This window comes from Epinephelus lanceolatus, chromosome 18, assembly GCF_041903045.1.
Source record: "Epinephelus lanceolatus isolate andai-2023 chromosome 18, ASM4190304v1, whole genome shotgun sequence".
NCBI classification, from domain to species: Eukaryota; Metazoa; Chordata; class Actinopteri; order Perciformes; family Serranidae; genus Epinephelus; species Epinephelus lanceolatus.
Genome location: NC_135751.1, coordinates 8461149 through 8522096, shown reverse-complemented (window position 1 = coordinate 8522096; position 60948 = coordinate 8461149). Strand labels below are relative to the sequence as shown.

Sequence of the window (60948 nt, the reverse complement as noted above, 5' to 3'; positions counted from 1 at the left end):
TACACCCACTGATTAACCTTGATTGGAAAGGATACCGAGCGGCCTTGAGCCTGGGGAGATAATCTCCTCACTCAGAGAACCAAGGTTACAATGTAACCGAATGTCCTCTATTGTATCAAGATTATCTCCCCACCTCGGCCATTGCTCTGCCGAAGCGGTGCCAGATCTCTCCGACCACCTCCGGGTGGACTTGGGCCTCCCCTATGGCTCTCAGTTCTAAAGCATTGATATGCTGGCCCCTCCAGCGGGCACTCCAGACCCCACTGGTGCCCCTGCCCTCATGGAGTGTGCCCACCCCTCCAGGGACACATCCGTAGAGAGTACCTGGCCAAGTACTAGACCAAGCATACTCACCCTCGAGATGTTGGCTGGATCCTGCCACCACCTGAGGTCCGTACAAAGCTGCACTGCTGCCTGCAGTTGTCTCTATGGACAGAGCCCTGGGCTGAAGAGATACCTCTGGACTGGACGCATGTGTAGAAGAGCCAATGGCACCACTTGTACTGAGGCTGCCATAAGACCCAACAGGCAGAGACACAGCTGCCACGTGACCCTGGCACCCAGCTGAAAATGAGAGCAGGTCCTGATTGAAACCTGCCTCTCCTGTGACAGCATCACCAACCCAGCTCTAGCATCCAGCCACATGCCTAGAAACTGGGTGGCCTGAGCAGGCTGGAGACTGCACTTTTTCTCATTCATGCACATCCCCAGGCCCTAAATGTGATCCAGTAGCACAGACAAATGATGGCGGCACTGCTCCTCTGTCTGTTACATATTAGCCAGTCATCTTAATAGTTCAGTATAATGAGACCCTGCTGCCGCAGAGGCCCCAAGACTGCATCCATTGCCAGTAAGATGCCGAAAGGGAGGACACAGAATTCAAGGATTTTTCTCTCAAAGGCAAACCTGAGGTACCTCCCATGCCCCTCCCAGATTTGGATTTGAAAATAAGCATCCTTGAGCTTGATGGTTGCAAACCAGTCGCCTACCCAGACAGCCTGACTGACCCTGGACAAGGTCAACGTTTTGCACTTCAGGGGCCTGAGGTCTACGACAGGCCTGAGCGTCCTGTCCCGCTTCGGAACAAGAAAATAGCAGCAATAAAACACTGTCTGCTGAGCTTCTTCCTTCACTTCCCTGATAGCTGACTTTGCCATGAGAGTGAAGATTTCCAAACACAAGACCTCCCTGTGCTGGTAGTCTGCAATATTGGAAAATGTAGCCACCCTCGTCAGAGGAGGAGCTCTTTGGAACTGTAAATGATAACCCTGGGTCATAGCTGAAACAACCCAGGGGTCTACCCACAAAGCCTCCTATGCCGTATAAGGGCAAGGGAAGGCTGGGGGTGATGTCAGGACTGAGGCGTGGGCTTGGGTGGCCCCTGACCACTGCCACGTCCTCTGCCCCATTTAGATTTGCCGCACCGTGCTGCGTCCAGCCGGCCCCCGCAGATCTTCCTGCCCCCAAGCAGGCTGAGGTTGCTTGGGCTGCTGCAGCTCCTGCCCTCTTCCTGGCCCTGCTGAATCATCATGGATGCATCAGGCACAAACAAGTCAGATGGCTCAACAGGCAGTTTGAGCAGCATGAACTGTGACAGCAAACACTTGCCATAGCACTGCCAGCCACTTCACCATGCTCTCTCATGAGCTTTGGAAGAAGTGAGGAGACACGTTGTAGTTCAGCTATTAGATCGGTACTACACCCCTCCTCTAGCTGGCCAACCAAATGGCACTGGTACAGGGACAGTATCGCACCCGTGTTTGCCAGCTGTGTCTGGACTGCCATGGCTCCATCCATTTTTCCCAACAAGCCATCAGTAACCTTGCAGTTTCTACTCGGGCAGTTCGCCTTGCCCAGGAGGGACTTTGACAGAGCCACCAAGGCAGCCAAAACCTGACCCTGAGCTTATCCTCCCGGGTTGTCAACCACAGCCATACAACGACAGAGCCCCACCCAGCGCGCCCCTGCCATTGATGTTGTAAATCGACTCCTGACCACCTCCTCGAAATGGGAGGGGCGGGATCCTGATCAGCTGGCAGGTCAAGCCCCAGAGCCAAGTAGCCCAGCTAATAATTTCCAACCCAACAGAGGGCCCAGGAGCAGGGAAGTTCCTATATGACACAGTCTGCTCACCCCCTACTGACTACTACCCGGGCACTTATACTGGAGGGAGATGTATCTGTTGTAATCTGTTGTAATGAGGAAATGGGAAGCCTCTGCAGGTGTGAACTGGAAAACCAGGAACTTCAGGAACTGCCCCCCGACCTCCTAGAGGGATGCAGCACGCTGCCCCCTGACTAAGTCAGGCTCAAGGAAACTGCTTTGCCTCCACCGTGTGTAAACAGACAGCTGCAATACACAGATATGGTACCCCTCTCAACTGTTTCATGTCTCCTTTTTGTCAAAATGAATAAACAGCGTTTAGCTATCCTTGAGAGGGACCCACGAAGGCAGCTCTTCAACCTAAATGAAGGTAAGTGGACAAAACGCTAAACTCCTCTCTCTTTTCTTTCTGCTCTCATGTCGACTCCGACAGGTGGAAATCAATGAATCAGTGGATGCATGTGCAAGGTGGGACTTTTATAGCCTGGATTATTCATTTTCCACATCAATTACCCCAGATGGGGATAAATCCCATAGTTATGATATAACTACTGAATGGGGAGATAATCCTCATACGATAGAGAACTGAGTCTGGCTGTCTTTGTCTTTGAGAGGAAACTACTCCAGCTGCCATTTTGAGTAGGCTGAAACCACAGGAAATTCCTTTACATGTCCAGTTAAAACTTGCACAATTGAACAAATCATCGGTGGAGTCCAGAGATCCAAACTTCTAATTTTCTGTTAATATTGACTGGAACACAAGACAAAACAGTTAATAACAGATTGCAAATGAGTGAACACTGTAGCAGCACCCAAGCAATATAAAATTCTGGATAAAGTATAAAGTATATGCTTTTTAAATGATTGTTAATGTATGTAAAACAAAGGTGTTTTCATGTACTGTGTTTCTTCTGAGCTCTTACCAAATGTTCGTCCTGCAGAGGTGGATTGAAAAGGAAGATACATAGTGGAGCGAAGATAATATTTACGGCTCCAATTAGGGTCATGAGCCAGGGGAAGCCAATTGATGCCACTATAGGACCTGCAATAGCTGGACCTTTGGACAGAAGAGACAATATTCAACCCCTCAAAAGAAAAAGAAAAAAAACCAACATGCAGGCACAGTGGGGCTGTTGTTCTGTCATTAGCATAGCTGCAGTTTAATTCTTACGGTGGGTTTACATCTGTTGGTTTTTTAAACCCCATTGCTGTGTCCAGGGGCGCAACTACCTACTTTCTGAGGGGTATGCAGACACATTACAGGCGCGCCCCCCCCCCGACCGGATTTTGTTCATAATGCTTACCTGTGTAAATCTTATTGATTCATGGACTTATAAAATATAAGACTATTAGTACAGACTTTTATTTTAAGTTACATAGTACAGCAGGTGATCAGCTCAATCAAAAACAAAAAATAATGCATAATAATGTAATAACATGTAACAGCAGCGGCACCCAGTGCTCAATATATTCTCTGTAGTGGAAATATGAAATTATGACATCTGAACAACAGTTTGTTCTCTATGTAACAATGTTACCACTAAATTGTTACATGTCGTGCCTTTGCACTCGCCCATTTGTCAAGAATGGCATCAAATGAAATAGACCGTGCCACACTGTTTTCAGTAGAGATCACTGCTAACTGGGTCAAGCGATCATTGCTCATACACGAACGAAGGTATGTTTTGATAAGCTTCAGCTTACTGAAGGATCTCTCGGCAGATGCAACCGTCAGAGGCATGGTCAGGAATACTCTAAGGGCTACTGTCAAATTTGGGAACACCAAATCAAGATTCTCCTGTATGAGGAAATTTAACTTCTCAAGAGCCTTGTAACCCTTCAGTAGATGGCTTGCTGGGTATATTTCTTGAATGATATCTCTGGAAACATCACAGGTAGTCAGGGCATATCTGATAACTGATTCTTCCAGCTCAGCTTTTGTCATGTGCTCCATTTTAGTGATGAATTTAAATTTCTCAGGCACAAGCTGAAGATTGGAAAACCTGTCAGACAACTCTTGCAGGACTGTGTCGACAATGACATTGAAAACCATGCATCTAAAGTGCTTCTCGGGTTCCTTTTCATGATGACCAGTGCTGGAATTGTCATCTTGGAACCTCTTTTGCTTCCTAAAATGTCTCTCTTTGAATTCTGAAGAAGCATCCATTTCAATGGCTATCCTGCGTGCAATGTCAAGTGACTTCTGAAAGCCCTCCTCTCTATACTTGAGCAAAAACTCTTTCAGAGAATCGATCAATCTAATGGCTGTGTCCATTGAGACATCTGCTGCTTGTAGTGCCTTGCTTGCAAAGTTGATCTCTGACAATAAGTCATACCAAACCAAGAGGCACACAAGGAACTCCATACTTACAATCTCGTCAGACAGTGACTTTGCCTCTGAGACAATTTTGCTGTCTCCTGCCACTTCTTCAAGCTTTTCTAGCGCATCTAGAATCCCCCCCAACTGGAAACGTACAGCTTTGACAGAGTCTAGCTTTGCTTCCCACCTGGTGTCACTCAGAGGCTTCAGTGTGATGTCAACAAATTCTGTGAGAATATCCCACCTCTTCACAGAAGACGAAAAGATGGTGTACAATCTTTGAGGGGGCCAAAGAAGGTTAGACACTCTCTGTTGGATGAGGCTGCATCGCATAACAAAAGGTTCAGGCTGTGGCTACAGCAGGGGATGAACAGAGCCTCTGGACATCTCTCTTGTATTAAAGCTTGGACACCCTTGTGTATTCCCCTCATATTAGAGCCATTGTCGTAACTTTGTCCCCTACAATTAGCCAACTCCAACCCCAGACTATCCAGCACCCCTGTCAGTGTATCTGTAAGGCCTTTCCCAGTTGTGTCCTTCACAGCAGTGAACCCCACAAAAGACTCAGTAATAGTGACCTTCTTCTTCTCATCTGTATGAACATACCGTATGATAACTGAGGCCTGCTCTTGCTTTGAAATATCGGGTGTGCAGTCCAATTCTACTGCAAAGTACTTGGAGGCTTTGATCTGGGCACAAATTTTACCCAAAACACATTCTGATATTGAATCTAAAAATTCATTTTGAGTGCACCAGGACAGATATCCGGTGTTTTTTTTTGAGGCAGCCTTTCTAAGATGCTCCGCCAGTGTGACATCATACCGTGCTATGAGCTCAAGGATACCCAGAAAATTTCCATTTTTAGGATTTCCAAACTGTGTATTTTTTCCCCTCAGTGGCAAGTTTCTTTCTGCAAGGAAGAGTATGCAGTCGATCACTCGAGTCAACACACTTCTCCAGTGTGCCTTTTCAGCAGCCATGGCTCTCTGCAATTCGCTATCAATAGTTTTACCAAGGCGTAAGCGGGATGCCAATTCTTTCCACATCAGATAAGCATTTATGTGATAACCACTGGTTTCATGGTGCTTCAGTGTTTTTGAAAGACACTGCCAGTTATTATACCCCACCACAAGGCGTCTGTCAGCAACTCTAGCTTCACCAAAAAGCTTACATGCAAAACAATAGACTCTGTTAGTACTTTTGGAGTATAGTAACCAATCCCGCTCGACTTTCTCTCCATTGGACAGTACACGAAAACAGTATGCTTTGGAAAAACACCTTTTACTCTTATCTGATCTTGGATATGGCCCATCAGGACATTTCTGTGGGCCATTCTCAACCATGTACTGCCTGAATGAGTCCCCCATTTCGTGTGGTGAAGGCCATTCAGATGGATCTTCTGAGTAAGGCCTTGCCCCAGCCCTCTCCTCTGCACCTCTCTGTTCCTCTCCCTCATCTTCACCTCTCTGTTCCAGTTCCTCTTCATCATCATCTGGACCTCTCTGTTCCTCTCCCTCATCTTCACCTCTCTGTTCCAGTTCCTCTTCATCATCATCTGGACCTCTCTGTTCCTCCCCCTCATCTTCACCTCTCTGTTCCACATTCTCCTCTGTGGTGATTGACTTGCCATGTCTGCCTGCACTAATTTTCCCAAAAGGACACAGTGAATAGGTTGGTCAGCAGAAATTCAAACCATGCTGGGCATCTAGGTTTTTGTGGCCTCACTAGTTTAATTATTCCTACCTGATGTCATCACTGGTCTCCTCTATAGCAGATGCCATCACCGACCTCATGTCTGTCTCCACCCCTTGCCTGTGTTCTTCTCTGCTAAGTTATATGGTCAAACAAGCATTATTTAATAGCTTTGAATAAATTACACATCTTGCTAATGCAATTTTTCAATATAAATGATATTTAGAAATTAATCACTTGGTATCAAGTGGCTGTTCCTACACTTCCACCTAATATTAGACCAACCTGTCACCTTCCCCTGTCTGTCCTGATTCTTTTTCTGTCTTCTTCTCTTCTTTCTCTCCATCCTCACACCTGAACAACGTGAACTTTGTGTTAAGGAGGTTTCAAAAATACAGCAGTCAAACCACATATAAAAAACATGATTTTTTTTATTTTAAATGATATCCTTATTGGATATCAGTTACTGATTGGATGCTGCATCTGATCAGACTTATCAGATACATCACTGCAGCACTGTAGTGTTATATCCGTGTGAAGACATTTAAACTCAAGTGTATCACTCCCAAGTTCTATAATTTATCTGTTTTATGATTCACCATCTAGTTAAAAACCCTCAGAGGTCTAAGCCCTTTTTTCTCCCTTTAGGTCCGCCTGCCATCTAAATGCACAAATAAGAGTCTACACATTATTTACTTGATCTACACTCTTCTATTCTTACTTCAGGTGCCTCAGTAGTTCAGTGAATAGAGTAAATCCACAGATCACGATAAAAAACGTTCAGTATTATGACGGATTTAAAGGCCAAGACTCCAAAAAGTCACTGAAATTCAAGGCTGGATTACAAAGCATCTGAAAGGGCTACGATCATGTCGGACCCCTCTTTGAAACGGCGCGGTCGTCAACTTTCCGGATCTTTTTGCCGTAAGTCTCTAGGGGAGGTGAAGGAGCGGAGGGGCGCCTAATCAGTGACGTGCCTCTGTTATTGATCATATCATTTACACATGCACAAACAGCTGTTAAATACAGAAAATGCTGACTGGAAATAATTTTCCCCTCATCGCTTTGGCGCCCCCTCTAGCGCGGCGCCCCTATGCGCTGCATATAGTGCATACCCACTTTTTGCGCCACTGGCTGTGTCCTCAGAAGGTGCCATGATCAGAGGTTTAAGTTAAGCATATAAGCACACGTCAAACCTTATTTAACTGAGTGCAGAATTCTAAAGCTCAAATTGTATTAAATCTCGTCCAGTAAGGAAATAGTTCATTTTGAAAAATTAGCATATTTGCTTTCTTTGCCGAGAAAGAGGAGAAGTTAATTAGATGGTTGATACCAATTTTGCGTCTGTATGGTGAAGCTACTACCACAAGAAGGTTAGCCCAGCTTAGCACCAATACAAGATACTGCTAGCCTTGCTTGGTCCAAAGTCAACAAACTCAGCACGACTAAAGGCTATAAAATTAAAGGTTACTTAAAAGAAGCTATACATGTCTGTAGAGCTGATGGGAACGGCAGACTTCAATGAAAATTTTGTGTGGATTTCTCCCTGCATGCAATAATTGTATTTACCTATACAGAATCCAACGCAGATTGCAACATCAGCAATGGCATAAACTGTACCATATACTGGCACATATCTCAGGTCCACCAAGTAAGCCATAAGAGGCATAAGTGAGGAGTCCACGATGCCTAGTACAAACAAGATAATGATAATCACTGATTATTTCAAACAAAAAATAATTTATTAGTTTAACACTGAATATTAGATATGACTTACCAATTGAAAAGCCAACAAATGCATTCTGAACAAGCAGATGATAGATGTTCTTGGAAAATCCAAACTGAAAATAAAAAAATACATTTACAGTGTCATGGATTGAAGCCTGACAAAATCATGGGCAAATGTGTATACAGTCACCATTCACATTTGGCTTTTTTCATTTCAATGCATCTATTTTTTTGTATGTGTATAAATTTGTGTCATGCAGTCCGATGATCTAGAATAGGAATACAAATATTTATTGTATTAATTTTCCCAGTTTTTACCAACTTTTTTGAAAAGCTTGCATGAGCAAGTCAAACCGAGGGCAGTACTTTTGAGCATAGATTCTCATGCCCGAACCTGATTGGACGTGACTTTAGACCAGACATTGTGCTAGACTTTTTCGTCGCCGGTCATTTTGACGGACAGGGTCATAAAAATCCGATCATAATCTATTTTTATTTTCTATTTGAATTTTCATTTTTAAATAATAATGAAGATATTCAAAGACATTTAGTTTTCATTCGTTCGTTTTTAATAAATCCAACAAGCAAGTTATAAAGTGTGCATTAATAAGGACATGAACGAAAAGATGAACAGACATCCACACACCCGTGCCATTAGGCTTCGCCCTGGACACACCGGACGGCACTAACGCGTCCGGTGTGTCCAGGGCATTATGTAGCCTAGTTATGCCTGTAGGCTCGGTGACACAAAATTAAAATTGTAATGAAGTGATTAGGGTATTGAAAAATGTGTTCGGTTATGCACTGTTGTGTTATTTTAAATTATAAACACGGTATTTTCTCCTCACGTTCCACAGTGCGTGCTGTTGTTATTTTATTTTGAAAATTGGCCGGATTCTCTCGTCTTTTCTGTGTCCGACTTCCTGTTTGGTACGATCCGCTCTATCCAGCTTGACAGAAGCGCTCGCGGCTCATGTGAAAAATAGACCAGACGCCGAACTGAAGCGCTGCCTCCACGGGCGCTCCACTCTGCTCAGCGGCCTGTGTGGACAGTCAGATACGTTAACATGGGCGCCGATTGAAAACTGCCTCCGCTGCTGGGCGCTGTGCTTCGGTTCCGCGTTCGGTGTGTCCAGGGCGTATGTCAACAACGCTACATGAAGCAGATGAATGACTTTTTCTCTGCAGTGTGAAAACACTAGTAGGCAGGGGTGGTAATTGCAACCGGTCAAAATGGCCGACGGCCTTCATTTTCCAGTCATTGTTGTAAAAACGGTCAATGACCGAGAATATCCGGTTAACGCGACCTCTGCTTTAGACTGTATAAAATTAATTGATGGTGACCATTATGTCACCCACTGGTTTGTTGACACCCGTTTTGAAGCCTCAAGTTTGGCATTTTGGCCGTTGCCATCTTGGATTCTTGGAGCCAAGGGTGGATCTGACTCATAGACTGTGGTGATACCTTGCAGATAACCTGTTACTCAAAGTAGCCCCACTTTTAATTATGCATAACCTTAAGTTTCACTGAATTTTTATTATAAAATACAGAGCAAGGCTGTTATTCCGTTTGAACCCTGTGAACTTTTCATATGTCGACTGTAAGTAAGAAGCACATACAGAGTAGGCTACTATTTTTATATCCTTACTAGTGAAATGTAAATGTGCTGTTGCCTATACAATCGATCAATCAATTAATCATTTATTAGTCACGTGGAAATTATAAAAGGTACAACTCCTATCAGCTCCTTTACCTTGTGCACTGTAATTTTGTCCATTTTTGCATCTTCTTACATTGTTGGCTGCTGCTTCATAATTGTCTATGTTTCCGGATGGTTCTAGTGATCCATGGCTTCTGGTTGTGAAATTATTTAAATGTCCACTAATCTCAGTCTCAACACGATGGCTGTATGGTATCTCTTCCTGAACAGCAGCATCGCAGTGAAGCCGTCTCTGCACAGTTATCCACAGCAGGACCAGGAGCCCCTCCCACCGACAAACCAGTTCTTAAGCACATTCTTTCTACCTTTCTCTCACCAGAGTCTTCTGCTCTGTCAGATAGCCATGTAGAAAAAGGTTCACCTGGTTGAATGGCACTCTTCAGGATTTAGCTTAGTTTTGGCGAATCAAAGGATACTACAGTTACTTATATCCTGTTGGATAGTGATGTGTCATGGAGGTACAATGGATAGCAGGATGCTAGTTCAGATGTTTACATTTGAAAACATTGACCTGGATGGCTAACAGCTAGTTAGCTAGAAGTTAGCATAAGGAGAATTTACAGACTAGTGAGTTGATTTCCTCATCCTGATGAGTGACTGAGTCAAACGCCACCATCTTCCAAAACCAACCACAAATAACACCAGCACGACTTGTGTAGACGTAAGAGCCAAAATTTAGCACAAGTTTAGTGAAGCTGACAGAGAGACATCAGGAAGGGTCCGCACTTGACCTCACTTATTACCTTGTAGCTACCGGTAGGTGATATTTTAATGTTATTACAACATATTCACACTGTATTGGGAGACTGTAATCCAACTTGTTAACATTTACAATATTTACTTAATCTATGATACTTACTGAAATCGTGGTTATTCCAGCTACGACCATTCCAACACAAGCACATAGCCAACTGTGAGAAGAGATTAACAACATTGTGTTAACAGTATATATGGTAGCACTAGTATATTTGGTACCAAAACAACAAAGATGCTTAAACAGCTGGTTATTTTACTCTCAGACTCAGATCGACATACCTTACACTGTGTTTTTGTGACAGGTGACCAAAGATGTTGGATGCAATGAGGTAGGATAAGCTGTCTGGCAAGAAGACTGTGCCTGATGCAAAAACACCATGGAATAAGAAAAAATAGTTTACTTAGCTTTTTCATAGCAAACATTTTCAATGGAAATTAACTTACTAATACATGAAAATGTAATGTACAGTCAGGTCCATAATTATTTGGACAATGATACAGTTGTTGTCATTTTGGCTCTGTACACCACCACAATGGGTTTTAAATGAAACAATGAATACCTGCTTAAAGTGCAGACTCTCAGCTTTCATTGACAACCATATAAAAGGATGAATTCTGAAGTGTTTGGGGCTACATTATCTGCTCAGATTCAACCAAATGCTTCAAAACTCATTGGACGATGCTTCACAGTGCAGATGGACATTGACCTGTAGCATATTGCAAAAGCAACCAAAGACATTTTTAAGGCAAATAAGTGGGATGTTCTGCAATAGCCAAGTCATATCATCTGACCTGAATCCAACTGAGCATGCGTTTCTCTTGCTGAAGCCAAAACTGAGGGCAAAACACCCAAAACACAAGCAGGAAGTGCAGACGGCTACAGTAAAGGGCTGGCAGAGCATCACCAGGGAAGAAACCCAGCATCTGATGATGCCTATGTGTCCAACACTTCAGGCAGTCATTGACTGTAAAGGATTTGCAACCAAGTATTAAAACTGACTGTTTAACTGATGATTATGTTAGTTTGTCCAAATACTTATGAGCCCTTAAAGTTGGGGGACTGTGTGAAGAGATGATTGTCATTCCTACACGGTTCATACTACATTTTTGAAAAAAGCCTTAAATGAAAGCTGAGAGTCTGCACTTTAAGCAGGTATTCATTGTTTCATTTAAAACCCATTGTGGTGGTGTACAGAGCCAAAATGACAACAACTGTATCATTGTCCAAATAATTATGGACCTGACTGTATGTTTAAATGACTGTAGCTGCTCTGCAGCTGAAGATTATCTCAGATTCTTGGTCAAAAGCTTCAGCTATCACCCAGAGAAACTTTCTCTCTCTGGTAAACTGCCATGAAGAGCTATGTGTTCATGACTCTAAAACAGGGGTGTCAAGTGTACCGCCTGCAGGCCAGACCCAGCCTGCCAGTGGATCTCATCTGGGCCTTCGGATGACTGTACGATAGAGATGATCATACCTATGATCATACCTATCATCAGCCATCCACATTATATCATAATATTGTTCCAATCATTTCTTCAGTACTTTGTGTAATAGTTACTTATAAAAGGTACCAACACCCATACTCCTTCAACTGTGCTGGAAAATACAGCTGATCTCAAGAAATTTAACAACCATCACAAAAATGACAATCACCATAAGCCACCATGTTCTGAACAGAGGTATTATAGATGTATTAATAAAAAGTCATATTTGCATTCTGGAGCATATATGCCTGACAGAAAACTTTTAACTACTACTAATGTATATACATATATATATGTGTAGATAGATAGATAGATAGACACCCCTGCTTTAGAGCATTTGCAGAATCAGTGTATAGTTCATCAATTTTAAAACTGCACTGAATCACAATGATGTCACGCATACAACTATATTCACTTCCGGGTAGATAACTGGCAATCTTATTTCTTTTTTATCTCTCTTATGGAGATATAACAAATGATTAATTTCTGCCCTCTGCAAATGTATTTTAGCCACCTAAAAAGACCCACATAAAAAAAAATCATCATCAGTTTAAGTGTGCACTATATTTAGAATATTTTCTCTGCATTAACTCACACCTTAAACCAATCGAGGCAGCGGTAGACTTTGTAAAATTTCTTTACTTTGTGAATGGAGCTTCAGTTCCCCATCAGAAATCGCTGTCTGATGCCAAAGTAAAGCAGTGAAGATGTATTCTAAATATAGTGTACACCGAAACCGATATTTATTTATGGGTCTTTTTTTAGGTGGCTAATAACTTACCGGGTGAGGCAGCATTTGCTCAGCGCTGTTTCCTTCATGTATGTTACATGGAAATACATAGTGATTCAGTCTATATGTGTAGACTGTAGAAATAAACACTGAATATTTGTGAGCATGGGCTGTGAGCACTTCAGCATAAGCACAACATAGGTTTGTCTTAAATACCTAGCTGCCATTTGCTGGCACACATGGTCTTCATCATCCAGACAGGAAGGGCTGTCTCTATGGTAGCAATAATCAGAGTTGTAAAACATATGGCTCCTGAAAAGCAAAGTCAGTATTATTTTATTATATTATATTATTATATTATTATTATTATTATTATTATGTCATTTAATATACCATTACTAAATCATACAATTCCACAGAGCAGCACAAGTATATGTTACTGCCTGCCTTATTAAATGAATTAAATGAAGATGAATTGTGATGAATGCAAACTGTACTGTATATGCCAGTCCCTCCAGGATTTCGCGGGCTGTTTTTGGGATCGTTGTGGCCTGAAATGCCTGATTTCATGACAGTCTTTCTAAAGTTGTGACGTTGTGATGTTTATAGATTTTTTTTTTTTGCCATGATATGAGGCTCTCTGGGGCTCTCTCTGCCTGGTTACCACAAACTAACGTGGCACAGTTTGGTCTCATCATACTCATAAGATTTTGTTATGTTGAGTTGCAGTGATTGGACAAAATTGCAAGGTTGCACAGATTTCACAGGGATTGGCTGAATTTGCATTACTTGTTGTGATCGCATAATTGCAAAATCCTGGAGGGACTGATAATATGTTAATTGTTGGCCAGTTCAGTTTAAAATACCAGCAGCAATGAGAATATATGGATCCTTGAGGAGAGTCAGCAGTGGAGTCCCTTTTGCCATCTGTAACAAATTACAAGAGAGGAAACACTGAATAATGAAGTTTGTAGTTAATAGCTTGAATTATTATAATTTATATTTTCAGTAATAGTTCATAATTATAATTTTCAGTTCATTTCATCAATATTTATTTTATTTTGCCCTCTTTTTATGTTTCTGTTTTATTTGTTTGTTTGTTTTTATCTTTTTAATAATTGTATATTAATACATTAATTGTAATATAACAAGTTAATGTTAAAGTTTGATGTTTAGGACGCCGTTGGCAACCATTAGTTTCATTTTCCAATAATTGATTGGTAGCAACTTTTTTCTTTTTCTTTTCTTTTTCAGACCTACATATGTGATGAAGAAAGCTGAACAGAATTTTATTTACTTTTTTTTATTAGTGATTTTTTTCAATTTAGTTTTCATTTATTTATCTATTTATATATTTTTAGGGAAAATTAAACAAATAAGTGGTATACGGACAGTCAATGGGCCTCACTCACCAATTTATTCCAAAGTTTAGTCTTAAATTAGTTAGTAATTAGTAATTAAGAAAGGTCTAGGTCAGACTCATGACATGTTCATAAAGAGCAGAATTTGTTGGCACCTGCGTACTTGTAATGATAATCCCACGGGCCTCTTAAATTAAAATGTACATACCAGTTGATTCTAATTAGCATCAGTAAACGTCTGCAGGGCCATACACACAGATGAAAAGAACAATTACATGAAAATAATATAAAATATTATAAATAATAATAATATAAAAATATTGTTATTTAAATCCTATAATATACAACTGTAGTACTGAAGAAAAAAAAATTCTTTTTTTTTTTTTTTTTTTTGCACAAACATGCCAGCACTCAAATGTGCCTTAGGCCCCAATCACACAGAAAGTGCGCCACACCACCTCTATTTTTTTATATTTTAATGCCACTAGCTAAAAAAAAAAAAAAAGCTTGTTGCACCCTTTTATTGTCGCCAGGCAGCCGTAACGCAACGCAATGCAATGCAACGCAATGCAATGTAACGCAACGCAAAATAAGCAAAAAGCTTCATTCTCATTAGAAACTGTTACAAAAAAGCGCCTCAAGCCGCTAGCTTTCTGTGATTGGGGCCTTAGTGTGCTCTTGAGCGTGTGTAGAGTCTATTCTTACCTAAGACAAGAAAACATTGGTGATTCTCAGAAACTTTGTGTGCATCTGTGTAAGTGGAGTTTCAGAAGATATTTATTGGTGAATGAGGTCCAGTGTTTAATTTTCAACAAGGATGTACTCCTTTAACTTAAGGTCAAGGTCAAGGTGAAGGTAAACTTTATTGTCCCACCAGGTGGGAAATTTGTCTTGGGCTAACCACCCATACTGCAGCCATTAAAATAAATAAATGAATAAAATAACATGAATAATGAAAAACATCATGAAATAAATAAAAACAACAACAGTATACACATGGAGCAATACAGAAAATGTTAAAACACATGATAATGTCACTGTACCTGTGTTTGCACCTGCGATGGCTTGAAGATGAGGACATGTAAACCTGTGTGTGAACGGTAAAACAGAACAACACCACATACTGTTCAACGCTGATGCTTTTAAGGAGGATTAAACATAGTTGTGAAGGTAGCATATATTGTGGACTCAAACGGACAGTTTGGATCTTTTGAAGAGGGGTTGTATGGGGTACTTATCCATAGTCAGTGTACAGTTGATGTCTGTCAGCACACCCCCAGTTTGGAGAGGCCGGCTGGAGTCCAATATGAGAGCTAAGCAATCTGATGCTGTGGAGGGGTCAGCAACAAAACGTATTTTAGTTGTCTACAAACAGTGTCATCTAAAAAATCTATTTAATTGTATGCTATATTGAAAGTATTTTTAACGCTTATCTTCCCGTCAGACAGCAATTTGTGATGGGGAACTGAAGCCATCATATCGCTCTCTTCAAAGCCAGACCCCATTAAGAAAAACCATGACTTAACATCGCTGAGCACTGGAGCTGCTGGTCTACCGCTGCCTTGATTTGTTATTTTGTTTGTGTTATTGTGTGCCTTTGGTGTTGAGAAGGGTTAGCTCATATTCACAGAGACACACAAGTTACAACTGTTTGAGGCAGTGGCAGACCAGCAGCTCCTGTGCTCACCGAGCCAAAATTACTGTTTTTCTCAATGGGGTCCAGTGGCTTTAAGGAGAGTAAAGATGGGGAGCTGAAACGGTTAATGCTTTCCCCCTCATAATGGGCTGTATGAAGAAATGGTTAAGGGGTGAAAATACTTTCAATATATTGCAGATTTAAACTGTTACAGATTTTTTTTCTTAGATGACTTAGAGGACTTTTTTTTTTTTTTTTTAGCTAAAATACATTTTGCTGCCGTCCCTCGTCCACAGCAATACATTGCTTAGATTCCATGTCAGCTACTTCTCCAAACTGCCTGGTGACATCTACTGTATGTATTGTAATATACTGACTATAGATAAGTACCCCATACAATCACATTTTAAAAAATCCAAACTATCCCTTTAAGAATTTGATTATTTAGAGGTTAAGTGTCTTATCTCAGGTGCAAAAATTCCACAGTACCTCCACCCAACACAGCAATGGCAGCCAGGACCAGGAATGGAACCATCTTCCCCAAAAACTGATACATCACACTGCCAAATGGAGCACCCGCTTCAGCATATGAAAGAGACAACTGGTAAGTTACAGTGAAAAGTTAAAGACTAGAGTAGAAGTATAATGTAGTAACTGGAAAAAGCACCCTTATGTGTAGCATTCAAACCTCCATGCTTATAAATGTCTTCCATCTAAAGTAACCTTGAGTGATACACAAGGAGGTGAAAAAATCCCTTTTGCTAGGCATTTTCAGAACATCCATCCATTTCCTTATTCTGTTCAGGTTTGTGAGAAGCTGGAGACTATCCCAGCATGCACTAATTGTTTTAGACACTGTGAAATGTTGCAAATAAACAAGCATGGCTACTTTTCATCATTACTGTGTAATGATATATAGTGTATTCATATTCTTAAATTACATTTATTTGGATAGAGTATTGTATTCACATTGCCATCTTCTAATCCAAAAGCTTTTACAAACCTATTAATGCTCCAATTTTTATAATTCTGGATGTGTCTTGTTGAAACACAAACTGTCTTATTTATGCTATGCAACATCAGCACACCTCAAAACAATTGTTTAAAATTTCATGGTGTTTCAAAAATAATGAAAGCATAGGTTCACATTTTTAAGCCTATCAAACAACACTTATTCTCACATGTACACTGACAAAGTTATATTTTGCTATAACGTATTTTTGTGCTGTATAATCAAGCAGATTTTAAAAGCAGTTTTGCACATTTCCTGATTTAAAGCAACGTTTACCTTTTTGGAAATTTTACACTTTTCTTTGTTTAGGTTAAAATGCTATTAATAAGCTGACGGCACACTAAAATGTAAGTGAATTCCACCAGAAATAAAAACTCATAATTATACCATTCTCATATGGTTCTAAGAAAACTCCGACCAATCATTGCATTTGGGCCAAATGCAACCACTCATGTAACAGTTCTGCTCTCAGGATGTGGAGTTTTTGACTGTGAAATGTTCACCCTTTTCATCTTACTATTGCACTATATATTCTTTCTTATATGTTGTTGTTTTTAAATGTCGTTTCTTTTTTCTTGGGGTATGCTAAATGTCATTTCGTTTTTGTGCTGCGCATAAAAATGACAAATAAAGAAGTTCAGTTCAGTTCATAACGTTATATATGACAACACAGCATTCAGTTGCTAATGGCTAACATTAGCCTACTGTAGTGTAGCCTCTGAAACATTAACATTATCTTCCTTGTACGTTCCCACTTACTAGTAACGTTAGTTGTAACCTTATTCTAAAACCCATCAGTCATCACTGACTCCGGTTGAGTTTTAAAACTCCAGGGTTGCAATTGACTGTCTTGGTGGTAACATTACCCTCGCTCTCCTCTCCCTTGTATCTAACGTTACCTTGCCAATGGCTATGTCTATTATAGACGTAATGGAGGAGGGGGGGTAGGCCTTTGGAGGGAGGTGGGAGTTGTGGATGTTCAAATTTTTCTAAGTGCTGTGTGAAATGCAAGAAAGGTAAGAGCTGCTTTAACCGAAAAGCTCTAATTTTGAGTGTACTTCTGAAAGTTGCCTGTACGCATACCTATCAATCCTAAGGCCAAACCAGTGAAGGATATACCCATTGCACGCCCTCTCTCCTCGACATCTTTGTACACATCAGCCAGCATACCCATTCCTGCAAAACAGAAGTAAAAACAAATAATAAATAAATATAATAATAATCAGTGAATTATTAAGTATTTTTTATCATATATATATATATACAGTACAGGCCAAAAGTTTGGACACACCTTCTCATTCAATGCGTTTTCTTTATTTTCATGACTATTTACATTGTAGATTCTCACTGAAGGCATCAAAACTATGAATGAACACATGTGGAGTTATGTACTTAACAAAAAAAGGTGAAATAACTGAAAACATGTTTTATATTCTAGTTTCTTCAAAATAGCCACCCTTTGCTCTGATTACTGCTTTGCACACTCTTGGCATTCTCTCCATGAGCTTCAAGAGGTAGTCACCTGAAATGGTTTTCCAACAGTCTTGAAGGAGTTCCCAGAGGTGTTTAGCACTTGTTGGCCCCTTTGCCTTCACTCTGCGGTCCAGCTCACCCCAAACCATCTCGATTGGGTTCAGGTCCGGTGACTGTGGAGGCCAGGTCATCTGCCGCAGCACTCCATCACTCTCCTTCTTGGTCAAATAGCCCTTACACAGCCTGGAGGTGTGTTTGGGGTCATTGTCCTGTTGAAAAATAAATGATCGTCCAACTAAACGCAAACCGGATGGGATGGCATGTCGCTGCAGGATGCTGTGGTAGCCATGCTGGTTCAGTGTGCCTTCAATTTTGAATAAATCCCCAACAGTGTCACCAGCAAAACACCCCCACACCATCACACCTCCTCCTCCATGCTTCACAGTGGGAACCAGGCATGTGGAATCCATCCGTTCACCTTTTCTGCGTCTCACAAAGACACGGCGGTTGGAACCAAAGATCTCAAAATTGGACTCATCAGACCAAAGCACAGATTTCCACTGGTCTAATGTCCATTCCTTGTGTTTCTTGGCCCAAACAAATCTCTTCTGCTTGTTGCCTCTCCTTAGCAGTGGTTTCCTAGCAGCTATTTGACCATGAAGGCCTGATTGGCGCAGTCTCCTCTTAACAGTTGTTCTAGAGATGGGTCTGCTGCTAGAACTCTGTGTGGCATTCATCTGGTCTCTGATCTGAGCTGCTGTTAACTTGCGATTTCTGAGGCTGGTGACTCGGATGAACTTATCCTCAGAAGCAGAGGTGACTCTTGGTCTTCCTTTTCTGGGTCGGTCCTCATGTGTGCCAGTTTGGTTGTAGTGCTTGATGGTTTTTGCGACTCCACTTGGGGACACATTTAAAGTTTTTGCAATTTTCCGGACTGACTGACCTTCATTTCTTAAAGTAATGATGGCCACTCGTTTTTCTTTAGTTAGCGGATTGGTTCTTGCCATAATATGAATTTTAACAGTTGTCCAATAGGGCTGTCGGCTGTGTATTAACCTGACTTCTGCACAACACAACTGATGGTCCCAACCCCATTGATAAAGCAAGAAATTCCACTAATTAACCCTGATAAGGCACACCTGTGAAGTGGAAACCATTTCAGGTGACTACCTCTTGAAGCTCATGGAGAGAATGCCAAGAGTGTGCAAAGCAGTAATCAGAGCAAAGGGTGGCTATTTTGAAGAAACTAGAATATAAAACATGTTTTCAGTTATTTCACCTTTTTTTGTTAAGTACATAACTCCACATGTGTTCATTCATAGTTTTGATGCCTTCAGTGAGAATCTACAGTGTAAATAGTCATGAAAATAAAGAAAACGCATTGAATGAGAAGGTGTGTCCAAACTTTTGGCCTGTACTGTATATATATATATATATATATATATATATATATATATATATATTTGAATATGAACATGAAAGTCCACTCTTTTTTTCAGTGAAGTGTAAAATATTGAAAAATGAATATCTGACCTGCCACAGACAAGCAGGATCCACCTACACCTTGCACGGATCTGGCCAGCAGCAGTAGGATGTAGTTGGATGAAAAGGCAAACACTTCCAAGAAACAAAAGAAACAAGACCATACAGATTTAGATTGATATGATACACAAAGAAATAACTGCTTGTCTGTGTGGAACAAATGTGGTAAAACCACAAAAACAGAAAAATCATAATATTTTTGATTGTGTTGAAAGTATCAAATATTTGTTTTTAACCATTCAAGCTCAACCAGTCAAGGTGCTGTCAACATCCACATCTGAGAGAACTAATCCATCAATTAATGGAAATGTGCAGATAAATGTGTATAAAGAGTAAAGCCTGATTTATGGTCCTGCGGTGTACCTACAACGTACCTACGTCGCTGCCGTGACGCCGTTGTGAACCCTTCCCCCCACTTCTCCGTCACTCCATTTCGTCGCAGTGCAATTCACCGCCAGAGCGGTAGGAGGCTGCGTTCCTTTCCTGAATGGTTATCGTCGTCTCTAGTCATAGATTTATATACGTAGATGCCGCATTCAACGGTGCTCTTCATTGGAGCGATACGTCAACGCGGCCGCCATCTTGCCCAGGTGGAGCCGCGCTGCCTAATGCATGTGTGTCTATTGAGGCAGGAGATTATTTATGATTAAAATCATCATTACTCACTGAATTCTCAACCGATTTTCATGCGGTTTGGTTAGTTACAATCGAGAGACATGTAGTTATGATACAGGATACTTGGTTAAATAAAAAATGCAGCTTTTCATACCAAAATATTTGATCTTATGTAGATAAAGTAACAGTAGGCTAATAGTTCTACAACACATTTAAACTAAACTTTCCCCATGTAATAAATATTATTTTTTTCTTACTAGACGTACAATGCCCACCATGATGTCATTTAATTAGGCCTATTAATTTTGATTATAAATGTTTATTCACATTTCACACAATGTGCAAAAAATAGTGTATCAGCAGGGTTGTGCCGAGCTGCAGTGTAGTTACACATTCGGATTAACAAATGTTGGTTTTGTACAAGTGAAAATAAATGACTTAGAGCTGCATGTTTACACAAAATTTTGCTTTAATCTCATATGTATAACACCACAGTGCTCATGGGGGCCTGGACACAGAACTGTTTACATTATTAGGTCATATTTACAAAAAATACAGTGTACAGTAGCTAGTATTATTTTTAGGAGTCTGCCCAGCCCTGTCGAAGTCCTCAGGTCTGAAGTGACAGCTGCAGATGACTGAGGAGTCACTCGGGACAAAGTCCTCTCTCCTCACTGCTGCTACCCATGCCCGTCTCCTATCTGTGCTTTTTGGGAAACTACACACAAAATAAGTGTGTCAGAAAAACGCAGTTCCACATCAATTGTAGTTACAATTCAGGCCACAAGTTAACTACTAACGTTATACTGCGTTATGTCACGTTGGTGCCATGAAACAGATAGTTGACAATTTGGAATAACACATACACCGACATAGCTGTTTGACAAAGCATCATAATTTTATAAGTAATATTATATAAATGTTAACCTTTTTTTCTTTAAGTTGTGTGACATAGCGTTAGCTTAATTTGGCATTAGGACCGGATCAGGACAGTTACTTTACTTGATTAGCTTAAAAGAAGGATCACTTTTTGAGATATATAATTATCTCATTAAACATGTTCGTAATAGTAAAATATTGTAAAACAACTTCTTACCTGTGGAATGTTATTCCCTTCTGCTTGGTTTTAACACTTCTTTCGTTAGTACACCCAAATACAGAGCAAAAATGTGTCATTTTTGCCGAGTCTGACACGGGTCTGAACCGGTCAGAGCACCTAGGCAAGATGGCGGCGGTATTGATGCATCCCACAAGCCAGGGTGTGGCATCTACGTATATATATCTATGGTCTCTAGTTGATTCTTTGTTTAGCTTCCGGCTTTTCCAGTCACAGAGAAATGAACGCGGAGCACGGACAGACGGCTCCATCCATATCCGTATTGAACGGAGCATAAATGGGCCTTAATACTGCAACATATGTGCAACATCTACATCGCAACAGAAGATGTTTAAAGATGGCGGGGATGGCGCAATCTGGAAATACGAAACCGGAAATGCGTTGCTACCAAGCAAACCAATCACAGCCCTCTCTGTCTGCGCTGGGTCTGCGTCGCCTCGATGTGTAGTTACATTTTTGGGGAGGTGCACGTCAGGCTACGCCAGGGGCTACGACGAGCCTTCTGCGTAGCCACGTACCCTACAACGTAGCGACGATTTAACGCAGGACCATAAATCAGGCTTAAGTGCCTGCCGCACCATGTTTGCGTTACATAGCAACGGTGACAGCGGAGTCCTGAGGGAACTATTTTTGTTGGCGGAAGCCAAATAAAATGCTTAAATTATCTATTTTGTCCTCATTTTTCATCATTTCTTAATCAGCCTTGCTTATTTAACTGTTAAACTGTTGTATAAAAGCAATATCACACTCGAGCTTGTGATGTTATACTCGTATATCGTCACGGCTGTGATTCGGTCATAGTCAATCACAGCCGTGACGATATACGAGTATAACATCACGAGCTCGAGTGTGATATTGCTTAAATATATAGCTAAACTCTGCTGGTTTTCTACCTGGAAGTATTTGTAAACAACAAGGCGATTCCCTGGGGAAGTGAAGGGGGTGAGCGATCCCCGAGGCCCCTGCACTTCCGTTAGTCAAAAAACTAAGGGCAGTGCCTCCAGAGGTAAAGAAAGATTTTTTTTTTAACCGATGGATTTCCAGATTCCATCTGTACAGACTCATTTGTAGCCATGACGGCTGACAATACTTTAATTATGAATGTTGCTGCAAAGAAGCTACACATTCCAGAAAGTGGAGGCTTCACACACAGATCTACATAATCACAGTTTCAAGATGGGCACCCAACATAAGTGTTACCAGTTTAGTATCTAAGCATCTCCCTTTCTGTTCCAGAGTTGTGGTGGATACTGGCCAGATAATGTTTTTTGCAAAACATCATGATGTCACAGTGAAGCTGACTTTTGACCTGTTGAATGAATTGAATGATGATGAATTATTGGAGACAAGTAAAATCAAACACTGACTAAAGAAATTCCTGCAAGGTATTTACAATCAAATCATGAGTGGACAAATTCATTTTTTCTTCATTTACTCATTCAGTCTAGAGGGCAGCATTAATCAGCTATTAGTCAAATTGTGTGCAAGGGTTTATGGCTGTCAACTCTTTTCCAGTCATGCTCAATTTATGTAATTCCAGGAGGAATTATTATATTATTATACCTTTTGAAAAATAGCAATGTTCCTTTTATTCTAACCAACATTTGCATACATTTGTGGCATTACTTTGCCCCCTTTCCAACAACATACCATGAGCCTGATACAGCAGGTTTTATTTGCTGTTTATTTCTTTGTATTCATTTCTCACCTTCCGCTCCACCTGTCACGCCTGGTGCTTTTTTGCCAGACATTTGGCCATTGCTTCTCTGTTCTCTCTGTACTCTGGCTTTTCATTTAGGAGCCCCTGATTCTTGGTGATTTATCCTGTAAATACATTTAACTTGTATTGTCAGTGGGCCAGGGTAAACTGTACCCTTTGACGCCCCCTGACAGTGGGCCTGGGTCCCTCTACATCAGCATTCCTCTTGTGCGTCTCTCATCGCTCCCTCCCATGGCCTCATTCAAGTGAAAGAGGGAGCTGTGTTTTTTTTTTAATGCAGTTTTTTCAACACACTTTAATTCAATACTTACAAAAGGTAGCGATGATGATTATGCAGAAACCAGCACACACTGGGATGTGGTATCCAATCCTGTGCAATACACAGTACATAAGTAGGTAAAACTGAGTTATGTGTTTTTGAGCATAATAAATCTGCCTATTTCCCACAGATCATAATCACTCACCTGTCAGTAAGTGGCCCCATGAAGGGGTTAATGATAAGCTGTACCATGGACTTGGAGGCCAACAGCAGTCCTATTTTGATATTTACTTCGTCCAGCTGAGGATCTGCATCAGAGCAGTTTGACTCAGGAGATTTCAGGGCCACACTGGGATCACTGGAAAGAGTTGTGTTCTGATGTGGAGGTCCAAATGTGGAGCCCAGAATCACTGATCTGTTACTGAGTGACTGGATGATGGGAGGATTGACTGTTATGATAGTGCTGTTCCCAGAAGTGGTATTGGCAGCCTGGCCAGTACTGTACAGGTAATTTGGAAGGATTGGCACTGTAAACAAAATAAAGCAAAACAAAACGTTAATCTTGTGTTCTAAAATCTGATTTGATGTTTGTTCGTGTTTTTTGTTGTTTTTGTTTTATTTAGGATCCCAATTAGCAAGACATCAGTGTGACTAATCTCCCTGGGGTCTTAACATGCAAATACATACAACAGACAATCGTGCCTTTGAGGGTGTGAAGAAGACATAGGGCTCTAGTTTCGCAGACCGGGCGCGGTGGGGGCGCAGCGCACCTGCGCTTCGCCAACTGGGTGTGGCCAGGCGGATTTTGTAAGTTTGGCACACCGTGCGCCCTGGCGCAGCTACTCCTCTTTCCCACCTCCGTCCCTCCTACCGGCGCAAGTCAGAAAGAGGGAGGAGAGAAGGCGTGGAGTGGGTTTTACACACATCACACCAATCAAATGAGCCCCTCTCCTCGCCCTTAAAGGGCCAGTGTGTAATATTTGGCATGGTTTATTGTCAATCTGAATCTGAATCTGAATCTTCTGCCCATTAATATGTTTATACAAGTGTATGATCGCTATAAAATAAAATTAATTTGGTTTTCGTAGCCTTATAATTATGCTTTTATATATATTTAGCAAGGGCCTTGCTTTAGAGAGATCGCCATCTTGCGCCGCCATGTATGTACGGCAGCCCCAGCGGACAATCCAGCCAGCCAGAGAATGCGTTTCGCGTGTATAAATGAACCAACGAAGACAGTGGAAGGAAGGAAGAAGGAGGAGGAAACAGCAGAGTGTTAGTAGTTCGTCGATAGAGAGTAGTGAAAAGTTTTTTTAGTTATAAAGTTTGCGAATGGACCACACTTACCACGCAACAGGAGAGAATGAACCCGAACCGTCATCTGCGAGGAAAAGAAGACGCAGCTTCACTCCTTGTGATGCACTCTCTGCAGCGCTTTTCCTCCTGATGATATATCACCCCAACAATGGCAGCAGTAGCACCGAATCCCATTCGGTGCATTCAGCCTCTCTTCTCACCCGCTCAGCATCAAACACATGGAGTTCCTCATCTGTATGCTCCGGATCAAACAGGTATGGCTCTGGGTCTGTGTCCGCTACAAGAAACTCTTCAAAATCGCGTTCAAAGTCGTCCATTGCAGCTACTATAGTCCGGAGATATTGCTAGGCTAAACAACAGCTGAGCTCTGTTTACCGGCTACGCTGTCAGTCAGTGTGCGGGCTGGAGATTGGTGGAGCAGAGAGGGGAGGGGGGTCGGTCCCCACTTGGCATGGTAAACGAGTATGTGTGTAAAGTTATGAAGTGTGTCTCTTACACCAGAAGAGTCAGAGTTTGGGACGGAGTCTTTTACCCCCTGGAGTGTTACCAGAGCTTCTGGAGTGCTCAAATAAATGGGCCTTTTTCCCGAATGCTCCTCTGGTCTCCTGCTCGTGAGTGATTCATTACAATATCGTAACATGGCTTAGATTTCTAAATAAACATTCACCTCGTCGCTAGATAGACCTACTCCTGAAAAACTTGTGCGCAAGGCTTTTTGTCCCTACGAGGCCACCGTCATTTACCCGACAGGAGGGGTGAGCGAGTGAGCCCTGCAATCTAGAATTTGACCACTGATGTCACTGTTTCCAACGGTTTTCAACCCATTTTACACACTGGCCCTTTAAATGCGCCACACGAAGGCGTAATGAGAGTTTACTCAATTCGCCATGGCAGAAGAGAGCAGCAGCGTCAGACGGCCAAACTTCTCCCAGGAGGAAACTGATGTTTTGGTCCGGGAGGTCCAAGCTTGCAGTGTCCGAATATACGGAACTGCGAGCAGACCTCCACGGGCTGATGATGCAAAGGTAGCCTGGGAGGAGGTCACCACAAGTGTAAATCAATGTTGTGTTTCTCGCACGCGCGCTCTCTCTTTCTCTCTCGCAGTCTCACTCTGTTTCTTTTCTTTTGGCTTTTCTAAGATGACAGATGCTGAATATATACTCCCTATCTGATGCTGTGGCTGTTTGTGGTTGGCTGAGAGGGATGTGAACTCATTAGTTTGCAGCTGTTTTTAATCAAATCAGGTTGGGTTTCCATTACGCGTGCCAAACGGTGCCAAACGGTGCCAATCCCCTTTGATCTGACATCAGATGTGACGGGACAGTCGATATAGAGATACATTTATATGCTGATTGCAGATAGTTGCATTGAATGGTGGTTGGCTATTTATTGCATCGTTACTGTGCCTGATATTCTGGAAACCTGCCTGTGGGGTTTTGGTGACGTGTGTGCACTGTCCGCCCGTCAGCCAAACTTCGGCTTATACCGGCTGCGCTCCGCCTGTGCTGACAGTATACCTGGTTTCAGCTGGCGAGCTTTTAGCGCACCTTCGGCGAAGCCTTTTGGCACGAAACTGTCACTGCGCCAAGCTGGATCTGTCGACACCTCCCCCTGCTGCGCCGCCACACCCATCTCAGCGCACCTCGGTCTGCCAAACTACCAAACTGAGCGCACCTCGGGTTGCGCTGCTCGAAACTAGCTGTGCGCGGGGTTCGCCACCCTACGCCACCCTGTGCCACCTGCGCTGCGCCGGGAAACTAGAGCCCATAATGTCAAACCAAACAAACTGATTTGATGTCTTCAAGAGAAAGCCAAATGACATGCAGTGTTATCAGTGACTACGTTTACATATACACTGATATTCTTCTATTATTCATAATTTGACAATATTCAGAATTTGATGCAGGTCATGTAAACAGCATAATTTGTTTAGACATTCTGATTTCTTGCCTTATCCCAAATATAGCACTTATCAAGCAAAACATGTGGGATATACTGATATTATTTGGGTTTTAGAATTATTCTTTTGACGTGTATACTATACATGCAAAATATGGGTCTCAATTGGGGTTTTTAAGGCAGTTCACATGGCTTCTTTTCTGTTTACAGCCATCTCTGTGCATTGTCATTGATGTCCTGTACACACACCAACAGTTTGCAAGGCTGAGATAGAGATGTATGCCCCAAAGAAAAGTCCACATTTGTCATCGAATGGAGAAACACACCTACTTTTAAACATTATGAAAGAGGGAGGCTGTGTTCTCATGGTTGAGTCCACCACCAGAGGAAAACTTCAACTTTTTCCATATTTTTATTTGATAAATGACATGTTAATTAGAGTATACATGGCTGCTTGTTAAAATATATATTGGTGAAACTTTCATTTTCATGAGCCATGTAAACAGCTTAGTTGGATATATTGTCTTTTTCCAAAGTAGGGCAAAAACCAGAATATTTTGTGCATGCGTATGTTGTCACTGACTTTGATTGTACTGCAGAAGTTGTGTAATGGCAGATATATACTTATGCATCAGCCCTAGGCAGAGTCTACACCATAGCCTGTGCACATGGCCTACACCATTGTGAGCATTTATGCTTGTGCAGTGGTGTGACTGTGCCACTCTGCAGTTACACCTCCAAACCACAAGCTGGCGGTGGGGTCTCTGTGAACTGCTGTAAAGTTGAGTTGATTTAACATGTATTTTAACAAATATTAAACATGGCTTAATAGTGACAATTTCAAACATAAGTACACAAATCAGCTTTATTATAACTTGCAGCATTCACAGACAAAGCACCTGTGGATACATTTTCCCCGCAAATACAACAAGTTAAAGTTATTTACATGAGCCTGTGGCATTTTACATTGTGTACATTTGCTTTGCAGCTAATGAACATTTCCTCTACTCATATAAATCCAGGAACAACAGCAACATTTAACAAAGGTAACAATACAAAATTCGGCTCCATTACAACTCACAAGGTTCACTGAGAAAACAACTGTCTTATACTAAACACGTTTTCCAAACAAATACAACACGCTAATGTTGCATCTCCATGAGTTGCTCTCCTCCTGCTGTCTCTGCCCGATTAGCGCGACCTAACACATAACAACATGATCTCATCACTACTTGTCATATTGTTGCAGCTTGGGCAGAGCCCCACTGCAGCAGTTTACATCAGACAGCAAGCTTTTAATCTCACACCAACACAGAAACAGCTCAGCTCTGTCCTTAAACCTGTTAATAACCGTTGGGTAACATTAGTCTTGTGATACAAACAGTTAGCCCTGACACCATGTGTGTGACTCTGTCTGAGGCACAGAGCGCTGGTCCTGCAGCAGTAGTCTCATGTTAAAGAGAGAGGGGCTGAGTAGATCAATACATTTGTGAAGTTGTGGTGATTGAAAAAAAGTTGCAAGGTTGCGTAGAATTCACTCTGATTGGTTGATTACTTGTTGTGATCGTAACATCACAACATCCTAGAAGGACTGGTCATTGAAATGGTCATTTTGTGGGTGAAGTATTTTTTTAAGTAGTTGTATTAGCCATATTCTACCACTGGTTGGTTAAGTGTTAAGAAAAATGTTGTGCAACAGGCTGTATGTTTGAACTTACCAATAACTGACAGTAGCATATGATCCAGGAACAAGGCAAGAAACACAATAACCAGAACCATCTTCTTCAGCTGGGCCTCCTGTCTCAGCCAGGTCAGTAAACCTAGGTTACACAGCAGACATGTACTGTGTTTTTCATTGTATTCAGTGTTCAGTAAATCCAGGTTACACAGCAGAAATTTGATCTAATTCAGTGCTGCAAACTGCTATACTTGAAAGAGTCATTTATGTAAATATATATAATGTGGCCTAATAATATCCATCGTGCATAAATATCTAAAAGTCTGTACTATCTAATTGTCTGTACTATCAATACTTTTTCTGAGATTACTAAGGCTCAGAATGTCCAGTCAACATTGTTCTTAAGTTCCTGGAGCACAGACACTCTCTTGTATCCATTCAGAGATGGGTAGGGTGTGTAGGTGAGGGTGGGAAAAGGGAATCAGACTTAAAAATCCCTGTTGTAATTGTTGTAAATGTAATTCTTGGTGTTTCTTTTTTCTTTTGTCTATATTTTGTCTGTGTTCCTACACAGTTTGGAAAAGTATGGAACTTGATGTTAGTAATTTCCAGGTCTGAATAAGCATGGAAAAAAGAAAAGAGATTATGGGAAAATTATTGTTGTTATTGCAGACCACTGCCCCTATCCTGTTTTCTGAAATACAAAATTTCTAAAAATAAACTGAAGAGTATTTTTCATGGCATTTGGAGCAGAGTGAGCAAATGTTTACAACTGTGTGAGACAGTGCAGTGCATGACAGTGCATGACAGTGCATGATGTGCAACCCAGAGCTGCCTCTACCACTGTATGCCACAGCTTGCAAAATAGCTCTGCGCAAAGTGGAGCCTTAAAACTGTAAACTAGCAATCCAGAAAATCTAATTATTAACATTTTCAGTTCACTTATTGTTTTAAAATAGACTAAAAATATTGTGGGATACACACACACACACACACACACAAATATAATATGATATCAATGTTGAAAAAGAAAGAAGGAAGCGCTGCTTGGATAAACAAGGCTCTGACTCGACAGGTGCTCTTCATTGAAGTAGGTGAATTGATATTTTGGATCGTCACTTTAAAGGCCACTAAGACCCCTGGTCTTAATGATGAGATAGACTTTTTGCCGTTTCTCTGATTCCCAGTATTGAAACTTGATGTATTGTAATTTGTGTATTGAAAATCCTTGTCATATTTTGTACAGTAGCCTACATTAATGTATATAAGGTATGGTTAAAAAACATAACATTATTGCTTTCCTAAAATCACATTTGACAACACATTATTCATTTAAAATAAATGTAAGCCTGTCTATTTATTTATGTATAGACAACATTATTATTAGACATTATTTATTGATGTGGGGGATCTCTATCTCCTTGTTGTGTTTTTTTCCCACATGTCTACATGTTCGCTGTGATTTTTCTGGTGTTCCCCCTTTTTTTTCCCCTGTTTTTTGTTTGACACATCTATATTGCCTACACCTTTGGCGCCCTCTGCTGTTTACGTATTTGTGTCAAACAGAATGCCAATCTCACCTGTATATAATTGAGATTGATTAGTTGTTTGTCAGACCCTGAAGAAGACTTTGGTCGATATGCGTAGGTCTGTCTTGTTGCCTTTGCTCAAATAAAAGTTACTTTATATATTTTTACCTGAAGACGGAGTGCCTCAGTTTTTTTTCCCTTGGTTGTCTGCATTTTTTCAAACAGCAAGACCTCCTTGGTTTTTTGTCAAATAATATAATATCATTTATTCAATATGGTGTATGTTGATTTTTTTTCTTAAAAAAAAAACAAATTATTAACATAATAAAAATGTATAGATTTTTAATGTGATGTCAAATGTAGTGTGAAATTTTTTGAAATGCAAAATTTGTAAGAACCCTGGCATTAATTTAGTTTTTGCACATTTTGTTTCCTTTGTATGCATCTATTTAAAAAGTGTTTCCTTTATTGCCTCTATTCATCTAACACCAACACTATACATTTCTAGATGTATAGAGATTTCAAAAGTCGAACTGACCTATAAATACAAGGACAAAATATACAGTGCAAAATATTTATTTCACCAAACTTTTTTAAGACATTTTTTAAAAAAAGAAAAAAGCATACAATTATGGTAGCTATTATTTATTTGTGTATGCAGAATACATCTATTCTCAGTATGTATACCTCACACACAGACACAATCTCAACAGTCTAACCTAGGAAAATGTAAGAGAATAATCCAAACTTACCCATTTTTTCAGTTTTTTAGAGAGTAGACGACGGATTGTAGCAGTTTGCAAGTGTGCCCAGCTTACACAGTACAAATACAGAGAAATTTACTAAGGGCTGTACCTTATCCATTTGCATAAGCATGAAAAATAACATAGGCATTAAAGCATGACAGCTGGGCGTGGTCCATCAGGCTGATAGTGGGACTTCTTCATCTGTTGCACAAAACTGTCTGGTTCTTACCTCTTAAGTTGAAAAAGTTTGCCATTAATTCTAAAATCTCAGCACAGTGCAGACCTGGTGTCAGTTGCAACCGACTGTTTGTGAGTTCAAACTTAGCGTAGCTCTAGCTGGATTTAGGATTGGTTCTAAGGTGTTATGTCTCAGGCCCTAGAATATATATCTGAACTGCTGTCTCTGTACCAACCAGGTTACAAGCTGAGATCCTCAGGCAGGAACCTGCTAACTGTTCCCGCTTCACACTTAAAGACTTAAGCCCCATATCCACCAAGCAGTCTGGTATGTTTTAGTTCAATTCGGTACACATTTTTCTATTTGGTACCCCTTCTGTTGGGGTACCTAGCACACAGATCTGGTACTAAAAGGTGGAGCTGTGAACGCTACAGTCTATTGATTGGTCAACAGCAAATGGTCACTCTTGCTCAGGGCTGGTTTTGTATCTAACCACTGTTCATACCGTAGCAGGTTTTCCATATATGAGCAAACTATAACCATGAAATGAGGGGATGTTTTGCTGTCTGCTGCAGCAGCTGTATACTGAGGAAAAAATCATTTAATTTACTGGGCCGACTGTTGGTGACTTTTGAGGAAGAATGTTTACTTGTGATGTTACTCAGTGCATGAGTTCACAATGTGAATCCATCAGCACACCTTAAATTTCAGTATGACAACTCTGACCGTTACTTTAGTTGTTATTACTTTGTAAACAAAGCATTGCGGAGCATCGTTATTGTGGGCAACACTAAACCCAGGCTTGCCTAAGAAGGACTAAATGCACAAACCTGCTATTTTTAAATACCCCATTGAGAGTGACTCTCACCTCAGCCTGTTCTATTTTCAGCCTCGTTTTGTGAACGATAAAGGTGAGGTGAAGGGTCTGAATGATTACTTTTGGTTCCAAAGGTACCATACTGAAAGTGTTTGGTGAAAACGTGGCTTAAAGGGGACCAAGCTGTTTGCTGTTATGCCTTCTCGGTTGTGGAAAAACCTGCCTGAAAAAATCTGGCTTGTCATCAGTATCTTCTATTAAATCAGTATCAATTTTGAAGTTGTGTCTTTATCGAAAGGTTTATACATACATATACAACTATTTTTATCTTTTAAATTAAATAAATAAATAAATAAAATGTTTTACATTTGTTTGTTACATTTGTTTGTTAAACTGTACCTTACTCCTGACATTACACTTAAGTCTTGCACTACTTGTTTTTAGTTTTAAATTCACCTATTGCTTTAATTTTTTTCCTCGGTTGTGTTTATGGTTTTTAATTATCTATTGTCTTTAAAAGTCTATTTCTGTGTGTGCCTATTTTATTGTTGTGATTTAATGTGTAAATCACTTTGTAATGTTGGTTTTGATAAGTGCTACACAAATAAACTTTATTATTGTTATTATTATTATAATTATCATTACACAGTCAAAATGTACACATGTTGAAAGTGGATTGCACCACACAAAGTAAGTCTTACGTAGGGCTTACTTGTTATTAGATATTTGCTACAAAAATAAATAGCAACATATGGCGCACTCGGAGCAACTAGACATGCTAACTGCAATCAGACACCATATTCATCATCAGTGGACTACGTGACAGGCTACACCCACTTGATCATTTTTACCCTTAAATATCAAAAATCACAAACATTACTGCAACAACTCAATAATTTTTATTTTGACATTTGGAGAGATCCACCTTTATTAGATCTAAATGCTGCTACTTGCAGTCACAATCCACTTGGTGACACCTATACACTATACCTCAAACAGTTAGCATCACAAATGTACTTGCTATTGTAGCCTAAATATCACAAAATAACAAAGTGTACTTACTGTATCCAGACTTATCTTCAATTCAATTCAATTCAATTCAGTTCAATAGAATTTTGATTTATTCATAAGGAAATTCTTGTGCCAGAGAATGCTTCAAATTACAGCAACACTTAGTACAATAACCACAATTTAACGTTCACAACTAGTATCAACCACAACAACCACTGGGTATTAAATATCTGGCAAAATATTCAAATATACAAAATAAGAGGTGTTTTCAGAGAGCAAAAGCAAAAACCAGTGTAGAGTGACAATGGGAGTAAGATATGTACTCACTTTAGATGGCACAATTTAGATCAGCTGATCTGAGACAATGTAACAGAAACAAACACAAATGTATCCATTTGCCTATCTTAAACATACATCATACACTCAACTTTTAGAGCAAATCAAGCTGACTCATTCCAGTCATTTTACTGCTGAGCCCAGGCAGGCTGAGGTCACACCACCATGCAGACAGCTGGAACAGATTCAATGATAGGCTACTAAGCCTGTTAGTTCACATTTTGACACATCTGCTTCATTAAATGTCCTGCTGCTTTAGCTACTTGCAGTTCCTGTTTCCTGTATTTGTACTGGTTTATACCAGACAGTGACATTTACCAGCAAAGCATGCAGTAACAGGTGACCCTAGACTGAAAAGCAAACCACATTCGAAACGGAACAGTGCATTAGTGAATACAATAACATTTGTGACAATAGGATTCCAACATTAGCCTTACTATGTCAACTAAAATGGGCATGACCAAATATGTGTTATTTATATTGTAAAATGTTTGCTAATGAGAGTCCCAGCCATCTAAATCTATCATAGCTTTCATATGCCAGACCAGGGGTGTCAAACATATGGCCCATGGGCCAGAGCTGGTTCACCAAAGGGTCCAACCCGGCACACTTGATGACTTAACACACCTAATATTGAATTGTTTGTGAAGGCTACAAAGGAATCTGTATCAGATTTCTATCTTTAAACTGGAATGTGGAATGCTATTGCTAAGGCACTGCCAAATTTTTGAAATTGGTAAATAGCTTGTAAGGCAGGGGAAAATTTAACCTGCTTCCTCAAAAGCTTCCACATTAGATTGGTGTGGTGATGCCAGCATTACTGCACTTATTTTTCTTAAGATATCTCAGGCTGTTGTTACATTCAGAATGTACTGAAAGAAAGGGAAAAAATTGGAGGTTTTGTTATTTATAGGTTATTATGCAATAGTTTCAATGGTCTGGCTCACTTGACATCAATGTATTTGGCCCATGAACTAAACTGAGTTTAACATCCCTGACAGGGTTGGTGTGTTCTGTCCTTGTCTTGCTCCACCCAGATGCCTGATCATTAGGCCAGTACCTTACATGGCAGCCATTGCTGTGTGTGCTTATATCTATGCATTTATATATATATATATATATATATATATATATATATATATAAATATATACAGGCCAAAAGTTTGGACACACCTTCTCATTCAATGCGTTTTCTTTATTTTCATGACTATTTACATTGTAGATTCTCACTGAAGGCATCAAAACTATGAATGAACACATGTGGAGTTATGTACTTAACAAAAAAAGGTGAAATAACTGAAAACATGTTTTATATTCTAGTTTCTTCAAAATAGCCACCCTTTGCTCTGATTACTGCTTTGCACACTCTTGGCATTCTCTCCATGAGCTTCAAGAGGTAGTCACCTGAAATGGTTTTCCAACAGTCTTGAAGGAGTTCCCAGAGGTGTTTAGCACTTGTTGGCCCCTTTGCCTTCACTCTGCGGTCCAGCTCACCCCAAACCATCTCGATTGGGTTCAGGTCCGGTGACTGTGGAGGCCAGGTCATCTGCCGCAGCACTCCATCACTCTCCTTCTTGGTCAAATAGCCCTTACACAGCCTGGAGGTGTGTTTGGGGTCATTGTCCTGTTGAAAAATAAATGATCGTCCAACTAAACGCAAACCGGATGGGATGGCATGTCGCTGCAGGATGCTGTGGTAGCCATGCTGGTTCAGTGTGCCTTCAATTTTGAATAAATCCCCAACAGTGTCACCAGCAAAACACCCCCACACCATCACACCTCCTCCTCCATGCTTCACAGTGGGAACCAGGCATGTGGAATCCATCCGTTCACCTTTTCTGCGTCTCACAAAGACACGGCGGTTGGAACCAAAGATCTCAAATTTGGACTCATCAGACCAAAGCACAGATTTCCACTGGTCTAATGTCCATTCCTTGTGTTTCTTGGCCCAAACAAATCTCTTCTGCTTGTTGCCTCTCCTTAGCAGTGGTTTCCTAGCAGCTATTTGACCATGAAGGCCTGATTGGCGCAGTCTCCTCTTAACAGTTGTTCTAGAGATGGGTCTGCTGCTAGAACTCTGTGTGGCATTCATCTGGTCTCTGATCTGAGCTGCTGTTAACTTGCGATTTCTGAGGCTGGTGACTCGGATGAACTTATCCTCAGAAGCAGAGGTGACTCTTGGTCTTCCTTTCCTGGGTCGGTCCTCATGTGTGCCAGTTTGGTTGTAGCGCTTGATGGTTTTTGCGACTCCACTTGGGGACACGTTTAAAGTTTTTGCAATTTTCCGGACTGACTGACCTTCATTTCTTAAAGTAATGATGGCCACTCATTTTTCTTTAGTTAGCTGATTGGTTCTTGCCATAATATGAATTTTAACAGTTGTCCAATAGGGCTGTCGGCTGTGTATTAACCTGACTTCTGCACAACACAACTGATGGTCCCAACCCCATTGATAAAGCAAGAAATTCCACTAATTAACCCTGATAAGGCACACCTGTGAAGTGGAAACCATTTCAGGTGACTACCTCTTGAAGCTCATGGAGAGAATGCCAAGAGTGTGCAAAGCAGTAATCAGAGCAAAGGGTGGCTATTTTGAAGAAACTAGAATATAAAACATGTTTTCAGTTATTTCACCTTTTTTTGTTAAGTACATAACTCCACATGTGTTCATTCATAGTTTTGATGCCTTCAGTGAGAATCTACAATGTAAATAGTCATGAAAATAAAGAAAACGCATTGAATGAGAAGGTGTGTCCAAACTTTTGGCCTGTGCTGTATGCTTCCTTTAGGCAACATCATTAGAAATCACTCTATAAATTTCCATTGTTATGCGGATGATACTCAGTTGTATTTATTGATGAAGCCAGAAGAAAGTAATCAATTAACTAAACTCCATAACTGCCTTAAAGACATAAAAACCTGGATGAGCACCAATTTCCTGATGTTAAATTCAGACAAAACTGAAGTTATTGTTCTTGGCCCCAAACAACTCAGAGACTCTTTATCTGATGACATAGTTTCTCTAGATGGCATTGCTCTGGCCTTTAGCACTACCGTAAGGAACCTCGGAGTAACATTTGATCAAGATCTGTCTTTTAATTCTCATTTAAAACAAACCTCACGGACTGCATTTTTTCATCTGCGTAATATTGCGAAAATTAGGCCTATCCTGACCCGAAAAGATGCAGAAAAATTGGTCCACGCTTTTGTTACCTCAAGGCTGGATTACTGTAACTCTCTTTTATCAGGTAGCTCTAGTAAGTCCTTAAAAACTCTTCAGCTAATTCAGAATGCAGCAGCACCTGTACTAACAGGAACTAAGAAACGAGATCATATTTCTCCTGTTTTAGCTTCTCTGCACTGGCTCCCTGTAAAATCCAGAACTGAATTTAAAATCCTACTGTTAACTTATAAAGCTCTAAATGGTCAAGCTCCGTCATATCTTAGAGAGCTCATAGTGCCATATTATCCCACCAGAACACTGCGCTCTGAGAACGCAGGGTTACTCGTGGTCCCTAAAGTCTCCAAAAGTAGATCAGGAGCTAGAGCCTTCAGCTATCAGGCTCCTCTCCTGTGGAATCATCTTCCTGTTACGGTCCGGGAGGCAGACACCGTCTCCACATTTAAGACTAGACTTAAGACTTTCCTCTTTGATAAAGCTTATAGTTAGGGCTGGCTCAGGCTTGCCCTGTACCAGCCCCTAGTTAGGCTGACTTAGGCCTAGTCTGCCGGAGGACCCCCTATAATACACCGGGCACCTTCTCTCCTTCTCTCTCTCTCTCTCTCTCTCTCTCTCTCTCTCTCTCTCTCTCTCTCTCTCTCTCTCTCGTGTCCTGTTACTGCATCTTGCTAACTCGGCCATTCTGGATGTCACTAACTCGGCTTCTTCTCCGGAGCCTTTGTGCTCCACTGTCTCTCAGGTTAACTCGTGTTGCAGCGGTGCCTGGATAGTGTGACGTGTGTAGTTGCTGCTGTTATCATTAGTCATTAGTCATACTTCTACTGTTATTATACACATATGATTATTGTCACACATGTATACTATCAGATATTAATATATACTTTCAACACATTGTACCACAACAGCCAGAATTATAATTATAATATTATTACTTTCATTAATGTTGTTGTAAGCTACTGTCATTACCATCTGTCCTGTATCTCTCTCTCTCTCTCTCTCTCTCTCTTTCTGTCTCATTGTGTCATACAGATTACTGTTAATTTATCATGTTGGTCTGTTCTGTACGACATCTATTGCACGTCTGTCCGTCCTGGAAGAGGGATCCCTCCTCAGTTGCTCTTCCTGAGGTTTCTACCGTTTTTTGTTTTTTTTATAAATCATACGGCATACTTAAATCTAGCATTTGCCAGTTTCTTTCTTTCGCACTCTGGACCATGACTTGCCTTTCCTGATGTCACCTAGTTATTGAAGGCTTCTTTAGCTTCCGCATGTGATTCACACACATATTCATTCCACCCAGGCCTTATATTATGTTTAACCCTTTTTGAATTATAATGCATTTATAATGCTTTATGACTACACTCATAAATATACATAATGCCTCCTGATGGACTATATCAACTGTTATAAAACATTATAGTTATGACTCATAATGAATTATAAGTATCAAGTGTCTTATGGATGTTCTTGACTAGTTATAAACTAGAGGATGACTGACGGGATTTATAATGCATTATGAATGCAGTACTCACACACACCTCAACAATCAGCTGTGGTAAGGTATCATAAGTTAACATTGTGTGTGTTGAATAAAGTGAAGTACATACTGATGTATAAGAATTTGAAAATAATTCTGATCACAGAGTTTTCAGTCACAGAAGTGGGTTTTGCAAAAACTAGGGATCTTGCAGTCACTATTTGCTTCAAAAGGGATAAAAAGGTGTTATCAAAACAAACAGATGAGTTATATATTTTGTTGAGTTGTGTTCTTACACTAACCCAAATGTCACCAACAATATTTAAACCCAAACATTTCTCCACTTTTATTCAAGAGACAGTGAATTCAATTTGGTCATCTGTCAATGGTGTCATATTCTCTGTATCCATGGTGTTGAATTAGTCTCAAAACCCGCACACTTAAAAACTCATGCATGCTATACAAGCACACAGAACAGGCTGGCTAATACAAGTTACCTTTGTTGGTTGGGTTGGTTAGGTTTAGGCAAGGCAATGACTCTTGATCAATTCATAGATATTCATGAATATATCATTACTTAATGATTCATCATAGGTTCTCCCAGTCTGTTCCTTACTAAGTCACAGAGCTGGCCCAATGCCAACTAAGTGGCTGCAAAGGCCCCTATGACCAGAACAGGGCCCCCAGTAGCACTTGAAATGTCCCACAAACAGAACTGGGCAGCAGTACGCTCATTATGCATAGGTTCCGCAGATTATTATATTCAGAACAAAATCAAACGGGCTGATGGGATATTTAAATATAGCGGGTTTGTGCATTGAGCCCTTTTCCTGCAAGAGCAGGGCTTTAGTGTTGGGAGAGGTGACTTTCAGGTGAAATTTGGAGAGGTAAGATAAAGAAAATATATAGTCTTAAGTTGTGCTTGTTCATTATTGTGAGGCACCTCAGCATTCTTTTGGCAAAAATAAATGCTTTGACTATTTTCGTATTAAGTGTCCTGTTTTCCCTCAAGGAAATGTTTTTCCTTTGATCTTTAGTAGTTGTGTGATATTGTAATAATCAAGGTTTCTCTACCTCAAGCAAGCATGACAATGTAAACGCAATGTTGGAGACATCATGATCAAACTTCACAATTTGGTTCTTATCCAGACTTCCCAATAGCACGGCTCATACTTCATAGAAACACATAAAGAACCCTTTAATTCACTGAGATGTTAAATAGCCCATGTTTGACTGCACTCCCCCCCCCCGTCTCTCTCTCTCTCTCTCTCTCTCTCTCTCTCTATGTCTGTCTCTCTCTTTCTCACAGACACCTAATAATTAATAAACACTGTTTTTTATTGTGTAAAAAAACATTCCACTAGTTCGTTCTTTTTACATTGTATTAACTACATGCCCGTGTCGAAGTTTATTCATTCAAGTTTATGTTCATGTTTCGTTATGTAAATAGTTATACTTACTCAATAACATTGATCTGAAGCTATTTAACAATGGAAACTTTTACAAGTTGTTAAAAATAGTTACAATATTCTTGTGATTACAAGTGCTCTGAAGCTCAATTCTGAGGCTGCTCTGTAAATAGCCTTCCAATTAATAATAAATAAAGCAACCTACATCAATTTCAGGCTTAAAACACAAAGCTCCAGTTTAAATCCCACCCACTTCCGGTACTCGCTCATCCCTAGTAAAAACTCAAGTTTTGGAGGATGTAAATGATGATAAAGGCATTCTCAGTGTAGGTTTGCACTTTCAGTCTCCAGCTATGTGCTGGACATATATAAGTGCTAGACACATGATAAACAACTACATAGGAGGAATAAAACTTTGTGTCTTAAATATTTGCTGTTGTACTGTTCAAGTTCCTTCATAAAGAATTTATGATCTTTAATGTGGCGGTCTCTGGGGTTATTCTGTTTGCAAGGTATCTGTCTGCTTTAAAGGCACAGGTCATTGAAAAAAGGAAAATATTTAGTTTATGATGCCTTAAAGGGTTGGATGTTAAAATAGAGGTTTTTTTACTTGAATAAGATAATGTGAATATGAAAAATGATGGTGTATTTCACAGCAAAGATTCCATTTTACCAAAGAGCACACACATTTCAAGACAGTAGAGGAGAGCCATACTTCTTTATTGAACTCCCTGTGTTTTTTATAACTTTCCAATGAGTTTTACCTCACCATACATTAAAGAGGACAACACTGAAAATGGAGGTTTGTACCTGACAGAGTAGGGATGCTGTAGTGAAACAGCAACTCTGTAAACAGACTATAAAAAACAAAATTCAGCGTGTGCATTTTGAGGATGTCACTGAGGATGAAATTTCCATGTTATCTTAATTAAATTATAAGTCTGCCGAGCTCAACAGCTCAAATGCCACAGTGAGGGTTGATTACTCTTGTGAGGAGTTTTGTAGTCCTGGTATACCAGTCTGTCCACCAACAGGCGCACATTGCATTACTCTAAAATTATATTATGTTTAACAGTTTGCTGAAGTGAAGTTGCTAGCTGCACCTGGAAACTAAATCTGACAGATGATGCAAAGCAACAAACAGAGAAATATGTCTGCCAAATTAAGTCAAGCATTGCTAGTTTTCCCTGATGTGTCTGTAAGGGCATCGGAAGCATTAGGTTGGGGGCACTGTGTGTGTGTTGGAGGGGGGTTGAAGGAAGAAATATTTACAGCTGTATTGGGGAGAAACAGTATATACAAATTTACATTTAGGAAAATAACCTCTTGTATAAGTCCACCTCAGTTCAACAACTTCTTTCACAGCCTTTTTTTATATACAATATAATACATAATAATAATTTTGCATACTATACATCACTTCATATGGGGGGATATGTGTGATTTAAGAGGAATCCTCTTCATCAGTCTGTCCACATTTAAATATCTTCATCATCCTTCATTTCGGTTCACACAGTTTGCATATAATACACTTTTTCTGCATTATATAAAAAGATTGCAAAAATGCTGTTTTTTGCATTTGATGTATAAAACCATGATGTCTGAACACAAATTCAGTCCCCACACCATAGAATATCGGCTTCATTTAACCTCATACCACCTAAAAATTAACCTCCCTGCTGGTAGGCATAAGGTTTAATAATGTCATGGACAAAACATGTCACCAGTAACTAGTTAATGGGTTCAGAGAGTCAGACTTTTTGTCCTCCACATCATGTTATTAGGTGCAGTTTTTCCTGCTTCCAGTCTGCGGTGTCGTTGGTTTTCTTGCAGTACCACGATATACCGTGGGGTGGCGCTGTGTAGAGCAGAGGCGCTGAGGACTTCAGGTGGAGGGGGAGGGAGAAGAGGGGAAGCAGGGTGCAGGGCTCAGGCTGGGAGATGAAACCGATTTGGGTGACAGACTTGGTTGACAGCTGCTGAGTTCCGTTTCATTCTCTTCTCTGACTCCTCCTCTTCCTTTTCCTCCTCCTCCTCCTCCTCCTCCCCCTTTCCCTCCTCCAGCTCCATGCCCCTCCAGTCCCTCAGAGTTCTCCAGCATCTCCTGGATGAGAGGAGGCATGGAGCCAGGTATCTCCATCTTCAGTGTGATCACTCGTTCTGCTCCTATGAGAAAGAGGCGAAGAGAGAAACTTCAGGACAAGAGAACACGTCACTAAGTAGGAACCTGGTGTGGTGGATATGACATGATTGTCATTGTGGTAGCAGTTCAGGCTGCGCACAGTAATTATATGTTTTGCTACGAAAAGTAATGCACCTATTTCATACATATCCCACATAATCATGAGCCAGTAATTCATGGATAACCTACGTATTTTGGAAGGCTGCATTCATATGACCAGTGTGCTGACAGGAGTAAGCAAAGAAGCCATCCTGAGTTGTCTTGTAAGGAGGCAGGTTGGGGCGGTGGATGCATCACAGAATGCAGGACTTTTCCCCAGGACTTTCTCCAGGTGTGCGGAACTGTGTGAACTTTGAATGACCTTTGAGTCATTTTAAAGAACGTCTTCACCATGTTTCTTTTCCCTAAACCTAACCTCTATAACTTTACATTAAGGACGTAACGTCATTCGTGGGGCACTAATTTGTAGGGTGTCATGCTAACTGTGTGCATTTTCATAGGATATAATCTGAACCACTCTATGAGGATACGCTGAATGGTATTACGACCATGTATTTCACATTATAGCGATTTTATAATAAATAGTAGGCTTGTCACAATACCAAAAATTTAGTAGTTGATATCAATACCAGTGAAGTTCATGATACCATATGATAGGACTTAAAATGACATTTTGTGGGGGATTTAGTGTCTTGACGATTTATTGTTTCTGATGTGTGAAATCAAAGTAATGGCAAAATGGTTTTCAGCTTACAAAAATAAACAGGAGGTCTGTGTCACTGTGACATGTGGTTACATTTCTGTGAAGGAGCACCTCAGGCTACAGCGTAGGCTACTGTGTGGGGTACACAGAGCCTATGCCGTACTGTAGGTACAGTGTCAGTTCGATGCAGAAGTACAAATCCTGCTTGAGTCCCTCTTGGTTAGCCACATCTCTGTCATGCCCAGAACAAAGGCATCTGTAGATTTGTGTTGGAAACTTTACTGGGCTTAAAGTTAATCAGTCTTGTTGCTAAAAGTCTGGGTATTACTAAGAATGACAGAGGGCAGGGGAATGCCTGACAGGGACTGACGTTTCACTCTGTCCTGAACTCCACTCCACTTCACTTTTCTATGAAGCTTGTTAGAAATAGTCTTTTGATTATGACTGTCACCAAGTGGAATAAAGTGGCAATTTTTGTGGCTGACCTGGGTGACAGTCAGGGGAGCACACAGACACCACAAAGCCTGTCTGTTAAAGCTGTTTCAATCTTAAGCAGACCAAGGAATTCAACAAGTCCAACTTAGCAAAGCAGCTTGCCGACAGACATGCCGAGTGGTTCAAAGACCAACAGCTTGATGAATATGATAACATAATAATATCATGCCCATGCCATCAGTCAAATGAGTCAGATTTATTTTGTGACGAGCAAACTTTTCCAACTTCAGAATTTGACAAGGCAATTAGGGTCAATGATAACTTGTGTAATTTGGCTTCATCTTTCTAGCTAACTTAGCAATGTGGAAAATATTGCTGCACATGACCGCTCACAAGTGTAAATATTCAGACTAACCCCAACAACACTGCCCATTGTAATCAGAAGCCTGTAGATTACTACCAGCCATCACTGGTGTGTGTATGTGTGTGTGTGTGTGTGTGTGTGTGTGTGTGTGTCTCACCCTTCACACTGATACTCCTGAGGTCTGTAATCTTCATCAGTATCTTAGGGAACATACAGGGTTTTTCAGGCCGCCTCCTCCTCACATAGATCTGTGCACACACAAAGACATGGATAAAAACGTTTTGTTTATATGTCATAGTGCTAGGAGATATGGAAAAAAACAAATATCACAATCTTTTTGACCAACTCCTTCATTAACGATATTACAGGGCATATTTTACATCACCTTTCTGAAATGCAGCCTTTAAACCCAAGAAAAGACAACTCTTACTATAAAAACCCCTTGTTTTGGACACCTTTCTGCTTTGTTTGGTGAATTATTTTTTTCTCAGCGTTTTTTATTATTAATGACTTAAGTGTGTGTTTTACAGAAAGATTAAACTTTGTTTTACTGATGTTTATTTCCTCACTCAGTCTTGCTGGTTGCCATGTCCCTGCTAAATAAAGATAGTAGAAGAAACAGTACATAAGAATTAAGGATGCCCCATATATATTATTATTATTACTTACACTCTCTCTAGCTGTGTGTGTGTGAGACACAGCTGCTTGTTTGTCTGAGTTAATTGTTAATGTGTGAGGTGAGTCAATAGTGCATCGCCATTCTATTTGGTAGCTGTGGGCTATTCTATCCAGGGACGGTGAGACAGCGCCTGGATAGAATTTATAAAAATGCAGCGTGACAATATAAACTTTTCATACATCAGATGTAACGTGGACTTGCTGATGCCAACCCTTTCATATGAGTCAGCTGTCTCTGTTTGTCTCTGTTAGTAGAGACTCCACCCTGCAGTGTAGTTTATACACTTCACTGATACACCAGAGACTTACACAGTAACACTGGGCTTCATCATTTCCCTCTCTCTTACCATTAACTATACATTTAATACTGATTAAAAGTAATTTTGCTTTCACATCCTTTATTTATTATATTCACCTGTAGTGTAGGGTTATATTGGGGCAGGGGCATTGGGGGTAGGCCATTTGACAATACCCCAGAAAACCTCCCTCTTTTTCACAGCCTAATGTTGGTAGGTATGGAAGAGTCACAACTGTTCTTTGTGTTTGTTGTGTTAGTGATGGTGATGTTGGTTTGATTTGGTTAGGTCAGGGCCATGGAATATTACATCATCCATATTTTCTAGCTACATCTCAGCCTTTCTTACCCTCAGGTGTACAGAATCTACAGGTTCTAGTGATTTAAAAAATAAATAAATACAACCTGTGAAATTATCTGTTATTGGCCATGAGAAGCAGGCAATTATCAGTTATCAATATCTGTTGAAAAAAAATCAATATCGGTGCATCCCTATTAAGAATACATTTATACCTGTGGTGGTCTTATTTTTATTCTGCTGCATATGGTGGGCATTTATAAACTATCTTCACTCCCGTCATTTAAAGGATATGTCTGGTGATATTCTAAATCTTGTAATGCCAACAAATCCTATGAAAAGATCACAACCAACAATGAATTGTGAGTGCATCTAAAGCCTGATTCACCTTCTTCCTTTGTGCCATAGAGTTCCATTGTAATCCAAACACTACTAAAAACACAGCAGTGAGCCACACTGTTTAACTGGTTGACATGTTCCACCATGAACACAAACACTGTAGTTTATTTTGACTCATTCCAACATACACTGTCCTGCTGCCCCAGATACCCACTAGAGAATGGTGTTGCAAATAATCCCAAAGCAAAATTCACTTCTGTTTGAGTAGCGTTTGCTAAAAACTATATTGACAAGCTTCATTACTGAGCCTTCTTAGTCCTGTAAAATAAAACTACATATCTGAAATATACTTTTAAAGGTTTCCGCCCTCCAAACAAACAGGCATGGTGATGAGTACCACAGACAGGGTAAGAAAAGTTAGAACGTACTGACCGACTGACTGACTGTTGGTTTGAGTCTTTTCAAAGAATTTTTCCCTGTGAAATGACTAAGTACTAAAATCATAAGCAGATGGCAAACCTTCAAGGCTTCAAGCATTGGCTCCTGAAGAACATCCACCTTCTCTGACTCCTCCAGATCCTGACGATCTGCATGCACACATACAAAAAACACATTACACCACAATAGTATGTACACAGAACATGAATCTGTACAGTCTTACTACACACACCATTTCTGTGTGAATGTGGGACTCAAGAGGACAAAAATAATTTCTATCCTTACTGATTTTTCCATCACTACTCAACTCTGCATTCTTTTATTTCATATTCCTGAGAAAATCAAGTGCAGTACCTCCACAGAGCAGGCAGATGGCGCTGAGTAATCCTGTCTCTGCATCGTCCATCTCCAGTGGGAGCAGCTGGTTGGCAAAGGAGAATACCAGATCTGTGAGAGGTCCGAACCCGGCGTTGTGCATCTGGGTGCGGTTCAGAGTCAAACCATCTGAGAAGGTCATGGTGTCCTGATCGGGGGTGTAGCGGGTGCAGATCCTTAGAATCTAGGAAAAGGGGATGAGGTGGCCGAAAGCAGAAGGAAACAACATGAGATGAATCATTTAATGGAGACTTTTTATACACAACTTTCTGCTATGCCACAGATGTACATTGCCCCATGTGTTGAACAGTTGTCTCTGCTGAGGAATTATTTGTGTAACTGGCTCTAAGAGTGTGTTGATATGTGACAAAAACTCACCAGTATGTCGAGGCAAGCGGCTTTGAGCAGGGTGATCTGATCAGCGATGCTTAACGTGGTGAAACCAGGGAGCTGCTTGGCGAACTCCACTGTCTTAATGATGCATTTGGTGGACAATTCACTGAACTTGTCCCAAAGACTGACATCCAGAGCGACACGCTGCTCTGAGCTGTTGCTCTGCAGGTTGGGGTCAGGGAAAGAGAGACAGACACCTTTAGAGCACTGGCTTTATCTGTATGTTCCATTTGTTTTTAGGTGTAAGTCAATTTTTTAAATTAAAATATGCTTGTTAGTGTAGGTGTGTGTACCGTGGTGTATTTTCCCAGCTGACAGAGGGAAGGAAATGTGTCCTGATGGGCCCGGCGGACTCGTTCAATCATCTGCTCTGTGTCTGCTGACAGGACGTAGATCTCTGTCTCCCCCTGCCTCTTTTCTTCTTTCTTCTTCTTCATTCTATCATTTCGCACCACTGTAGGTGGGGGCAAAGATAGAAAGATTTAGCTCAGACATTTAAGCAGCAGTTAGCATTGACATCTTAATTCAAAGACAGGGAGACTGCTGTTTCAAAGTTCTCATGTCACAGTTACTTTTAAATCTTTTGTGTATATTTATGCCTCCCACCAGCCTGTATTTAGTAAGTCTGAAGGAAGACCTGTAAGACATGGGCTTTTACCAGACAGTGAGGGTCTAATGAAGGTGGTGACTCTATGGAAAATGAGAATGTAGCATTTTTAGAACCTGACACATACCAGAGACTGTAATTTAAGATATTTCGGTGCATCAATTTGACTACTCTTTCCGTAATCCTGCAAGTACCTATCCATCCATTATGCTATTCAGGGTCACAGGGGAGCTGAAGCTGATACCAGCTGACACTGGGCAAAGGCAGGGTACACCCTAGACAGGTCGCCAGACAATCACATGGCTGACACATAGAGACAGACAACCATTCTCACTCACATTCACACCTACGGACAATTCACCATCAGCTAACCTCACTACCTCATCCCCATGTACTTGAAAGCACAACAGTATGCCTACATCCCTGAAGCAGGATTACATATAACCGATGCCTCGATGGTCCAGAAACAGTTTATGCTAGTCAAATCAGAGTCTGCAATGTTAACATTGTCATTGTTTTTCAAAGACATGTGACCAATACAATGTATCGTGGTTCGCTGATATACATGTGGGGATGAGAAAATGCATTACAGGATGCCCCCTTAGCCTGCTAGCCTGCTACAGAGACAGGGAATAGGCCACACTGCCTACCTGAGCAGCACATGTGGGCGCCAAACATCTTGTTTATTTACTTCATGTGTACTTTTCAGCAGAGAGCACCTTAAGTATCCAAAGAGCACCTGTATGTGATCCCCACAAAGACCCAGCAGTGCCTCTATCCCATTGTCTTCACAGCAACATTACACTTTTCACTACAGTTTCAATGTCAATATCTGTAGAAAAAAATATTAATATATTTTTTTAACCCTATAATCTTTTTGTGTTTTAAATTAAAAGCCTCGAGTATTTCTGTGGAAAGAATCCCTTCATTTGAAAACAAAATACTTTTAATATTATTTGCAATAGAGTACCTAGAATAAACACAAATGGCCATGGTGTGCTGACAGAAAACCGTGGATCGGGAGAGAGTTACTGCCCCAGGTGAAGAAATTCAAGTATCTCAGAATATCATTCAAGAGTGAGGGTAAAATGGAGCGTGAGATGGATTGGCGATTTGGCACAGCAGCATCAGCAGTGGGTGCTGCGCTGGACGGTCATGGTGAAGAGGGAGCTAAGCCAAAAGGTGAAGCTTTCAATTTACCAGTCCTTCTAAGTCTGAAACCCACATCTATGGTCCTGAGCTTTGGGTAGTGACTGAAAGAATGAGATTGCGGGTGGCTGGGCTCAAGCTCAGCTCACCATAGAAAAAGGGTGAGGAGTGCAGACATCTGGAGGGACCTTGGAGTAGAGCTTCTGCTCCTTGGCATTGAAAGGGGCCAGTTGAGGTGGTCTGGGCATCTGATCAGGATGCCCCCTAGGCACCTCCTGTTAAAGGTTTTCTAGGCACATCCAACTAGTAGGAGGCACTGGGGCAGACCCAGACACTGCTCTGTACCCCTTTAAGATTTGAAAAAAGGAAATGGTATAGTGAGGTAAGATGCTGGCTATTACAAGTTGATGGTGGTGGTTTTGTGGGGCATGTATCAACTGAGAAAGGCCACCAGAGGGAGACAAATATCAAGGTTAAAACACATCACTGTGCTGCCTTAGAAAAGCACCAAGCTTGAACTGTACTGCATCTCCTGCTTGAAGTATAGAAGTCACTTTGTGCGCTATGCTCTGTTAATTATAGCATGACTACAAGCAATCTAAACATAAACAAACATTAACCCTTTACAGTTTAGAACTTCATCCTTTTCCACACTTTACTCCACACACACAGAAAGGCACTACATCTATAGACTGTACTCACACTCCTTGGACATGCCGACTTCAAGGCATTTCTGCAGTCGACAGGATTGACACCGGTTCCTCGTCACCTTGTTTATGACACACACTTTGTCTCGGTGGCATGTGTACACCATGTTCTTCTGGATGCTCCTCCGAAAGAAACCCTGACACAGAAAAATGGAGATGAGGGAAAAGAATACAACAGCATTGTGAACATCTGGAGCAGCTGTTTTTTAAACCTGAAATAAAAGCAGGGACAACCTTCATTTTAGAACTAAAACTGCACTATCAACTATAACCACTACTGCAAACACTTGAGGAGTGTGCTGTTTATTGTTGATGGCCAGCTGGACGCAGGTCTGTAAATGGTCTAAAAGGAAATGCCTAGATGCACCCAAAAAACCCACACACAGATATCAAAACAGATACTTACTGCATGCAGAGAGAACTAGTATATATGTGTGTGTATGTGTGTGTGTGTAGGATTGGATGAAGCAAAGAGGCTTACAGATCCTAAGGGAGGTGCAAAGGTTGTGACCTCTTCGCTTACACATTATGCAAATACTTTGTAGTCTCACGCAACTGTTTTTCATTCAGGTTTTCTAGCTGTAGCCTGCCACTGTTCATAAACACCATGCAGTTAGCCAATGTGAGTGTTGCAATGCAGCAGTAATGTACCTCTTTTGAAATGTTTTTTCAGCCGAGTACCGCTTGTTCAGCGCAAAAAATTTTGGAAATAAAAAAGGCCTATCTGAATAGGTACAACACAGCATTGCACTATTGGTGTCTGATTTAGGGGCAGTACACATACTACATTTTTTGCACCCTTAAATTCATTGTTTTCAATGTAGATGCGTGGCAGGCATGCTCAAACGCCAGAGCGATGTCTATTTTATAAACGGAGTTCAATTTTTGGAACGCAGCAGCACACACATCATGTCATGTGACAAGGAACGACCATTCACAACTGGCAGATATCTTTACCTTCATCCATAAATATCAGTAATAAAATGGTTAAGAAGTTGATCATTCAGTGCAGGGCTGCCAGAGCTTTCCATCCATCCTACAGACAAAAAGACCTACACACAAACAGTGCCAGGAAGAAGATCAGCTCTGCACTCAGGATTTCAGGAAAACAGGCTATAATATGGTGCTCGATGAGTTTGCCTAGCAACCTCAGACGCAACCTGCCGCCGCACTCTTGAAAGCCGGCACAGAAAAGGCACAAGAGTAGGACCCAGCGCCTGACCCCGTGTTTTCCAGGCGGTTAGAGATGCAGCATGTGTACGGCCCCTTACTAAATACAGTAAGCTTACAATTGAAATACACTGAAATGCTTCATTTCAAATGTTAACAAACCATCACTTAATTCGTGGCAAACCTGTTTTTTTGCCATTATGCAAAAACACCGGGACAGCCTTGTAGTTGCACTGAACTGCATATTTTTGATAATTTGCACTTACAATTTAGTTTATAATTTAGGGAATTATGCATGATGGATTTTTTTTTTTTATTTATTTTTTTTTACAAAAATTTAAAAAACAAAATATGTACCCCCTGCAGGAGTTCAAAGTACCTCTAGGAGTACAAGTACCCCCAAATGGCAAACTCTGCTGAAGTGTATGTGGTGTTGGTGTTGGTTAAGCTCACTCATATGTTCAGATACCTACCTTGCAACCCTCGCAGGCACTGACTCCATAGTGGTATCCTGAAGATTTGTCCTGACATACAAAGCAGGGCTTGTAGACACGGGGTGGAGGTGGAGGTGAGGGGGGGCTGGGGATGAGTAGGTCCTCTCCTGAACTCGTGCTCTCAGTCTCTATGGCTGCAGGAGGACACAGAGGCAGGAAAAATCAGGATGTTGCAGTTAGTCAGACTGCAATAAAAGTGCATTTCTGTGAAGACTAGGAATTCAGTAATCTGATATCGGATATTGGGCCAATACTGACTTGACTAGCTGAATTGGGTATTAGTGACAATAGGGGCGATGTATTCGAATCAATTCTTTTTCTTTATGTAGAATCCAAATTCTTATTAAGAATTTTCTGCTTTTTAGTTTGCACTCCATTTGGACTTAATTATGATTAAATGATTATATTTTGTCCTAATTTTATTCAACTGTATTGTAATCTGGAATCTTAATCTGTTTTAGTTTTGACCAATTCATGCCTGCATTTACAAGGTTTACACTTGAATTGTAACTTTTAATTTTTTTGGTGTACTTAAAAGTGGAGAGAAGGCAGAGATATATGTGGCTGACATCTCCAACACTCAGCAATTCACACCAAAACAATGAGGCATACAGTTTATTAATAAAACACAAGTATCATTTCAGTACTCTGTATTAGCCGATACCCAAAGGCCAGCACATCCTGAATTAGTACATCAGTTTCTCTGTTTTGTATTTAACTTGAGTTGTAGTAAGATTTGGATTTTTTTTAACTTTTATTTATCGAAAGTAACAGTATCCCCTATTTTTGACACTGTACCACCTGATTTGACACCAAAGACTTAAGTCAGTGAGTGGATGCAGGTGAGCTAACTATCAGTCATAGATTAGGGCTGCCCCCTGAAAGTCCCTTCTGTTGACTGAGATTACTTCAAGTCAAGCATTTGTTTGGTTTGTTGTTCTTTTTGTTTTTTTGGCATGTAGGTGAGCGCTTTTCTCTTTCACACTCCTCTTTGGCACAGAAAGCTAAAGACATGCTGGCAGCAGCACACATACATCTTTGCACTGTAAGGCTCTGGGACAACATTATTTTCAATCTTCTGCTAAGAAGTGGTGAATATATAGCCTGCAGATATTTAATACAATACAGTCTCTGACTTTTGTGTGATATCTAGTGTTGGCTAAAAATGTTGTTCCAACACGTTGTTGGGGCCATTAGCTTGTTAATTATATGCATGAATGCTGCTGTCACCCTAAACATGTCGCTGGGCATCGTTTAAACTTTAAAACTTCACATGAAAAACAAATAGTTGTAAACTCGTATTAAATGGCTGAATCTGATTCGACTGGCATCATTTGGAGTTGGGTACAGCTCTAATCAAGATAAACATTTAGCTTTGTACAATTTGCTTAAGTTGATTACCAAAATCAAATTAGCTCAGGTTTTTGGGGACAGCTTTGCATCAGAAGACAACCATCCCATTCCTTAACTTTACATACACCAGATAATACTATGCAAGATTTTTGGAGACTGTGTGATTTTCACATATTGTTATTAACATCAAAGCTGATTCAGGCTGAGTATGTTTTCAACACCAACTGTCCTGTTTGTGCCATCAGCTTTATCAGAATTATGCTTCATAAATATAAATTTACCAAAACCCAGCTTCTTATTTTCAATTTACGTATTTCCAATGATGATAACAATCTGTGTCTGTAGTGGTTGCAAAGATAGTCTGTGTCTGTACCTCCCACCTGTATTAATACACCAATGAACAGCTATTAAAACCCCAATTCCAAAAAAGTTGGGATGCTGTGTAAAAAATATATACAAACAGAATACAATGATTTGCAAATCCCTTTTTGATACATTTTCAATTAAATTCAAGATATTTAGTGTTCAAACTGATAAACATTATTGTTTTTGTTTTTTTACATATACACTCGATGCTTGCAACACATTTCAAAAATGTTGGGACAAGGGTATGTTTATCACTGTGTGACATCACCTTTTCCTTTAACAACATTCACTGAGTGTTTGGGAACTGGAGACATTAATTGTTAAAGTTTTGAAAGTAAATTTCTTTACAATTGTTGCTTGATTAACTGCTTCAGCTGCCCACCAGTCTGGGGTCTCCATTGCCGTATTTTGCACTTCATGACACGCCACACGTGTTCAACAGGAGACAGGTCTGGACTGCAGGTAGGTCAGTCTAGTACCTGCACTCTTTTATTACGAAGCCACGCCGTTGGAACACGTGCAGAATGTGTCTTTTTGTCTTGCTGGAATAAGCATAGACGTCCCTGAAAAAGACCTCATCTGGATGGCAGCATATCTTCCTCCAAAACCTGTATGTAAGTTACCCATGCAAATTACCCATGATGGCATGGGCACTAACACTCCCCCATGATACGTTCTTAAATTTTTGGACGATTTGCAGTTTTTCACAGAGTGGTGAACCTCCTGTTGTCCTTTCTTGTGAACACCTGAGCCTTTAGAGGATGCCCCTTTCAGACCCAATCATAATGTCAATACCTGTTACCAGTTAATCTGTTTACCTGTTGAATGTTCCAAACGTGTTTTTTAAACATTCTACAACTTGCTCTGTCTTTAGTTGCCCCTGTCCCAACTTTTTTTTAAAATTGCTGCAGGCATCACATTTAGAATGAGTGTATATTTCCAAAAAAACAATCAAGTTTATCAGTTTGAACTCTAAGTATCTTGTCTCTGTACTATACTTAACTGAATGAAAGTCAAAACAGATTTTCAAATCACTGCATTCTGCTTTTATTTATATTTTACATAGTGTCCCATCTTTTTTGGAGTGGAGGTTGTGATAGCTGTTCAGTGGTATCCTTAGCCGGTCACAACCCTGTGCCTTTTTTTTTTTTTTGTAAATGACAATAGGTAGGAGTTACAGACACAAACTATCCCTGCAACCATCAAAGATCCAAACCAACAGTTTTTCCCAGGTCAGGTAAGTGGGTCAGAAAACTACATGCCCAAAGTCAAGTTTTGCCTGCCCCTGTTTTATTTAGTGTTTCTCTTGAGGCAAACAGTGCAATGCATAGTTGCCGTTCTGCCCACATCCTCTAACGCCACCCAACTGAACTCCTGTTCCAGGATAATTGAAATGGTGCTTGTGCTTCAGCTCATAAACTTTGTCTTTACCCAAAACCATTTTCTCCTGACAGCCCAATCGGAACTGTGCATGTGCAGTACTCCAAAGAGATGGGAGGGCAGCAAGATGGCTCACTCCTGAGCTATTTCAATCAAGAGATCCAGAAAAAACAATGTTTTTAATTCTTTTTTACAGCTTGCCAAATCAGACAAGTGAACTACTAGATATATTAGCCCAGCATGGTATTTTGCTTACTGTGGGCAATCCTTACTGTTGAGTCCTGTATATAAGTTCCAAAGAATGTAAATGTTTAATTTTGTCTGCAACCTTTGTCATGAAAACCTTCTTGGATATTATCATATTTGTTTTGACTGTAACGATGCAAGCATAAACTTGTATTAAGGGTCGGCCATATACTGATTATACTCAATGTACAGTGGCTTGTTCCATGTGGGATGTATAAAATGACTATATCATGAACATCAAGGTCAAATTGTCAAGACATTTTTTTAAGCCACCAGCATAAGATCCACTTTGGTGTTTTGGTTCTCTCACTGGAGGACCACCAGTGAAACTTCCACATACTATTAATATATAAACAGAGCCGTTAGTTTGTTACCAGCTCACAGTGAATAAATCCTCACGTTTAACAGTGCCACAATAACACTAACTGCCAAAAACAACTGTTGACCGGTATATATATATATATATATAATTGTCACAAAAACGAGCAGAGAAGCCTGGAACTGTCTATTCTGTTTGTTACTACAGCTGGATATGTCAAAAGTTGTACATAAAATAGCTCACTTTTTAAAGAATGTTTTATCTCTTTAAAAATTATTTATGTTGCACTTCATTCCTGCTGGGTGACATTTTGTTTATCGTTCCTGTACTGAATATGTTGTTTCTCTTCCATACAATGTTAGCATGATGTTGTGTCGTTATACTCTAATCCAATCTTAACTCTAATCTCTTAATCACATATTGCTTTGGTAAGGTGAAAATCAAGGTTACAATCTGGTGGGTCTGGACAGGGAGTTTGTTTCGATTGGCACAGTAAATTCACTTCGGTGGTTGGATTTTATCTTGTCAAATGGAATTCATTTGCGTACTGTCATTCCTCTGTCCAGCTCATGATAGTACATAGCTGCTGATGTGCAGCTGACTCCTCCACTGTTGTTTGAGCTAAGTAAACCATACCATCCCATTCTGTGTCAGGCTCATTTTGTCAAAGTGGCTGTTTTATTTTTGCTCAGAGACCTGGCAAAGACTGACTCTGACCCATTTTAAGGTCCTGACCCTTCAGATTAAGATACCAGGAGCAGCCACAACTCCTCTGCTTCTCCCTCTTTCACTCTGCCTACTCTAACCTCTAACCTAACACACACACACACACACACACACACACACACACACACACTTCTCCCCTCCCCCCAGTAGCCATACCAGACATTCCACTATGGAGGAGATTCAACTCTCCTCTACTGGTCTGCTCTGTTTACATAGAGAGGGAGAGAGAAATGAAGAGAGGAGATCCTCCTCCTCCTCCTCCTCTTCAGCCATCATACCATCCCTCCATCTTCCCCTCTCTTAATCTCTCCTCTATTTGTCTTTGCTCTCCTCTCACTGACACGCTAGCCAACAGTTCCCCTCAGCACTGTCTGACCTCTTTTAAACTTCTCTCTCCTCCTTGTGTCAAATTTCCAAGTGTCTGTCTCAGTGTGTTTGTTAATCTCTTCCTATTGTCTCCCACTTCTGCTTTTGTGTGCAGGACATGACACAGTCGGCAGCGTGTCCAAACTAGGTTTCAATTTGGAGAAAGACTTCTTGTTATTGTTGAGATGTGGGATATGGTATTTTAACATTAAAGAATATTGGTGGCTCATCTTTGTGTTGCAGGAGGATGACAGCCTCACATTTTATCAAATAAGGATAATAGTGTTTAAAAAATGTTTAGCTTGTTACTCGCTTGTGAGAGCAAATATTATAAAACAATTACTTTAAACCAAGTGATCTGACTGGACAAGAGGCATTCCATGAGTGACGATACAGAAGACAACAACACTGGGACTTTTAACAATGCTTACATCACCATGTTTTACAGGTGTTTTAAACCTTTAACCACATCAACACTGATTTGCCTGCTGTATGAACATAGCTTTAATGACCTCAATGATCATCTGACTTTTCATCTAGCGCCACCACAACGTTATGATTCCATTCTAACAAAGAACCTGCAAAACTAATGGCATTCCTATCAGCTTCAGCTGTAATGATCATGGTAAAAATCATATGCTCAACATCCAAATGTTAGCATTGTCATTGTGAGGGTCTTAGCATGCTGACGTGTGCACTCAGCTCAAAGCACTGCAGTATGCTGCCTTTCAATGGAAGTTGTGAGCTCGTGGTCATGGCATAGGAAGTAATGACATCACATGCTTGGCATTCAAGTGATCCCCAGCTGGCACAAGACATCAGTATGAAGTAAGAAATATGTTGGACTCTTACAATGGACCAACGTTAAATTTTGGTTGAAATGAAAATCGAGATGACAATATTTAAGTACATCCATCCATCCATCCATCCATTTACATCCACTTATCTGGGGCCGGGTTGCAGGGGCAGCAGGCCAAGCAAAGCACCCCAGACATCCCTCTTCCCAGTAACACTTTCTAGCTCCTCCTGGGAAACCCCAAGGTGTTCCAAGGCCAGATGAGATATGAAGTCCCTCCAGCGTGTTCTGGGTCTGCCCCGGGGCCTCCTACCAGTGAGATGTGCCCGGTACATCTCTGGAGGGAGGCGCCCAGGAGGCATCCTTATCAGATGCCCAACCCACCTAAACTGACCCCTTTCGATGCAATGGAGCAGCAGCTCTATTCTGAGCTCCATCCTGAAGTCCAAGCTCCTTATCCTATCTCTAAAGTTGAGCCCAGCCACTCTGTGGAGGAAACTCATTTCTGCCATTTGCATCCCAGAGCTCATGACCATAGGTGAAGGTTGGGACGTAGATGGACCAGAAAATCAAAAGCTTTGCCTTCCGGCTCAGCTCCATCTTTACCACAATGGTCTGGCACAGCGCCCGCATCACTGAGGAAGCCACACCAAAATGCCAATCCATCTCACCCTCCATTCTACCCTCACGTGTGATAAAGACCCTGAGATACTTGAACTCTTTGGCCTGAGGCAGTAACTCTCCCCCAACCCGAAAAGGGCAGTCCACCTGGTTCCGACAGAGAACCATGGCCTTAGATTTGTAGGTGTTGACTCTCATACCAACCGCTTCACACTCAGCTGTCAACTGCCCCTGTGCATGCTGGGGGTCACGGTGTGATGAAGCCAACAGAACCACATCATCTGCAAAAAGCAGAGATGCAATTCTAAGGTCCCCAAACCGGACCTATTCCTTCCCCCCAGCTGCAACTCCAGATCCTGTCCATGAATATCACAAAGAGGATCAATGACAAGGGGTAACCCTTGGGAAGGCCAACACTTGGGTCATACAGGGAACTGATGGCTTGTGGCCGCAACCACGGTACCCCATAATCCCGCAGTACCCTCTCCTCCCCAAGGGACGGGGTTGTTTCCAAATCAACAAAACAACATGTAGACTGGATGGGCAAACTCCCACGGACCCTCCAGCAGCCTTGAAAGGGTAATGAGCTTGTCAACTGTTCCACGGCCAAAGCCTCCTTTCCAGCACCCTGGAGTAAACTTTTCCCTGGAGACTGAGAAGTGTGATACCCCGATAATTGGAGCACACCCTCCGGTCCCCTTTTTTTAAAATGGGAACCACCACCCCGGTCTACCACTCCGCAGGCATCGTACCCGACCTCCAGAAGACACTGAAAATATGTGTCAGCCAAGACAGCCCACCAATGTCCAGAGCCTTCATCTCAGGACGAATCTCATCCACATCTGGCACCTTACCACTGGAGACCTTTATGACTACCTTAGCAACTTTTGCTAGGGATACAGACAGGAGTTCCCTTGAGTCTTCAGGCTCTGCCTCCTGTACATTTTTTTGAGAATCGAAACAGTATTACAAAACATAATATTGCAATACTCAAGTGTATCATTATTTTCTCATACCCCTACTAAATATAATACATACAAGTGTTAATCTTTTTTATAAATTAACCCTTAGATGCATGACCTACCAATACCTACACTCTTCCATAAGTGGGGTCAAAAATGACCCCAATTAGAATCAATGCGTTTTATGTGATAAACTTAAGCAATTTCTTTCATTTTGGTTAAAGATGATTATTTGTATTATATTTTGGTCAACAAAAGAATGATTTCATGTTTGACATGTTCATTTATCACTTTTTATTAACATTTTGACAGCTAATGACATAATTGAATAATCAATAATAGTATAATAGGCTAACTAAGTTAAGCTAAAATCTAACCTGTTAGGCTACCTAACAGGTTAGATTTTATTACAAGGAAGCTATAAATATCATAGTAAGTCTGCTTATCTCTACACAACAAATGCAGTAATGAACTACACACACACACACACACACACACACACACACACACACACACACACACACACACAGACAGACAGACAGACAGACACTTACTAATGACATCATTGAATAATCAATAATAGCTTAATAGGCTACCTAACATGCACGCACGCACATGCACACACACAATAATGGTAAGATTGTATTACAAGGAAGCTATAAATATCATAGTAAGGCTGCTTATCTCTACACAACAAATGCAGTAATGTTAGCTAGTTAACATTACAGTACTAACATTACACAGTAGCTAGCTAATTAATACCTACATTGTAGTTACCTGTTAGCTAACTACAAAGTAGGCTAATTTGATGACAATAATACTATATCACACAAAAGTCATGGATGTGGAAAATAAGTTAATATTTTATAACGTCATATGTATTCCAAGCTATAAAACGAATATAATACTAACATGTATGTTGCTGTATAAAAATCCTCCTGGGTGGTGAGACTGCTGGCATTACATGTGTAAGTGCAACAGTAAATGTATATCTGACAGTCACAGATGATTAGAATCAAAGATTCCTAGGTCTAACCCTTGATATTCCATAGGAAATGCTTGGGGTCATTTTTGATCCCACTTATGGAAGAGTGGGGTAGTGATACAAAAACAACAATTTCTTAAAAACATGTTTTATGAGAAATACCTGAAATATGAAATGATAAAAACTTTTAATTCCATAGATATTGAAGAAAAACAACCCGTGGGGTCATTTTTGACCCCACTTATGCATCTAAGGGTTAAAGTAATAGAAATGATGGATTTTTGCATCATAGAGACTAGGAAATCTTTCTGCGTCATATTTCATTCATTTAATTTTCAGTTAGATAGAGTTTCCAGCCAAGCTGTATTATTATGATGTATTATTTATCTCTGAACACTAGTTACTCTAATGAAGGCAAGGTAGATTTCAGTGCTGAGGAAACTGTTCAAATTACTAGTATGAAATAGGGCTGGGCGATAAATCGATTCTATCGATTAATTCGAATTTGTAGTTTAGGTCGATTTGTTTTAATGAAAATCGAGTTTCTCTTTAAAATCCGCCAACGCTGCTCCACGCTGGGCTCCCGTAGTTCAGAGTGGGCTCCCCCCTCACCCCCACGCGCTTAATACACAAACAACATGGCAGCGAGTGGGGAAGAACTCGTTCTCAAGAAAGGGAACGAGTTCTTCAGCGCTTTTGTGTGCTCACCTGTGTCCATGAGTGTGTGTGTGTGTGCGTGCGCATCAGGGCCGAACTCCGCCGTGCACGACACAGAGAACAGAGGAGGATTTTAGACGTGCACCGTGTAGGGACAGAAATGAGATGCCGTTGTGTAAATAAGATGAATAAGTGTTACCAACGCCAAGCTGGCAGACCCCCGAACCGTAGTAAAGGGACCTCTGAAGACCATTAGCTCTTTTAGCTTGTGTTAGCTCGTTGTGGCAACAACACATAAACAACGGGACTTCGTCTGCGTTAAAGAACGGCACTTTATTTTCAGCACTGCAGGGATGATGCACAGCCTCTCTCATCAGTGTCTGACTTTTACATAGAGGGAATTAACTCAAAAACAGCATGCAGAACTGCGTAGGCTTCTTCACTTTGGCTGCTTGATGTAAACATAGCATAGCACATGCCTCACTTTCTTCCTGGGGCGCATCCGTCTGATGTCACACACCACACCCGGCGCACTAACTCCTGCAACAACTACACACATACACAGCTCCACACATACACACACACACACACACACATCAGGCTCAGCCTGTAACATAAGGCTATTTAGTTTGTTTAATAAAAAGACAAGATATAGACCTGTTCTATAGGAAAGGTAACCTTAAATGACTTCTGTTGTGATCCAATATGATGGTAGGGGAAACACTGCCATATGATAAGAAAGGGGTCCGGTGGAAAGCAATCACAGATGCAGTCGCAATGTATATTGCAAGAGATATGGTGCCCATATATAGGCTACCGTGGAAAAGCCAGGGTTTATTCACATGCTGCCACATTTTCACCAAGGTGAAAGGGAAGGTCAGATTTTTTTTCATTGCACAAAACAGGAATGCACAATGAAATACAACTGTAGCAGCATTGTATTGCGTGCATCTGAATGACAGTAAATGCCATACACAAACTGACTATAGAAAAAGAGAATCATGGTGACACCTGAAGCAGAGAAAGTCCTTTATCTTTCTGTACATACTCAGGGCAGAAAGACAAATGACTGTATAAAAGTCTATTGTAAATAACATTGTTTACATACATTAATCATAAGCTTGGGGTTTACCCTCGCCTGGGCTACAAATAATGCATGGTTAAAACCTTTCAAAGTCTGGGCCATCCCTGCTCCTGGGCAGAGCAGCCAAGCTGTGTCCTCAGGTCAGTTGAGTTAAAATCCAGTAGTGACAATGTTAAATGTTAGCCAGTGCTGGGGTAAGCCGTTTTCCAAATCTGATGTAAATGCTGCTAAATGGTCTCCCCAGGCAGTCCTGGCTTTATGCCAGCTAACAGTTCCTGAATAGAGCATGCTCCATCAGCTTAGAGAGCGACCTCTAATCACAGGACTGAATTCTCCTCCCCAAACAGTTAACAAAACGTAGATCAAAGTTATTAAATGTGATATTTTTTTCATGCTGTTAAGCTTCACTGACATCCATTATCACTACAAATGATTTTCTACTGATGTAAATCCAAAACCAACAACAAAAAACTAATAAGTGCATGTGCTATTAAAAACTATTCTTCGAGCAACAGCTTGGACTAACCTCTGCTCCACATTCACCTTCACTTAGAGGTGGACAATATGGATATAATCCTTTATAGGGCCGGGCGGTATGACAAAAGTTTCATATCACATTTTTTTCTTAAATTCATATTGGTTTCACAGTATTTGACGGTATTTTGCTCGGGTTCGGCTCACTTGACATGCTGTTGTGTTGTGCAATGGCCTATTCAAGTGCTGGAATTTGTTATTTACGTGACAACGCCTGAGCACAACACAGGCTCCGCTTCATTAGTGCCATGCTCTGTTATAATTGTCTCGGACTTGGGTCGGCTTCGGTCAGGAAAATGCAGCCTGAGCCGCGCTCTAGTGTGCTCACCTATGCGTGTGTGCGCACGTGTCTGTGTATGCGCATCAGGGCGTAACTCTGCTGTGCGCGATACAGACAGCAGAGGAGAATTGCAAATGCGAGACATGCCGTCATGTAAATAAGATAAAAACATAAGGCTATTTAGTTTGTTTAATAAAAGGACAAGGTTTAGACCAGTTCTATAGGCCTGGATATGAAGCGTCCGTAGCACCAAGTAATATAACGGTAGTTTCTAAAGAGCTAAGACGAAAAAAATTAATCAGCAGCGGCGGTCATATTTCAGCAGTGGTGTGTGCCGCTGCTAGTTGCATATAGGGGAAACACTGCTCTTTTTGGTATGAGTTCTTCTGGGTCATAGTGTTCTTCGTCAGCAACGTGTACAGTTGCTTCGCTTTCAGGACTCTCTCCAGCAGCCATTCTTGCCTCTAAACTTTTCTCTATGCTCTCGCCGGCTCTAGCACGCCTGTGGTGTGCAGCAGTGAAATGGGTCCCCGCTGAAACACTTTCCCGTCGCGCATTTTCCAGAAGTTGTTTGGGATATTCACCGGTATTGTGGTATATGAAAAATTCATATTATAACGAAAATAAATACTGCTTTTTGGTACGAACCGGTATACCGCACAGTCCTAATCCTTTATAACTGTATATGCCATTTTAAAACAAAAACAATCAATATTAATATATATCAATATATAGTATGTATATAGGGGAATTTATAGTGGAAGTCCAATTGACAGACCACTTCTAGATAACATA

At 40.8% G+C, this 60948-nt stretch overlaps 1 protein-coding gene and 1 pseudogene across 2 annotated transcripts in view; both read right to left on the bottom strand.

Annotated features, from left to right (window-relative positions):
- Positions 1-202: 202 nt before the first annotated feature.
- Positions 203-30571, bottom strand: LOC117268316 (synaptic vesicular amine transporter-like; annotated as a pseudogene). Its single transcript, XR_013487946.1, has 14 exons — positions 30449-30571; positions 28208-28309; positions 23479-23800; positions 23326-23384; positions 17631-17723; positions 16025-16114; positions 14943-14986; positions 13405-13465; positions 12755-12850; positions 10600-10681; positions 10424-10475; positions 7893-7956; positions 7685-7804; positions 203-3160 (listed from the first exon to the last, which is right to left on the bottom strand). The product of XR_013487946.1 is annotated as a synaptic vesicular amine transporter-like (transcript).
- Positions 30572-39552: 8981 nt separating this feature from the next.
- LOC117269005 (retinoic acid receptor alpha-B-like) overlaps positions 39553-60948 on the bottom strand; it is a 30706-nt gene continuing 9310 nt past the window's right edge. The window contains exons 2-9 of the mRNA XM_033645821.2: positions 49458-49612; positions 47810-47951; positions 45645-45805; positions 45337-45513; positions 44938-45142; positions 44665-44732; positions 42693-42783; positions 39553-41017 (exon numbers count right to left, since the gene is read on the bottom strand). Coding sequence (XP_033501712.2) covers positions 40737-41017; positions 42693-42783; positions 44665-44732; positions 44938-45142; positions 45337-45513; positions 45645-45805; positions 47810-47951; positions 49458-49612 — 1280 coding nt within the window. The 3' untranslated portion in view covers positions 39553-40736. The remainder of the gene's footprint in view (positions 41018-42692; positions 42784-44664; positions 44733-44937; positions 45143-45336; positions 45514-45644; positions 45806-47809; positions 47952-49457; positions 49613-60948) is intronic.